The sequence below is a fragment of the Stenella coeruleoalba genome (genome assembly GCF_951394435.1).
Source record: "Stenella coeruleoalba genome assembly, chromosome: 19".
Classification (NCBI taxonomy): domain Eukaryota; kingdom Metazoa; phylum Chordata; class Mammalia; order Artiodactyla; family Delphinidae; genus Stenella; species Stenella coeruleoalba.
The window spans coordinates 39775645-39845924 of NC_137165.1; the positions used below are offsets into that span (position 1 = coordinate 39775645).

The following is a 70280-nucleotide window of genomic DNA, read 5'->3' on the forward strand; positions in this document are numbered from 1 at the left end:
GTTCGGGTGGGCTCAAACCCCACCCTGGAGGGGTGCGAGGGGTTTGCCCGCCTCCTGCAGCCCAGACGCCCAGATGTGCAGCCAGATCGGCTCCGCCCCGCCGGAAGTACCCTGGGCAAGGTCGTCTGTCCGCGCCTAGCCTCCGGGCCTATCTCTCCAGGGCTCCTTCTGCTTGGGAGCTCACCTAGGCGCGTACCCCCGGGCCCGCAGTCGTCCCCGGAACCCGCCCCCGCGCAGCCCCGGGTCGCCCGGGGAGCGCGCCTCGCCGCGCGCGCCCCTGCCCGCGCCCGCGGCGCGTCCCCGCCCCGGTACAGCCCCTCCTCCCCGCTGTGTTTATTAGGGGAAGGAGGGCGGAGGCGGAGGCCAGTTCCCTAGCTCCAGCCGCCGTCGCCGTCTCCTGTGCAGTTGCAGCCGCGGCCGTCTCCCGCCAGCTCGCTCCAGGGAAGAACGTGCGCGAGCTCCGGCGTCCCCGCCCTAGCCTTTCCCGGAGCCATGAATCCCAACTGCGCCCGGTGCGGCAAGATCGTGTACCCTACGGAGAAGGTGAACTGTCTGGATAAGGTGAGACGCGGGACCCGGAGGCGCGTCTTTGCAGTCCCCGAACAGTGCTCCAGATCGGGGGAGGAGAGCGGGGCTGGGTCTATGCCGCCTCATCCCCGCGATCCTGGGAGGAGGGAGGGAGGGAGGGCGGTGTCGTGGGGTGTGGGGACAGACCCCAGTCTGGAAACCAGGAGATCGGGGCAAGGCAAGGAGTCCACGCGTGGCGGGCAGCCACTACTGGAGAAGAGTGGGCTCTGTGCCCAGGGGTTGGGAGGACGCGAGTGGAGTAGGGAAGCCAGGCCCCGGAGTGGGGGTGGGGAGTGAGGGAAGGTTAGGGGTGCAGTCCCGCCCCCTAGGGCCGGGAGAGTGAGAGGAGACGGCCGCTCCCTCTCCTCGCCTCGCCTAGCGCCAAGTAGGCGGAAGCGCTGGGCGCTGGGGGAGGGGGCGGCGGGGGGGCGGGGCAGAGGTTGGGGGCCCCAGCGAAACCGTCCGCTCCGGCGGCGAATGGCCGGGCTTCCTGGCCTGGAGACTGGAGGGCGGGGGCTATCAGCCGGCGAGTGTTGCATCTGGTGAACTGGCCTTCGGATAAGGCCCCAAGCCCCACTGCGAGACCCCTTTTTTGCACGACCTGCAGTTCTCTTGGTGGGTGAGCGGTTAATGGACTAGCAGACGTCCTCCGTACCTTCCCAGCCCCCACCTCAAATTGGAAGCCAACTCCCAGTGCTGGTCCGCCCAGCCGGACCGGGGAGGGGTCGCGTGCTGGAGTAGGGTGGGTGGGGGTCGCTTCACAGAAATCTCCTGAAATTGTGCTCAGAGGCTGAGTCCAGCTTGTAGAACAAAGAGCTAACTTTTCAAAGCAGGTTTCCCCAGTGGAGGGTGGGGTTGGCTGAGTTCAGGGGAAGCCAAGAAAAGGGGGAGGTGTTAGGGGGATGGGAAGGTGGCCTTCTGGAAATTCACTGTCCCCTGGGGGCCCTTACGCGTCTTCCTCCTCCCCCCGCCCCAATCATGCTGGACTCGTTCATCTGGTTGCCATTATACTTTTGGAGGGGGGCGGAGAGTAGAACTGGGTATTTCCGGCAGTTTGGGGTAGGATCCTGGCCTCTTTTAGTCTCCCGAAGACCCTAAGGCCAAATCCACCTCCTCTCTGCATCCCCTCCCCAGTCTGGAGGAGCAGCCTGTGTGATTTTGTCCCCCTCCTCATCGTGCCTGTCATCCACCTCCTAAAGCCTGTTCCAAGTCCAAAGATTCCCTCCTTCCTGTCTGGACCGGCAGGGGCTGGGGGGCATGGGATGGAAGAGGGGTGCAGAGCCCACCTGGAGCCAGGTTTTGTTTGGGAAAGCGCAGTTCGTTGGATACTTTTGTCTTTCCCCTCCACCTTGGGGTTGGTGCTTCCTCAGTGACCTTTGGTCTCTGAGTCAGGGTGAAGGGGTGGGGTTCTAAGGTTCTGAGATGCATTTGAAATTGCTCTTGGAGGAAAGGGGCATATGGGGCTGCTGCTGTTTCACAGTCCTGGGCCTGGCTGGGCAGGTGGAGAGGAAGGCCATGTTATGGGTACAAGGGATGTGGGTACTGACCTTCCTCCCAATGACCATGCCGGAAGGCAGGATTTGAGCTTGCAGGCAGGACCTGAGAGCTCTCTGTCCTTGCACACTGGGGTTTTTGCCCTTCCCCGGTGATAGGGATTTTGGTCTCTGCATCTTGAGTTCCCTGTGCGCTCCTTCTTCTGCACGGTTATGAACTGGGAAGAGGCTATGACCACTTTCCACCCACATAAGGCAGAAGCAATATATGATGGAGGGATTGCTAGCCTGGGAGTTGGGAGACTTGGTCCTGGTTCCAGGTCTGCTCCTGCCAGCTCTACGAATGGCTCTAGGCCTCAGTGTTCACCATCTATCAAATGGGTATGGTAATGTCTTTTCCTTGAAGGTGGGGAAGTGCACTAAAGTGCCCGGAAGGGGATGTGGTATAGGCTGTGCCCTGCCTACCTTGCTGGGGTACTCTCTCCAGCCCCACACCTTTGGAGTCAGAGCGGAGTGGTGCAGGGATCCTTCAAGGTGCCCTCCCCAGCTGTTCTCTTGCCCTCGCAGAAAGAGGACATTCAGGTGGAGGTTGCCCTGGGAAGTGAGAGTTCGTGATTCCTCTCTCTTTTTAGAACTCTCCTTACAGGAGGTGGCCCTGGGGACACCTCACCCCTGCACTGAGCAGGAGGCCTGGAATATCCAGGTATCAGACCTATTCCTCCCAACCCCCTTCAGGTAGTAAGGGCAGGCACTTGGAATGGGGACCTGGTGCCTGGAGGACTGAGACCTGAGGGGGAACCTTCGGTCCCATAGATACAGTTGCTAACCAACTTCGCAAGGCTTCCCCTTTACAACAGGAGAGAGTCAAATTAGACTTGCCTGTTTCACTGCAATTTCCCTACGACACGACATGACCCAGAGCACAAGCTACGTCCTTGGTGTTAGCCTTTTCTCCTCCCTGAAAGACTTAGCTGGGTTAAAAGCTATGTCACCTCTGATGGCCACCCTGCCCTCAACCTGCCATACCTAGTGTGCTCTGTGTGCTGAATAAATATGTATTGCTGGTGTTTGAGGTCGAGATTTGCTTCCCCAGAGGACTTATGGGATCAGAGTTGGGGGAGAAACAGGGTGACATCACTCATTCATTCAACAAATATTTATTGAGCATTTACTTTGTGCCAGGCACTCTCAGGGGCTGCTGCAGGGCCTTTGGGGAGGGAGAGGGGCTGTGTCTCACAACGTCCTCTACATTTTGAGGGAGGTGGAGTTTTGTCCTAGACCCTGTGAGGAAGCAGTCGTATCTGGGGACCTGCATTGTCAAGAGTCTTGCCATGTCCGTCTGCCCTGGCTTGCTTTCGCCGGGCTCCTGAACACAGGTGGAGGCATTTGGGAAGGGTTGAGGATTGGTGAGCTGCTAGTTCCCCGGACTCCCCCATTGGGAGAGTTCTCTGCCTCTGGCTGTCTGAACCACCCTCCTCTCAGCCCCCACAGGTGGCAGCAAGGTAGAGGGAAGCTGGGCTGGACACAAAAAAGGAGGAAAGGCCTTGCAGCCCTGGTGCCTCATTTCCTAGCTGAGAGCACCGCACGATCATCCCGTGACCATCCATTCATAATAGCTACGACTCATTGGAATGTGCCAGGCTCAGTCTTCGCAGGAGCCTTACCAAGCAGATGTGATCGCTCCTGTAAATTAAGAACCCCATAATCAGAGGCTCAGACAGGTCATGCAGCTCACTCCCCTTTCTGCCAGAGCTGGAATTCAAATCTAAAGTTCTTCGTGCTCAGCTCTTCTGCCTGTTGTGTTTGCAAAAAGTACTTTTATTTACACTATCTCATTAATAGTGGTCCCTCCCCTTCCTGACCCTGGCCTGAGGAATGCTCTGGGCCTGGGCTCTTGAACCAGGAATCTGGGGTGGTGCAGCCACGGTCTATGCCTTTAAGCCAGCCTCCCAGGTGGCCAACTGAGCTAGGCTGGTGACCTGGCCAGGGTGGGGCTAGGGTTGCCCCTGGAGGAGTGAGAAACTGTAACCCTGGGTGACAGGAAGGGAGGGAGAGGTCTCATACTCCAACCCTGAGTCATAGGCAGCCCGGGTGCAGAGGGCAAGGTACCAGGCTGCAGGCACAGCGACCCGAACTTCACGCATCCCCCTCACCCAGAGCTGTGAGCAGCCGCTTCCGCACCTCCATGGCGATTCCAGAGAGACAGGGCTGGCCTCACCCAAGTGCAGGGGATCTTGCTTCTGTCCCATCAGCCTTTGTTTGCCTTTCTGTGGAGTTGGTGGCAGCTTTGGAGCTGCAGGCAAGGGAGAGTTGAGGGCGGTGCTGGAGCCTAGGAGATGGGCTGAGAGGCTTCTCACAGGCACCAGAGGTCTGGTTTTTGGTGAATAGGGAAACAGTGGACTTCTGGGGCAGCAGGGAGGATTCAAGTTGCATGCCTAGAGGTAACTTTGCTCCCTGAGTCCCGGGATGCTTCTCTGAAATCTTCTTACCTGTGGCCTCCAAGAAAGAGGGGACTCTTGAACTTCCCTGGTGGTCCAGTGATTAAGCCTCTGTGCTTCCAAGGCAGGGGGCGGGGGTTCGATCCCTGGTCAGGGAACTAAGATTCCCACATGCCGCATGGTGCGGCCAAAAAATACAAAAAAGATTTTTTAAAAAAAATTGAAAAGAAAGAGGGGACTCTTGCTCTGAGACAGGGCTCGTGGGGCAGGGGAAAGAGGCAGACAGAGGCTCATTGTGGGGTTGTATTGACTTATTTCCCTAGACCCAACTGAGACAGGGATGGGTTTTTTTCATTTGGGGTCCCCTCAGAGTTCCCAGCCCAGGCTTGGCCCAAAGGGGCTGTTGAATGACTTGTCATTTTCTGCCCCTGCTCCCCTCGCTTTCCTACCCCAAAAGGACACAGCGGCAGGAGCTGCTGGACTTTCTTGAACCTTGGAGCCCTCCTCCAGAGAGGGGAGGGAAGTGATGAGAAGCAGCTAGTGTGCCAGGCTTGGAGCCTGTGTCATCTCCCAGCACCTCTTTGGGACCAGGAGTTTTAGTTCCTCTTTACAGATGCAGAGACCGAGTTCCGTAGTTACCCTGAAGGTACTCAGTCCACTCGTTTTCATTTTCCTGTTCCTGGACCCCCTGTAAGAGAACAGATGACCACTGCCTCAGCCTCTAACATGTGTAGCTGAGAGCAAGGCGGGTGGGGGTGAGGTGGGGAGGAGCTACCGATGGAAATGGGCACCGTTCCCTTGTACGGGGGCTCCCCTTCCTCCCAGTGGCAGCTGGCGTGTGTGTGTGTGTGTGTGTGTGTGTGTGTCTTGTGGAACCCCCGGATTGGCTGTTGGCCCTGTACCCCAGCCTGGCCAGTATACTCTGCCCCCTTCCCAAGGGGCTTGGCTCCGGAGGGGGGGACCTGGCTGTCGGCTAGGGTGCAAGTGTCTGTGTCTCTCTCCTTCTCTCCCCCACGTCAATCAGGGGGCAGCTTCGGAGGTCCCCAGGCCTAGGACAGTGCGGATTCCTGCCTACGTGTGTGTGAAAGTGGGTCATGGTCTGGATTCCAGAGAATGTTTTTCCTGGCAGGCCCCTGCGGGGGTAGGGGCCCAGGCAGGGACATGTGCAGCTAGGCAGGCAGAGGCCAGCAGCCTGGGTGGTGACAGGGCTGGGGCGCTCTGCCAGCGCCTCCCAGGCATTGCGGAGGGAGAGGGGCTTTCATTTCGCGGGCTGGTGGGGGCAGGGACTACCCCATTCTAGCTTTCTGGTGGGTCGTCTGTGCTGGGGTTTTGCACCGGGAGGAGTGTGGGCTGGACTCAGGGATAGGCCCCGGTTGGGGTGGAGGTCCTTGCTTCCAGATTTCCTGCTGACCTTCTTCCCAAAGAGCAGTTCTCCAGTCACTTCGTTTACTGTTCCACCACTGGAGAGTCCTTTGGGTCTCCTTGATGGGGAAAGTACCCTGTTAGAAGGTGATTATCCCCCAAATTACCCCGTCGTCTCTGGTTGAAGCGGGCCAGGGTGAGGGAGGTAGTATGCCAACGTCTCAGCTTCCTTTTTTCTGTCCCCTTCTCCGAAGTGTCCTAGAAGCACCCCTTGGTTGGGAAACACATTTTGAAAAGCACCTCCTTGGGGGAATTTCCTGACAGGTGGCCAAGAACTGGGCGTGTGCTGGGCACCTTGAAAGTCTCCCTGTGCCCTTCCCTGGCTTCTGGCCTCTTTCTTTGAGGGGTCAGGAGTGTCTCCCTTGGCTGCTGGGAAGTGGGGCAGGGACGGGCCAGCTGGGTCACCCCAGCAGCCCGGATTCTGGGGTCCTGGAAGCTGGACTCCTGGTGGGTGCTGATCCGGGGGCCTCGTCCTGGGCTGCCAGGGGCAGATTTCTCTCATTTGCTTGGGTTCGCGTGAGCATCAGTTTTCTCAGGGTGGGCTCACCTCTGTTGCATCAGTTCCCCTGCCCTTACGGTCTTTGACTCTCTTCCCCTCCCTCAGCCACCCTGGATGGATCCCTGTTCTGTTCTGGGTCCCTGGGCTTCACTGGAGTCTTCCCTGTCACGCATTCTCACTCACACGCATTGTAGCTGTGGTTGGGCACGGCAGAGCCCCACCTGTACTCCAAGACACACCCACCTCCCGCCAAGCTGCCACGCCCCGCCCAGCACCTGACACCCGAGTAAGTAGGGATGCCACGTGCTATGCTGAGGGCTCTGTAGGTGATTTCTCATTGAAACCTCAACAATCCCAAGAGAGATGGGTATTGTGATTTCCATTCTACAGACGCAGAAATGGCTCAGAGTAGGTCCTGACCAAGGTCACACAGCTAGTCAGGGTGGGGCTTTGATGTCCACTATTGCGGGGGGGGGGGGGGGTCGTCCACCTCCAAGCAGAGGAGGGCGGTGCCTCAGAGGAAGACCAGCTGAGGGATGGGGGAAGGGTGTGGGTGTGGTGGCTAGAGCCTGGGGCACCCACACCCAGTCTGGGCAGGGGTCACTCAGGAAGCGGGGAGGCATTGGGGCTGGCGCATTGCCCAGGTCCAGGTGTGTCTGGAGGTGCAGGTGTGTCTGGAGGCCCTGGTGTGGGAGCTAGGAGGGACTGGGTGCATGGGGGCTGGGCCCTCCTCCTCTGTCAAGGCTGAGGAGCTGCCCCTCACGTTCAGCACCGGCTTCTTAGCAACCCTGGCGCAGCTTTGCATAAGCAATGAGGCTTCTGCTTGGTCAGAGGGAGTGGTCTGGGGGAAGCGGTGCAGACCTTCTGGGGGCTGCTCGCCACTATTATAACTGGCTTCTTCCCCACTCAACCTTGCGTGTGCCCTTGTCCCCCTCCGGATAGCTCCAATGGGACAGGGGAGGGTGGTGTCATCAGCGGCCAGAGCCTGTGACCTGAGATGGCCCCAGCTCACCTGGGGTGTGGGTGTGTTCCAGTCCGCGAATGGAGTGCTCCTTCCTGGGGCCTGAGCCCCTTTCCTGAATCCTGGTGTCTGACGGGTGTCCTCCCTCTGCCTCTGTCCCCAGTTCTGGCATAAAGCATGCTTCCACTGCGAGACCTGCAAGATGACACTCAACATGAAGAACTACAAGGGCTATGAGAAGAAGCCCTACTGCAACGCGTGAGTCCTGCCTTGGGCGGGGGCTGGGCGGGCATTGGGCTCCCTCCTAGTGCTTCCTTGACATGGCCCAGCATTTCCACACTCTGCTCCATATGTTTTAACCATGTTGAGTCCTCCTCACCACAGCTGGATGAAGTTAGGGCTGTTAATATGCCCATTTTACAGCGAAGGAAACTGAAGCTTCAGGAAGGGAAGGGGCTTTCCCCAGATGAAGGACTAGTGACAGGCCAGTTCAAACCTGTAGTAGAGCAAGCTTGTTCCTTCCACCGCACTCTGCTGTGAGAGAGGGATCCAGCATGGTCTTTCAAGAAAAGGTCCTGTTCTGCTCAGTTGTGTTCTCCACTTCGCCTTCCACATTTCTTTCCCCATGACAGCACCTGACTGTTTCCTCTCCCCTGCCCGCTACCAGCCGGTCTGGGCACTAGGCCTGGGGGTTCCTGGCCACGGCCCTTCCCAGTAGTCATTTCTTGAGAAGTGGGGGCAGCATGAAGGGAGCGGCCTGGCCCCAGGCAGATCTATTCCCTGCCTGGTGGGAGGTGGAGACCTTCATGTCTTTTCCAGTGGAGTTTGCTCTGGTCTACTGTGCGGAGGTGGGGAGAGGTGGGTTCCCCCATTCCAGGGGGATACCCCCATCCCATCCCGTGCAGTTTCAGGTTGATTGCGTTCAGCTCAGGGCTCACGTAGGACCTCACAGCCACGCTACTAGGCGGGGCTTCAGAAGGTCAAGTCACTGCAAGTAGGCGGCAAGATCAGTGTTCAGAAAGATTCAAGATCTGACTTGAGTCCTTTTTCTTTTTCTTTTAAATTCTCAGTCAGGAGGTTTTCTGCAGCTGAAGTTCACCTGGGAGGGGAACGTTGGGACCTGTCTAAAAGGAGTTGGGGCTTTAAACCCCTGTGAAAGGCTGTCTTCCCCCTTACTGCCCTCCCCTCCCCTGCACATACCACAGCCTCATCTCCTTGGGGCTGGCGCTTACTGCCTGCCCTGCCGCCTGCTAGATGCCAACCTGTGCCAGGTGCTGGGGAAACAGATTTTCTGATAAAATCTCAAGCCCAAGAAGCACCATGAATCATCACCTCCCTTCTGGGAGGGATTGGGACACTGGGAAGACTGCCTGGGGTAGAGGGAGGGTCACAGCTCTGTCCTGGCTTCTCCTTCAGCTGCCCCTTCTCCTCTATTAGCTTCCACTGGTCTCCTTCCCCCTACCGACCCCTCCCAGCCCCCCCAAGGGAAATGGGACATTCTTCAAATTCTTAAAGGCTCACACAAGCCCTGATTCTCTGCAACTTCCTCCCTCTGTTGGGGAGTAGGGTGGGGTTCAGCAAAGCCAGAGGCTGGGGCAGTTAACCCCTTGATTGCCGGCCCACTTCAGGCTAGATTCTGGGCACCTAGGCTCCTTTGGGGGCAGCTTCTGCGCCTCGGGCCCTCCAGGCAGAAGTCTGGCTGAGCCCGGAGCCCAATGGATGGCAGGGACTAAGGCTTCTTCACGTCTCTTCCTAAGACCCCGGTAGCCTAGAATGCAGCAAGCACTGGGAGTTGGAAGAAAGAAATCGGAGGCTTGTCCTTGTTTTCTCTGCCTGTTCTCAGTCTAGTGCCAAAGTCCCAGCTTACTTTTCTCACCCTCTTCTAGGGAGGTGGCAGCAAGTAGGGGTGGGTAGCTCCTGCAGGGGTTGGGGGGGCAGCTCCTGCAGGGGTTGGGGGGTGCTCCAGGAAAGGCAGAAGGTGAAACACCCCTCCCGGGATGCTGCTTCCAACCTGCCGAGGGTGAGATGCCCCCGTCTCTCTCCTGGCCTCCAGCCAGAGAAGCAGGTTGGCCCCTCTCCGTTCCCTGAGCCTTTACAGTCCTTATTCTTCCGCGCCTAGCTGACCTTTGGCCCAGCTGGGATGTTACCTGGGAAGGACCCTGGTTGAGGGGCCAAACACTTGGGGGATTTGTGGCCCAGCTGTGTTTCACTCGCGCTGTGGTAGCACCTGGCCCGAGGCAGCCACCCTCCCTCAGCTGGAGTCTGCTGAGCTGCAGGTCCTTGCCAGCGAGCCAGACGTGGGGATTCCGGGATAACCGAGAGGCAGGCCCGGCTTGCTCGGGGCGCCCTCCGGACCTGTCCGGGCCTCAGTTTTCCCGTGGTTAAAAATTCCTACCCAGGGATGCTGGAGCCTAGACCAAAAAGTTTTGTGCACCTGCGATGTGCCAGGCACGGGAGTTGAGTGTTCACTCTCATCCCTTCCTGTTTTCTTCCTGCCTTTGGCTCCATCCCCCAGTGACATTCCAGTTCCTGAATCCTGGAGTTTCCAGGATAAGGCCAGCCTGGCCTTCCTTTGTGAAGCTCAGGCCTGGCTTTTCAGCACGTCCCGCTCAGGACCCAGAGGGACAGGTGATCGCTCCCGGCCCCCGGCCCCCGGCCCCTGGCCAGGGAGTTGAGCCCACCCAGGGAGGGAGTGTGCAGGTTTGGTGTGCAGGGGGGCCTCTACGTTCTGCCGATCTCTGGTTAGTCCCTGAACCAGAGTCTTGCAGGAAGGGTGGGCAAGAGAAAGAAGAAAGCTGTCTGTCTCTCTCCAGTGGCTTCCCAAGATTGAGATTTAAGTTCTGGAAAGTGACTGAAAGCAGCAAAAAAGGCCTCTTCTATTTCTCTCTTTGCACCAGACTTATCTGGGGTGAGGCCGGGGAGAGAACATAGGCCAGAGCCCACAGCCGGCCTTCTGGGTGGTAGTGGACCCCCAAGGATGTACATTTACACACGTGCCTGTGCATATCCAGACACACGCGCTGCCGCCAGCTGTGGGGCCAGGGAGAAACGCCAGGGTGTCGGACTTGTATAGGCTGTGTTTGTGTTCACACTTCCCAGGCCATAGGCACTCAGCCTTGCTATGACAAGGTAGAGGGGAGCATGCCTGCTTTTGCATAATAGCCAGTGGGGGAAGAGCCCACTGTTAATCGAATTCTCCCTTGAAGCTTCTGGGTAGGTGGGGTGAGCCTATTCCAGTTGTTATAGGAATATTTATGCCCTCGATGATCTGTTTTGTAAACTATTCTTTCTGAAAGTGGGGCAGATGAGTCCACGAACAAACCTGGTCCTTTGTCTCCACGCAAACAGTTGAGGAGCCTGGAGGACAGGGGGGTGGGGGTGGGGGTCAGGGGGACACGTGCCTGTTCCTTTCTCCTTGGGGGCCATGAGTCTGTAGCGGCTGCAGACCTGAGGCAGAGTTGCAGGCCAGGGGAACCAGCTTTTGGGGTGTCAAGTAGTGGGTGGACATGGGCTGGGGAAGAAAGCGGGGGATGCTCAATTGTACCTTTCCCCTCCTCACTGACTGCAGTGGTAGGGGTCTGTCCTTCAGTTGCCTTGAGCTGTGGGTTTAGGGGCTGAGGAGGGTGGAGGTGTCCCTGGTTCTGGGGAACAAGGGACTGGGGTCCTACTCCTTCCCCAGGCCTCAGAGAGTAGAGTGGGGCCTGTGCTGGTGGGGCTTGAAGTATCTCTGGGTTCTAGCAAACTGTCTTGAATCCCAGCTGCTCTTAGGGGATGGGGCAGCAGTGGGCAAATCCAGGAATAGGGACTGGGGCTTTCCCACCTCCACAGAGTTCTCTGCCTCTGACTGGGAAAAATGGGATCAGATGTCTTGGGGAGCTGGGGGTGGCACCAGGAGAGGGCGTGGGATGGGTGTGTGTGCTGTGTTTGGGAGCAGGGAGCCCAAAGGGGTATCCACAGCGAGCAGTGTGGCCTCTAGGAGCCCCTACCTCTCTCTCACCCCCAAATCCTTATACTCAGATGTCAGGGCCTCAAGGAACCTCAGGGATCACGTTGCTTCCTAACAGCCCATTTTATAGATGAGGAAACTGAGGCGCAGTGTTTCCATGCCTTTCCTGACTTGGCAGAATCATTTCTGTTTGTGTATTGCCCTTTTTCATTTTGTCTACGACCACTGAGGGCTGGTAAGTTCTTCTTCATGTCTAGCCTTGATCCTTTTGGCTGCTCATTTTTTTCCCTCTGGTCAAACAATACCTCCTTGTTGCTTCCTATCCCCACCGTTTCAGCCCCTTTGGCCTGGGGAACTGGTGAGAAACTGGGTGAGAAGGGAGCCCTCCCTGCCCGCCTGCCCGTGGGCAGTGTTCCCAGCAGGGGAATCAGCAGCTCCTTCCAGAGGCAGGATGTAGGGGCTGTGGGTTTTTTTCCTCCCCCTTTTGGTGAAACCAAAGGCTCCTTGTTGCTTTTGTTGATGTATTTTTGTTCCTCCTTGAACAAAAAGCTGTGGTTTTTGAAGGGATCCAAGGCTGGAAGAGATGAGGTTGCCTGTAGAAAGGGGGAGCTGGGCTTCCAGGATATCTGGTCTGTTCTTGTTCTGCCTCTGGAACACAGCTGATGGCGGGACTGGGAGTGGGGCTTCCTACAAGTGATCTCTGTCCCCAGTAAGCCCATAGCAGGAGCCCTGCAGCTTCTCAGCATCCTCCCTGTCCTCATTGCCCCTCCAAGCAGGAAGGTGACTCAGAGGTCCTCTGGGGCAAGCCCCCCTTCTCCTGCATTCCCGCAGGTCATGTCTGGACTCTTGAGACACCTGCGTTAGAAATGTCTTAAGGAGTAGGTGGCTTCTGACTGGGGGTGGCTGAGAGACCCCAGAGGGTTCTCTCATAATAGCCAAGCTTGGAAACTGGTTGGGTTTAGAAGAGGAAGTTCTCTACCGACCCAACCAAGCATATCTTTCCGCAGAGCTGGGAGTGGGCAGGTGTTCACCTGGTGGGGGAGGGATGTCAGCCTGCGCTTAGCTGGCTGGGCAGGTGTGGTATAGGGGAGAGTGCATTGGGCCAGATCTCTGTCCTTGACATTGAGCCTCAGTTTCTTTTTTTTTTTTTTTTTTTTTTTTCGGTACATGGGCCTCTCACTGTTGAGGTCTCTCCCATTGCGGAGTACAGGCTCTGGACGCGCAGGCTCAGCGGCCACGGCTCACAGGCCTAGCGCTCAGTGGCATGTGGGACCTTCCCAGACCGGGGCACGAACCCATATCCCCTGCATCGGCAGGCGGACTCTCAACCACTGCGCCACGAGGGAAGCCCCTCAGTTTCTTTATCTGTAAAATGGGCACAGTGATAACGCCTGCCTTTTTTAGCCCAAAGCCTTGTGGCAGGTTTCAGGAGAGAATGTGCACAGGATACGGTGTATCCAGAAGTCACTTTATGTGACTCTCAGTTTTCCTAGAGGCCTGGGCTGCTGCCAGCAGCTGCCTGATTGTCCTGTCCCCCAGACTTCCTGTCCTAGTGGGCTCTCTCCATGCCTCTCTCTTTCCCAGAGCAGCTGATACTGCCATCGAGGGTGGGGAGGGGCATCGGCAGAGGGCCCACCGCTTGGAATGATTAACAAGGGGCCGGGTGCAGGCTGGCCCACAGAAGGGACAAAGAAGAGCTGTGCTCTGGACGCGGCTCCAGCCCAGGATTGGGACACCCAGTTCTCCCCACCCTGGTCCCTCGTTCCCTCACCATGGCCCAGTCTGTTGGTGGGGCTGGGGTTCCAGTGGGGTCACTAGCTGGGGGCGGGGGGACCCCTCTTCTGCCTTTGCGCCTGCACTGGGATACGCAGATATCCATTCATCTCAACGGGGATCTGAGGGTAATGGGTTGCGGGGGCACTTCAACCTGAGGATAGAGAGGGAGGGAAAAGGTAGAATTCCCAGTAGTTGTTTCTGGAAGGAGGTCAAATCGATTGTAGCCCTCTTGGAAGGCAGTCATGTGGATGGGGGAGGGGCACAGCACTGGCATTCTGGCATATCCTCCCTTCTAAAAACAAACCCGTGGCACCTGTCTTCCTCAACTAAATTGTCTACAAGGATCCTGCAGACACAGCCTCCTAGTTTTGCCTTCGTGGGTTCCTCTGCAGTTGAGGACCCTGGCTGTCTGTGTCTCTTCCCCCACCCCCATAGACTCTCTCTGCCTGCTCTCACAGCTCTCCTGCCTTGAGCCGAGGATGAGGTTGCCATGGGAACCCGAAGCGCAGTGAGCAGGGGACGGGAAAGGCAGAGTTGTCTCGCCAGGGCTGGGGGCTGTGGGTAGGGGACAAGGTTGACCCAGCAGGAGGAATATAGCCCGTGCTCATGGCTGCCTGCCTTTTTTGGCCTGGGGTTGGGGGTTAGGAGGCAAGGGTAAGAGACTGGAGGCTTCAGAGCCCCTCTTTAATCTGTCTTAATCTGATGCAGGCTTAAAATCCCCCTCCTCCTCCCACCAGATTAAGCTGAGTCGACGACATCTAGGCTGGTCCCCCCCTTCCCTTCTGATGGAATTAGTGTTCTGGCTGTGGGGGGCTGAGATCTGGGGTCATGATGGCTCCAAAGAGAGGATGAAAGACCCGCCAGCCCCATCCAGAGGCACCCACTGCATGTTGGGGGGGGGGTCTCCTGAGACCCTTCTGGTGGCGTGTAGGAGGTATGTGAACGTGGACCTGCTGGCGTCAGTGTCTCGGAGAAGTGCATTGCTGCAGAGGGCTCGTCTAGATATTCATCGTGTGTGAGGAATAACGCAGAGCGCACAGGAGCCTCGGAATTGCAGAGTGGGGTTGCGTCTGGCTGACCTTGGGCCACGGGACCTGGCATTCCGTTTTAACCCTGTACATTCAGGCAAATGGGAAACCATGGGTTTGCAGACTGGCTCCTGTGCATATGTGTTTTCCGAGCCTGCCAGACACCCTTCCCCACCAAGGGCTAACCAGAGCCACCATCTCAGAACTGACCCTTCAGGCTCTGGGTCAGAGCTGCCCTGAAGGTCTTCTCCATCCCCCTGCTTCAGGACCTAACCTCCCTCCTGTGCTCATGAGCCCCTACTTACAGACGCTCTCCTCACCACACTGCCCACCCCTTGACACCTTCATAATGGCTCTGATTCGGTGGGAGGGTCATCTTCAAAGCCCTCCCTCCTAGGACCTCAGGGCCTGCCAGTTCTGCTAGAGATCTTACTTAGATCCCTCCTGCTGTTCTCTTTCTAGTCTCCAGGAACAGACTCCCAGTTGATCCTCCCTTTTCCTGGAACTGCTCAGGGATTTTGAATGGCGCACCTCAGCTATAGGTGGCCCTGGCTTGCGGAGCTGGGCCAAGCCTGGGACTGGACCCACAGCCTTAGCCCCACGTTCATCTATGGGACATTTCTGTTGACGGCCGCAGGCACCTGTATTTGCTTTTTTTTTTTTTTTTTTTTTTGCGGTATGCGGGCCTCTCACCGCCATGGCCTCTCCCGCCGCGGAGCACAGGCTCCAGACGCGCAGGCCCAGCGGCCACAGCTCACGGGCCCAACCACTCCACGGCACGTGGGATCTTCCCGGACCGGGGCACAAATCTGCGTCCCCTGCATCGGCAGGCGGACTCCCAACCACTGCGCCACCAGGGAAGCCCTGTATTTGCTGTTTAGTCTCTTGCCTTGCTCTTCCCTCTGCTCGGGGAGCCCTGGGCCTGGACTGATCTGGGAGGCAGGACTCAGGTGGGGCAGTGCAGGCTACGAGTTGGGACACAGCTAGAATCACCTTTTGTGCTTCTAGGTCCAAGATGATGAAGTTAGCTCAGAGGGAAAAACGATTTGCCAATCACCCTGTGAGACAGTGGCAGGGCCAGCACCCAGCACTGTGCTCCTTCTAGCCACCCCCCACCCTCCCCCCCCACCATTTAGTTGAGTTCTCCAGCCCCCGAGTCCTGCCCTTGACACGGGGAAGTCTGTGTGTGATTACCAATAGCTCTCGCTCAGGATGGGCCGGGCAGCTGGAGAACATGCCAGGCTTGGTGAGACACAGAGGTGGAGGGCTGCTGGTGTCCAGTTCCGGGGCACATCAGCCGACCTGGCTGGCTGGAAGATGGCGATCCAGCTCTTACCTGGGGACAGGCTGTGCGTCTGGCGTCGGCTAGTGGTCATGGTTGTGGTGGGGTGTGGCCAGCCAGAGCTCAGAATGACTGGCTTCTGCTCAGAGAAGCCCCCTGCCAGTCCCTGAAGTCACTGGGGCCTATGTAGCCCCCCAGCCCTTTCACACACCAGCATCTACACACAGACCACAGTGACTCAGGGCTGCCTCTCCTCTAGCTGGTTTGCTGGGGGCCTTTGTGATGACCCAGGGGAACGGAGGAGACCCGAGTTCTAGTCCTGGCTCAGCTTCAACACCTGGTAGGACATTCGTTTATTCAACAAATATTTATTGAACACCAGGTATTATTTGGGGAGCTTGGAATAAACCAATGAAGGAAAGACCAAGAATCCCCTCACCTCATAGAGACCCAGTGGAGAGCGAAGACAGTAAACCGATGTGATAAATAATTATGAAGTCAGCTAAGTGCCTGACACCAGCACACGACTTCCTCCTCTGGGAGAAAGGAGAGGGGTGGACCGGATGGTCCTGGAGGTCCCCGCAGGCTTGGCTCTGAGGGCTGAACTGGTTCCTGCTACCTCCAAGCCAGCCCTCTTTCTGGGGGACAGGACCGTGGTCTGTCCTGTGTCTGGAGATTAGAGGGTTTGGTTCAGGGTGTTGGGTCCTGGGAGACCGTTTGGGTACAAATCTGGATGCCTCCAGTTACTGGCCGTGTGCCTTAGCCACATTGTTTAACCTTACCAAGCCGCTGCTCTCCAGTCTGTCAAAGAGGGATAATAGGGCGGTTTTAAGAAGTTGATGAACTAAGGCATGTACACCCTTAGCACAGGGAAACATCAGCTGTTGTTACAGTGTTCTTATCTGTCACCCGTGGTGACCTCTTCTCGGCCTCAAGCTGATCTCTCATCTACCCTCCAATTATGTTGGACCTTGTTAGCTGTTTGAAACACCACTCTGGATGTGTGTGTTTTTTCTGTCTCACTGCCTTTTCCTGGAAGCCCCCCTGGATATGTGTATCCCTTTCCCCTTTACTTCTGTCTCTGTATCCCTCCTGCCCTTCCTCTGCTACATTGGTCTCCACTTCTGGTCTCAGCTGAAAACTTTGTCCTAACCCCATGAGCATCTTCCTCCCAGCCTGGCTAGGCCCTCCTGGGTGCCTGGCCCCCTTGACCTTCCTGTGCCATAGACATGGATTACTTGGGTGATCTGAAACCCTTAGAGAGTGTCCCCATGTCCTCCCTTTGGAGTTCTTGGTGGCCAGCCAGCCACTCAGGCCTGATGTGTCTTCCCAGTTCAGCCCAGGCTGAGTCTGAGAAACGCTTGCCTCCCCTTGGCCATGGGCAATGGGCATTGTGGTTCTGATGCTGGGACAGGGGCAGGGGCTGCCCAAGGATAAGAGAATGGAAGCCCAGAGGTTCCCGCCCCTTCCCCCAGAATGACCCCCTTTTTTCTTTTCTGTCCTGCAGACACTACCCCAAGCAGTCCTTCACCATGGTGGCCGACACCCCGGAAAACCTCCGCCTCAAGCAACAGAGTGAGCTCCAGAGTCAGGTGAGGGGGCGGGGCCTGCCCCTTGGGGGCGGGGCCACCCCTGGATTTGGCAAGGGCTCCTTCCTTCTGTGGTTACTCCGCAAGGCCAAGGCGCTGAAATCCTAGCAGTTACCAATCTCCCTGCCCCCACCCCGCCCCCAGTTACTTCACATTTCCTGACTTGATCAGAGAAGTGGGCGAGAGCGTACCCCGCTTCCTACCTAAAGTGGGTGGGAGGGGTGTGGGCGTTGGATTTTTTCTGCTTCAGGAATTTTGTGGGGGACCCCGAGAGCCCACCTCCTCCAGGACGCTGGTCCCCTCCCCCTCCTCTCCACTCACACCCACCCTCAGAGGGCAGGCTGCGAAGGGGGCCTGTCCTGCCTGTGTCTCCTTGGGCCTGATTTTCCTGAGCGCCTGCTGGGTGGGGAGCCGCCCTGCGTGTCACCGCAGCAGGGGAGGAGACGGGCTTCCTGCGCCAGGGAGAACCCGGTCTTCAGGGGACACTGAGGAATAAGCAAAAGGTCCAGAACCTTTAGGCCAGAACGACTAACCCTGCCTGGGGGTCTGGGAGGGCTTCTGGGACAAACCTGGCCTGGACTGTGGGGTGGAGCGGGGCAGAGCGGGGCTTCATCAGAGACCCCTTGGGGAACGTAACCAAGTGGGCAGGGTGCCCAGGGCCAGGAAAGTGTCTTGCAGGATCCACCAGGGCCCCCGAGGGGGATCTCTCCTGATCCCTCCGGAGTGGGGCTCCTGCTGCCAGATCTCGATGTGACGTCTGTGGTCACATGAAGGAGAATCAGCCCTGGGCCATCTACACGCATTCTCTCGTTGAATCTTCCGAGCAATCCTGCGAGGAAGGTGCTGCTTTCCCATTGTACAGATGAGGAAACTGAGGCTCAGAGACAGTAAGGGACTAGCTAAGATCATATATGTAGCCATAGAGGTAATAAATGTATTAATGTATGGAGTGCTCAGTGCTCTGGGCGTATTAATGTTCCATCCTCACAAGAGCCCTGTGCAGTTGGCAGGATCGGTCTCACTTTATGGAAGAGGTTCAGGCCTCCCGTGTGTCCCACAGTGATGGGGAGCAAGTAGGGGAAGCTGATGTCAGCAGCAGCTCACATCTGCCAGCCCAGACCCTGCCCCCGCTATGGTGTGAAAGCCACAGTCACTGGGGGAGCCGGTGTGGATACCAGAGTCTTGCCAACTGAGGAGGGCTGAGTAGCCCAGCTGGCAGGAAGTAGGCTTGAGACAGCGCTGGGGCCTGGGCCTGATCTGCACAGGGAAGACCCTAGCCAGGCCCTGACCACCGCCCTGGACTCCCCATCCTGTCTGGAGCCTACTGGGGCCAGAGGTGGAAGGGGCTACATGGGGCCGGCAGACCAGAGCACCACGGGGTGACCTGTAGTCACCCCACAGCTTGAGAGGAGTGTGGGAGTGTGTGTACACACTCAGGCAGAAGCAAAGGACACACACACACACACACACACACACACACACACACACGCACACACACACACACCCCTACTCTCAGAAGGAGAAATTCAAACCCTGTTAATTCCCTCAGCCTTTGTTGGTCCCACAAAAGCTGGGCTGCATCTCTTTTTGCCCCTGGAACTTGATCCCTGCGGGGCGGGGTCTGTGGGAGGAAGCAACCCCTGCTTCCTTCAACCCCAGGGTCTGAAGGCTCTTCTGACCTGTACCTGTCCCCCTGCTGTCCCCCAGGGGCCTGGCCCCACTGCTCGCCTCCTGGGTCCTGGGCTCCTGGCTCTGGGGCCGACTGGGGATATCATGAGAAAGGCAGTCACTCTTCATAGGTTCTCACTGCGTCCTTCATAGGACCTCATTTAATCCTCACAACCACCTGATGACGAGGAACTCTTGTCCCTGTGGTGCAGATGGGGACACAGGTGAGAGAGGCCATGCCCCTTGCCAGAGCCCCGTGATGGAGGCAGAAGTCAAGCCCCCCTGCAGCCTGCTGTGGCGCCTGTGCGCTAACGCCCAGGATGCTCCAGTCACCCGTGGGGACAGGGGGCCTTTTAGAATGCAGAGTCCTAGGCCCCGCCCAAGGCGTTTCTGTTTGGCAGTTCTGGGCAGGTCCAGGAATCTGCATTTTGGTGGCCCTGGTGATTCTGATGAGGGCTTTTGGTCCCATAGACATGCTCTGAGAGGCTGAGCCAGGCTGTGGGGTAGGGAGGGAGCTAAGGAGCTGCTGGGAGGGGTGTGAGTTAGGGCTTTGCATTGAGGCCGCTGCTGCAATCTGCACTTGGGCTCCTGGGGGCTGGGGCTGGGATAGACGGAGGGTGGAGACCCCGGTCCTGCCCTCTTTGCAAGCCTGGTTCTGTCTCCTGCCTCCCCCCAGCTGTGTGGTCTGAGTCTGGCCCCCTTGCCTCTCAGAGTTGTTTTTTTTTTTTCCTGCCCAGTAAAATAGGGACAGCAAACCCAGTTACCTAGAGGTTGGGGGCTGGGCCCGATGCTCTGAGGCTTGAAGGGCTGAGCAGGCCTGGCTGGGGGTGGTGATGGGTTCTGGTTCCCTTGGCCACTGTGGAGGCAGGGGCGGCTGGCGTGGCCTGTGGCTGACGGGAAGCGAAGTGGGAGCCTCTTCTACCTCGTCTGCCCCACCTCACCCGGGTGTCAGCTGGTCTCTTTCCAGGCCCCTTGCTGGGCCTGCATTGGTGTGTCTCTTCTCAGTCTCTGGGAAGTTGTCCATGCTATTTCAACTTTGTTTTCCTGTCTCTAGATTGGTTCCCAAAGTGGTGCTTTGGGTGTCTGGGACACCTGGAGCCTCCCCTGTGGGGGCAGCGGCCACAGAGCTGACCAGAAATGACCTTCTGGGTGGTCCTGCCCAGGCCTGGCTGAGGCAGGGCACTGGTGGCTGGGCCTGGTAGCTCTCCCACTGCCAGCCCTGCGCTGAGAGGCAGCAGCCTTGGGGTGGGGCTGAGCTGGGGCGGTGTGGGCCCCTGAGCCCAGGCAGAAGTGCAAGAAAAAGGTCTCTTTCATTTTTCCCTCCTCATCCATGGTGCTGCGCGTGGGCTATGCCACAGGGCACATGCCTCAGGGCACAGGAGAGTGTAGCAGAGCCTCATGCCCTGCCCTGCTCTTGGCAGGGTTCCCACTCTCTTATCTTGAATCTTGTGACCAGCAAAGCAGGCAGCATACCTGTGTCACTCTTACTGGAACTGGCTGAGGGTCAAATGCTGGATCTGCCATCACGAGCTGTGTGCCCTTGGGCAAGTTATTTAACCTCTCTGAGCCCTAGTGCCTTCATCTGTAAGGTGTGGATTACCTCTCTCCAAAGGTTATTGTGAGGATGTTAGTATATATTAGGCATTTAAAAGAGTTCCTGGCATACAGTCGGCACTCAATAAATGTTCGCTGTTACTATTCTCCTGGAAAGGAGAGGAGATGGAACTTGGGTATGATAAAGCTGAGGAATTCTAGACCTTCTGATGATTGCTTCCAGAACTGACATTCCAGAACTGGGAACATTTGGGGTTTTTTTCCATTTATGTTATGAACTCATCACAATCCCTCTTTTTTTAATGTTGTGTATTTTCTTTCTTTATTTATTATCTTTTCTGGCTGCGTTGGGTCTTTGTTGCTGCGCGCGGGCTTTCTCTAGTTGTGGCAGGCAGGGGCTACTCTTCGTTGCAGTGCGCGGGCTTCTCACTGCGGTGGCTTCTCTTGTTGAGGAGCATGGGCCCTAGTGCGCGCGGGCTTCAGTAGTTGTGGCTTGCGGGCTCAGTAGTTGTGGCTTGCGGGCTCAGTAGTTGTGGCGCACGGGCTTAGTTGCTCCGCGGCATGTGGGATCTTCCCAGACCAGGGACTGAACCTGTGTCCCCTGAGCTGGCAGGTGGATTCTCAACCACTGCACCACCAGGGAAGTTCCTGTGTGTGTCTAATTTTAAAACGATTTCTTTTTTGTTAGAAGGGGTTGGGTTACACAGTATGTGGGTCCAGCTCACAGTAGGCACATAATTGGAAATTGTTGGTATGTTTTTTGCAATAAAAGTTTCTAAAGTTGTGATCTTTTCTCTTATGTTGGGTCAGCAGGGCAGTTTTTTTTTTTTTTAACAGCTTTATTGGCGTATAATTGCTTTATTATGGTGTGTTAGTTTCTGCTTTATTTTTCAAATTATGCTGCCTGTTTGGAGATTTGACGTCTGCATTCAATTCATTCATCATTTACCCGACAAACACATGTTTATACCTACTGTTTGCTACAAGAGTGATGAATAAGATAGATCCTGAGAGAATAATTAATAAATTTACATATTAAAAAGTAGAGTTTCTTGGGGCTGTGGTTGTTCAGGCCTGAGGGGCCTCAGGCATCATTCCCAGCCCTGCCTTGGGAGTTTCCAGGATGGGAGGCCCAGGCAGCATCCAGGCTTCAGTTATCTAGCTGCAGTGCTGAGTTGTATCCTGAATCTACCAACAAAGCAGGTTGAGTGACCTTGGGCAGGTAACTTCCCTCCTAGAGCCTCCTGTCCTGTCCTGGTGAGCCATCCCGGATGAGGGCAAACACTGCTGCTTCGGTGCTGAGCGAGGCTCTAGGCAGGGGCCTCCCCGCGCTCTTGGTTGCCCCCCTTTTACCTCTGCCACACACTCCACCTCCAAACAGCCTCCTGGAGAATCTTCCCCCCCTTGATTCTCCATAGTCAGGGCCTGCAGGTGCTTAATAGATATGGTCACACACTCCAGAGCTGGGAGGGCTTTTAGAGATCAGCTGGGACCCAGACAGGGGGACTGACTAGCCCAGGAACATACAGCAAAGTAGTGGTGAGCCCAGTCCTCCATCCTTTCTTGCCCCCACTCCGCCCAGCCCTGCCCTCTCTGGGCCGCCTGTGCCAGGAGTGAAATGAATTACCCTCCCCAGCAGGGAGGGAGAGGCAGTTCCTGAGCCTGGGAACCAGCTGATGTCATTGTAGTGTTGCCATGACAATTATTCCCCTGGATTAGGGGCCTGACAGCTCCCGAGGCCAGGAAGTAGAGCAGGAGTGGGGGAACTGGCATTTGTTCAGCACTTTAAGGTTGACAAAGCACTTTCACACCTGCCCTTATCGGTACGCATTGAGCCCTGCTGTGTGCTCCACAGTGTGTTTGCTGCTTTAGAGCCACTGTCTGTAATCCGCACCGTTCATTGGAATGGGTCCATCGTGATCCGCATTTTACAGATGTGGAAACTGAGGCCCGAGAGGTTCAGTCAGTTGCCCAAGATCACTCAGCAGGTGGGAGACAGCCTATGTTCATACCAGCTCCCCCTGGCTCTTTGCCTATGCTTGGTGATAGGAAGCCCCCTCCCCCTATTTTAACTGGTTCCTATGACAGTCCTGTTATAGGGGAGGAAACCGAGGCCAGAGGCCGTGGATCTGGGCTTCTGCATCTGGAGCTACCCATTTTTTTTTTTTTTTGGAATTTTTGAATTTTATTTTATTTATTTTTCTATACAGCAAGTTCTTATTAGTTGTCCATTTAATACATATTAGTGTACGGAGCTGCACATTTCTGACTCTAAGTTTCTTACCTTTCCTGATGCCCCCTTCCCAGAGGGTTCTCTCCACCCCGCTACCCCCAACACTAAGAGTTGCTGTGCTGGCCCAGGCCTTTCTGGAGGAGCTGATGCTGGGCAATTCTGGGCCCTTGGGGTGGGCTGGTACCTGTACCCACTGTGTTAACTTCCAGTCTGATGGGAACTAGCACATCCAGGCCTTTGTTTTTAGTCTGGATCAGAACAAAAGAGGTTCTGAAACCTTTTGGGCACAAGAACCCCATGGATGGGTAAGCTGGGGCTCGGGAGACAAACAGGGACCCCAGCCCCTGGGGGATGTGCAGAGGACCTGACAGGTATGTATTGTCAGTCGGGTCACACGGGTGCAGCTTGGCCCTGTGGCCAGATGACTCCACGCCTGGGAGCTGCCTGGAGATTCCCAAGGTCCTGGGCCTCATGTCCTGGGCTGACCTGCCTCTAGGGCAGTACAGCTCCCATGGAGGGAATCCAGGCAGCTGGTGGGGTTTGGAACAGCTGGCGCCGAGGTGGATGGTGAAGACTCAGAAAGCCAAGGAGCAGTTCTCTGCCCCAGGGACATTTCCAGCCTCCGTTCTGTTCCTCAAAACCCCAGGGAAGGACAGGATAGTTTTCATATTTCAATTCTTTTAGTGCTTGGGAAGTCCTTTCTGACGTCTGACTCAAGTCCCTCTGGTACTCAGGTTTCCATGGAATTCTCAGAAAAGAGGGGGGCAGTGGAGGTGTGGTAGGGGACTTCCCCGGCGCTTGGAAACCCGTTCTGAAGTGCTCTCTGTCCCCCGCCAGTTTCATCCCCTCCTGTGGCGTTGACCTCAGAAGCCAGCCTGGCAGCCGCCGGGGCCTGTCAAAGGCTCATTGATTGAGTTTTCCGAGCTGCTGTCTTACCTCCCCCCTTTCTGGGCACCAACTTTGTCCCTTGGTACAGCCCTCACTCAGCTGGTCACTTAGAAACTCCCTCGGGGGCTTCCCTGGTGGCGCAGTGGTTGAGAGTCCGCCTGCCGACGCAGGGGACACGGGTTCGTGCCCCGGTCCGGGAAGATCCCACATGCCGCGGAGCGGCTGGGCCCGTGAGCCATGGCCGCTGAGCCTGCGCGTCCGGAGCCTGTGCTCCGCAACGGGAGAGGCCACAACAGTGAGAGGCCCGCGTACCGCAAAAAAAAAAAAAAAAAGAAACTCCCTCGGGCTTTCGGCGGGTAGAGCCACATCCTGGCTAGGGTGAGGGCTGGGCCCGTCATTGGAGCTCTGGAAAGAACCTTCTTCCTCTAGCTTTCAGGCAAGATGGGCCAGTGGTGAAGGAGCAGGAGTCAGGCAGATGAGGGTTCATCCTGGTGGCTCTGGACATGAGCTCCTAAGCTGCATGACCTTGGGCGTGGGACTTTGCCTCTCTGCGGCTCAGTTTCCTTGTCTGTAAAATGGAGCTAATGATAGTATACAGCAAGACTTAGATGAGATAGTTCATGAAGAGCGCTTGGCACTCAGGATAGACTGAATACATATTAATGGTTTATTATCACGAGTCTAATACTTTTTGGCCAAGGCTTGTGCTTTGAGTTGGGGCGTGGAGGTGGATGTCACTGCAGGGGGGTTTCTGGTCAGGGTCTCTCTCCTGGCTGGTTGCTGCCTTAGAGATGGCTGCAGGCTGGGGCCCTCTCTGCTCCCCGTGCCTCGACTCCAATCCCTCTCCACCCTTTGGTCCTCCAGGTGCGTTACAAGGAGGAGTTTGAGAAGAACAAGGGCAAAGGCTTCAGTGTGGTGGCAGACACACCCGAACTCCAGAGGATCAAGAAGACCCAGGACCAGATCAGTAACGTAAGCTTCCCTGCTCCCTGGGGTACCATACTGATGCCCTGCGCTCTCTTCTCGTCCCCTCCCCGCCCGTCTGGCAGACATGCATGAGGCCAGTTCTCCGCTGCTTCTGCTCTCTTAGGCGGGCCTGGCTGGCGGCTGCTTGAGCAGAGGGAAGGGAAGGGTTTGGAGTTCCCAGATGCCTTTCCTCTGTGCACCCCCAGATTCCCCCTTTGATACCCTCTGCCCACATAGTATTTCCGCCTTAAAAGGACTGGACTTTTGGGGGGTGTACAGGGAGGGCCTTTATGCTAAATCACCCCCGTACCCCTTACTCTCTCTGAAAATCCCCCCCCCCCGGCTGTGGTGAGTGCCAGGGTCCAGACTGGCTGTTTCGTCTGAGCACAAAGGTCAAAACTGGGTGGCAGAGGTGGGGGAGGAGCCGGCCTCCCCCTCGTCTGCCTCTGGGTGCTGATATGCAGTCATTTCCGCCCCTCCTCTGCCTCCTCCCCCACCTCGGCTTGCTCTTCCTTCCTGTGTAAAAACCCCAGCCGGTTTTGCCTGCTGGCCCCGGCCTGGCACTCCTGGGCCCAGGGCGGTGACCAGCGTCTGGCCACGGCAGGGCTGGGTGTGGAGCGTGGGCAGTGGATCGATGCGCCCCATGGCGCCTGTGGCCAGGGAACAGGCCTCGGTTCCCTGCTTGGTGGAGCCATGGGCCAGCAGCCTGAGTGGCTCTGGGCTGCGGGAAGGCTGCCTAAGGGGCTTTGGGCAATGTGAGGTCATGGGAGCACCACTGTGAGCCCCAAGCACAGGACGTGGGCCGCAGACCCGTGTCGAACAGGGCCCTACAAAGGACCGGGCGAGCGGTTGTCTTCATGTCTGGAACAGGAAGAGGTTGACAAGTTGCCCATGTCACTGGGCTGAGGGACTGGAGATAGAGGCTGCAGGGGGCCTGGGTGTTAGCTGGTCCACCCGGCATCCAGCCCGCAGCCCTCCACCCGGCCTCCTTGGTCGGGCACTCCTTCTAGAAGTTGGCTGGACCGTGCTTAGGGTGGACTCCGGCAGTGGTTCAGGTGGATGTCAGAAGCCAGGGCCCAAGCCGTCAGAACCTGCCATGCCCCAGACCATGGCTTTTAGGCTTTGACAGCAACCTGCAGTATGAAATACATGTCACATCGTGACCCACCCAACAGGCCTGCTGATTTATTTAAGGGAAACAGAATCAAAGCTTCCAGGAAAGAGGGCTTTACCACTTAAAGGGCATTCGGATATCTTCTGTTCTATTTTAGTTTGTGAAAGACGCTGGTTGCCGACTTAACTAAATGGGTTTCGCAACTAGGTTGTTGACCAGCAGCTTGAAATTCATGGCTTGAGGAAATGGAGTGCTTCCCTTGGGCTAGGATGCCTCTGAGGGCTGTAATCCCTACCTGCTCCCCTGCTCCTCTGCCTCCCACCCCTGCCAGAAAAAAAAGCCTGTCTCAGTTGCTTCTTCATAAGCCAGGGCCAGACCTCACACCCTAGAGCTTCCCTGCCAATCGGTGGCCGGACCTCCAAACGGTAAAGCCGGAGGAAAGAAGGTGTGGGTCTCAGCTCTCCACATGGAAAACGGGAGGGAGGGGAAGCCACGGGAAGGGACGGAAGACCCAGTGGGCTCCCAAAGCTGGAATCTTGAGTCTTCAGCCTCTGTGGCTTTTCACTGTGAAGACGGTCTTATCTTGGATACCTGTTCCCCCCCACCCCACCCCCGCCTACAACCCAACCCCCAGCACATTCACTCATTGCTTCCAGCCTGGGGCTTTTAGAAGAAGGGAGACAAGCCCAGTCATCCCTGCCTCCCTTTCGGAGAGCCTTCCAGAATACTTCACACGCAGCCTATTGCACCTGCGCGCACCCCTCCCCCCTGCCCTCCCCCCAAACTGGTTATTGGAGGTGTTAATGTCTGAGGAGCCCTGGTAACAGAGCTCACCCTGGCCAAGACACTCACACCTGAGGAGATAACATCTTATCATTAACCACAGGGCTGCAATTAGCTGATTGTCCTCTGCTCTGAGGTGGGGGAGGTGACTCGAGCCTGACCTGGTTCTGCTTTTGCAGCCTGGAACCTGTGACTTGTGACCACAATGCTGGAAGACTCTTGGTTTTAGCAAGTACAGTTAGTCTGTCAACTGTGGGCCTCCAAACAGCTGGACGAGAATCACTTGCAAAGGTTGATTGAAAATGTAGGCTCACAGGCCTCCTCCCCAGGCCACCTGGGAGCAGAACCCAGGAACCAACATTTTCTCTCTCTTTTTTTAGGAACTAGCATTTTATTTTTAAAATTATTTTTGTTGTTCCTTTTTATTTTTATTGAGCTATAATTGGCATACTGCACTGTATACCTTTAAGCTTTCCAACATAATGATTTGCCTTACTTACATCATGAAATGATTGTCGCAGTAAGTTCAGGGGACAGCCATCATCTCATACAGATACAAAATTAAAGAGATAGAAACTAAAATTTCTTTTTCAGGAACCAGCATTTTTAACACATCCCCTGGGTTACCTGAAGTTTGAGAATCGTCACCAAGAGCCTGAAAAAGTTTCACCAGAGGTGCCAGGCCTGGCCACATCCCAGAACCCCCCAGGGAACTTTAAACCATGTTGTTAACTTGTCCCTCCTCCAGAAGAGTTTTGGGAAAGATGGTGTTTTGAGCCACACCTTTTGTTTTGTATCCAAAATAGTGTTCCTGTATGTAGCCTGTCACTCACTTCCCAGGTTAACGTCAGATGACTCCTCATTTGCGAGGAAAATGTCAAGCACTTAGCATGTGATAAATATTGTCAGTTGCTATTAATTTAAAGGCAGACTCCTCTGCTTTCTATACTGTGGCTAAAGAAGGGACATGGACTAAAGTTTGGCTGAAAAGTTAGGCCATTGTCTAGTACTGAGAATGTCTGGAAAACTGAGGGGGCAAGGTGCTAGTTAGACATCTGTGGTGAGTATTTGTGTCTTTTTTTTTAAATTGAAGTCTAGTTGATTTACAATGTTGTGTTAATTACTGCTGAACAGCAAAGTGATTCAGTTATACATATATATATATATCTACGTTCTTTTTTTTATATTCTTTTCCACTGTGACTTATCATAGGGTATTGAATATAGTTCTTTATGCTATACAGTAGGACCTTGTTTAGTAATTGTGTCTTCATTAAAGGCACCTGAAGGGGTGAGAGGCCAGGACCGCAGGCTGTGAGCTGAAATTTATCCTGGCCTTTGGTCACCAGCTGTGATGGCTGTAATGGACGGGAGTCTTTAATTGCTGAGGTCCCTATATGGGAGCCACAGTCCTCAAGCAGAAAAGCTTTTATTTATCTACACATCTACTTATATACTGACTTTCTGTGTACAATTTTGGGTCTTTTAACTTTTCCTTTTTCTGTGAAGTGTAACACACACACCTGTGTGTGTACTCACCATGCAAGTCAAGAAGCAGAGCGTGACAGCACCCCTGTCAAAATAGAGTTTTCAAAGTGTTAAAAAAAAAAAACAACAAAAAACGTAACTCTCATGCAGTGAATACCTATCATATAATTACCTTAATTATGAGGAACCAGCTGGAGCATCTGACAGGCAGAGGTGATGCCTAGTCTGTGAAAGAAAGCACTGGATATAATTAGATACAGAACTAGTTAGTGTTCTGCCATTAGCTGCAGAACTAGTTAATGTCCTCCAGGACTATAAAACCATAAGCTTTGGGCTTCCCTGGTGGCGCAGTGGTTTAAAATCTGCCTGCCAATGCAAGGGACACGGGTTCGAGCCCTGGTCCGGGAAGATCCCACATACTGCGGGGCAACTAAGCCCGCAAGCCACAACTACTGAGCCCACGTGCCACGACTACTGAAGCCTGGGCGCCTAGAGCCCGTGCTCCGCAGCAAGAGAAGCCACAATGAGAAGCCTGCGCACCGCAACGAAGAGTTAGCCCCCCGCTTCTCAACTAGAGAAAGCCTGTGAGCAGCAACGAAGACCCAACACAGCCAAAACAGACTAATTAATTAATTAATTAATATAAAAACCCAAAACCATAAGCTTTGGAGATAGCCTTGCTACAGGCAGAAATCCTTTGCGTTTCTTTCAGTCAGAAATAATTAGTAGCTTATATTCCTTAAATAAGCTTCATTCCTTATAGTCCAGGCCTAATCAGTAGTAAATAGTAAAGTCAAAGAAAATTCTAGCCCCAGAGTCAAATACCCCAGAGGTGGGCTTGTTGGACAACCCTGTAGTTTAATTTTTGAAAGCGTGTGCTGTTCTTTCCTTTACAATTTTAAAATGTAGCTATGCTTTCTTTTTTTCACTATGTAATTTTTTTTCTTGTTTTTAAATTGAAGTATACTTGGTTTACAATGTTGTGTTAGTTTCAGGTGTACAGAGAAGTGATTCAGTTTTATATATACATATTTTCCTCCAGATTCTTTTCCCTTATAGTTTATTACAAGATATTGAGTATACTTCCCTGTGCTATACAGTACGTCCTTGTTGATTATCTCTTTTATATTTAGTAGTGTGTCTATGTATCTCAGACTCTTAATTTATCCCTCCCCCGCAACTATGCATTTCTGAATACTATAGTTTTGTTTTTCCCAATTTTGAACATATCTGTTCTTTTGCGTCTTGCCTCCTTTGGGCAACGTTGAGTTTAAAGAATCATGTACGTGTTTGCATGCAGCTGCAGTTTGTTCTTTTTTGTTGTTGTATAGCATTCCATTTAAGATGCTTATATTGATGCTGGTGTTGATGGTCATTTGGAGTGCTTCTACGGCTGTGGACAGCTTCATACATATTTCCTAGTGTCGATAATGTGGAGTGGAATTGCCAGATCTCAGAGCGTATGTTCCTTCAGCCTTACCAGATGACACCGAACTACTTTTCGAGCGGTGGTATTGATTTACCCTCTCGCCGGCAGTGATGAGAGTTTCCGTGCCTACATCCTTAGACTTGTTCCTTTTAGCCATTTTGATTGTGTGTAGTGGTATCTCATGGTTTTAACTTGCATTTCTCTGATTCCTAATGAAATCGAGCACAGATTTACGTTTGTTTTAAAAACAAAATCGTGTTAGTCTCTCACAGGGAGCACAGCGTAACCTGGTGGTTGAGAACTAGGAGCTGACGTTAGGACTCACCCACCCCTTACCTACCTCCTGAGCATTGGTTTCCCCATCTGTAAAATGGGGATGACAGCGATACCTTGTTCTTGGGCTGGCTGAGAAAAGGAAATGAGTTATACATATAAGGGCACCACAGAGGACTGCAACAAACGGAAACACTGTTAGAAAAAAACAGCCCCTGGCTGGTGAGTTGACTATTCCATTCAAAGCCTGATGTTCCCTTCTTGGTCATGATGTAGAATCATGTGGAAGCAAGTGTGGAGTCAGACCTTTGTTTTCCACCACAATCAGGAGAGCAGGGGTTCAGAAAACGGAACATCAGCTAGCAGAAAAAATGCATTTTTCTTAGGTTTGGAATGGACCCTCAACTAGTCATCCTGGAGTCCTGGCTGGCAGGGCCCTTGGATGAGTGAGGAGGGTCCTGAGGCCTGGGTCCCTCTACCCATGTGCACTTGGATCTCATGGGCACAGTTACAGCCTGGCATCCTTCCATGGGCTCCCAGGACAGTTTTTAGACCAGGGCTCTGCTGACATTTCTGAGCTTATGGTGACACCTTTTCAGGGCATTTAGACGATTAGAACTTTGCTGAGCTTGGAACAGGGAGGGATCAGACAGGGCCTTGGCCTCTGAAAAATGTTCATTTTCCTTTTGAATGTGCTAACACCCTTTAAGGTGCCTCTTTGCTTCTCAAACCATTAGGTTGATCAGCAAAGTAATAACAGTTTCCCCGCTTGTTGGGCAGGGGAGGGAGAGGAAGTTGAGAGGATTGAAATTTTATCAGGTGGGGCTGGGCAGAAGGGAACTGCAACCTCACTTTTTGCAGTCCATTTCCCCTCTGTGCTGCAACTCCTGACTTAAGTGCCAGGCACCCCTTCTCTCAGTTAGGGTGACCTTGTGATTATCATCCCTTTTGAGAGTGAAAGGCAGTGCTATTCATATCTATTCCAGAAGACATGAACTGGTACTAGGGGCAGACTTGGGCATGTGGTCACCCTGACCCAGGAAAGGGCCCATCCAGCTGTGGCTTTGTCCTTGTGTCCCCAGCCTCAGCCCTGACTGAGTAATGAAAGTCATTTAACTTCTGAGCCTCATTTACTTCTGTAAAATAGGAATTAAAGTGTACCTATCCGACTTATTTTTTAAGGGTGATTATTGTCAGGGCCAAGGGAGATTATGTGCAGAGAACTCAATGTGAAAAGCTGAGCAAAGGTCAAGGTTATTACTATTAGATTAACCGGTGGTTCCTGCATCGATGGTGGGGAGGCTGCCACGACGCTGTCCGCCTGAATCAGCTGGGCCTAATTTTATAGGTATTTACCCATGTGGGGTGGCTTTTTAAGGAGCAAGATGGATCCCATCAGCCACTTGTGGAAACGCACACACGTCCATACTTGCTTTCAGCTCTAGAGTTCGGCTAGGTTCCTAGAGGTAGTTGGGAGCCTCCAGACCACGTGGGAGCAGGTGGTGCCGTAACCTCTTTTTAAGATGAGGAAACTCAGGCTCAGAGGGGACGGGACTCTTCCAAGCTCACTGAGCAAGTGAAGGGCTCATGACTCCGGGGATGAGACGTGGGAGGGACACTGCAGCTCTCGATGAAGGACTAAGTCTGTGGGACACAAAAGGGGAGATGGGTGCCAGGCCTGGGACCCAGACATGCCTCCTTCCTCAGAGAGTCACCCCTTCACTAATACAGACAGAGCCGTACCCAGAGAAGTGGGCCGTCAGCCGGGACACACCTGCCCCTCAGCTCACCCCCTGGCTCCCTCAGGACCCGGTGCAGGCCTCTGTCGGCCTCCACATGTACACTTTCCCTCCCCTAGTCATCGGCTCCCAGAGTCAGGCCTCTTTTCATTAACAGACAGTAAACAAGGGAAGCTGACCTTTCCCACCCCCCAGGACAAAAGTCAGAAGGCCAGTTGCCTTGGGAGCCTAGAGGCCTCTCCTTGTCCCCACCCCCGACTGCTCACCAGAGGCCGGGGTCACCAAGGGAGTGGGGCTAAGGGACACTCACCTTTTGCCCTTGTCTTAGGAATTTGAGAGCAGGGCACTGGCCCTGTGTCTTTGAACTTCACCCCTGGGTGCTCTTCCTTTTGGGAGTTCAGGGATTCGATGAGTTTTCAGTCTGACCAGGATCAGCTGCCTCCCCTTCAGGAATGGGCTCAGTTTATTTCACCATTTGGTTGTGGGTCCCTACTTGGGCGTGAAGGGAAGGGGCAGGGGGAGGAGGGGGCTGGTCCTCCCTGCCTCCAGACAGGGCCCATCCTGGGCTTTGCCGCTGCCCCACCTGTTCTCCCAGCCTGGGCTGCAGTGGGTCACCGTCAGTTAACAGCTGGAAGAGCAGCTGAACGATGTGGGTGGAACGATGTGGGTGGTCCCAGCCCACCACCCCTGCAGACCTTTAGCCCAGCTACTCCTGTGTAAGGCCTGCCTGGCCGAGTGTTAACTCTTGCCCTCCTTGCAAAGCGGATACGAGAAGGCAGCAAAGAAAGTGGGAGGGGGTGGCCCACGGGAGGTCCTGGCTGGGACAGCTGGATCAGGCCTTGGTAGGGGCTTCCGGGGCACAGGATCGCTCGTTGCTTCTGCTCCGGGAAACAGGGCAGGCTTTGCCCCCATCCGTTCCCTGTCCCCTCACCCCACCCCCTTTTTCACTGGGAGAAGCATGGGGCAGGATCCTGGTGAACAGGAAGTGAGAACCGGCTTCTGGTCCGAGGCCTGGAGACAATTCAGCCCCGGGTCTGCTCAGGACAGGACCAGTTTTCTGTGTCCTGCTTTCCAGGTTTCCTCTGGGGGGTGGGGGGGAGCTATTCTGTCACTCTCTGTCCCACTTCCTCCCCGAGCCCCGGCCCAGCCCAGCGATCCCGGAACACACAAACCACGGGCTTTCCACCTCCTCGGTTGCTTCCTCCCCACCAGGGTCCTCTCTGAAAAGTGAATAGACCCCACTAGGGGTCCTCAAGGTGGGGTGTGGGCTACATGCCAGTGAGAGCACGGGGAGAAAACCCTAGAACTCCTGGAGGTTGTTCTTTTTCATCTCATCCTTTGTTTTATTCATATTTTTGGTGTGAGTTTTACAGGAGACATTCCATATTTGTAAAGTGATGCTTGTGTGTAATTGCTAAAATAGATGCAGTTTGGGAGGATTGTGTAAAACAGATTTTACCAGCAGGAATATGCATTCGACATATTTGGGCAAGCAGGGGTCAGCAAATTTTTCCTGTAAAGGGCCAGAGAGTGAATATTTTGGGCTTTATGGGCCGAAGGGCCTCTGTCGAAGCTACTCAGCTCTGCAATGAAAGCAACCATAGGTAATGGGAAATGAATGGTGAGACTGTGTTCCAGTAAAACTTTATTTCTGGACACTGAAATTTGAATGTCATAGAAATTTCACATGTTACCAATCTTATTCCTCTTAATCCTCCCCCCACTCCCCCATCCCCATCCTCCAAACATTACAAAATGTAGAAACCGTTCTTAGCTCGCAGGCTGTGAGCAAACAGGCTGCAGGCCCGTGGACCAGAGTTTGCCAGCCTCTGCTCTAGATCACTGGTTCTCAAACTTGAGCCTGCTTCAGACTCACCTGGGGGAATCTTTTAAAAGTGCATAGTCCCGGGCTTCCCTGGTGGCGCAGTGGTTGAGAGTCCGCCTGCCAATGCAGGGAACACGGGTTCGTGCCCCAGTCCGGGAAGATCCCACATGCTGCGGAGCGGCTGGGCCCATGAGCCGTGGCCGCTGAGCCTGCGCGTCCGGAGCCTGTGCTCCGCAACGGGAGAGGCCACAGCAGTGAGAGGCCCGCGAAAAAAAAAAAAAAAGTGCATAGTCCCCCCCACAAAAAAAAGAAAGAAGGAGAGAGAGAGAAAGAAAGAAAAAAAAGTGCATATTCCAAAACCCTAGCCCTGATTTTGTAGATTCTATGAAAGGTCCTGGAACCTGCATTCTAACAAGCAGCTCAGGTGGGTTGGGAGCAGACAGTCTGAAGACCAGATCTTAAGAACGCAGCTCTGGGTCCCGGTATGTTCAGTTCAGCCAGCCCTTGCTGAGGACCCTGGGGTGTGTGGCTTCTCTAGGCCTCTTTTTGCCCATTTTTGGAACCTGAGGAGAGAAGGAACTCATCTTCTAGATACCAACCCACCCTCAAGGGAGGGCCTGGCATTTCTTTGCCCTGCAGGCTAGGGTCCTCAGCAGAACTCTGCGAGGTCATGCCCACAAGAGGCAGAGTCGCCTGCTGGTTAAGAGCACAGCCTCTGGAGTCTCCGTGAGCATGGGTAACTCATGCTGCTTGTCGGTGACTTAGTTTCCTTCTTGTCTGTTAAATGGCGACTATACTGTACCCCCTTGTAGGTGCTGTCAAGGTAAAACGAGCATGTGATGCAGAACACCTAGCACAGTGCCTGGCACCTAGTAGGTGCTCAATAAACAGGAGTTGCTGCTTTTGCTGCTGTGGACCAGTGTGAAAGCAGGGTAGCCCTAGCCCCTGCCACAGGCACAGAAAAATGACCACTTACATTTGTCTCGTGCTTTAGTTTACGTGGCCCTTTTACATCCATTATCTCATTGCATCCTTCAGCAACCCCTGTAAAGTGGAAGTGGAGGTGTAGCAAGGTTAAGTGCTTGTTCAGGGGCACATAGCTGGTACATCCCCAACAAGAACCCAGCTCTCTTTGCCTGGAGACCTCCAGGAGTCTCTCCCGTCCCAGGATCTTGAGTGGCAGCGGAAGGGGAACTTTGGCTGGTTTGCTGTGGGTCCTTCACCCAGCACTTTCTGCCCCCGCAGATAAAATACCACGAAGAGTTTGAGAAGAGCCGCATGGGCCCCAGCGGGGGTGAGGGCCTGGAGCCAGAGCGCCGAGATCCCCAGGACACTGGCTATCGGCGGCCCCAGGAGCAGCAGCCTCACCACATCCCAACCAGCGCCCCAGGTGAGCATGAGGCCTGTGCGGGCAGAGGACCTGAGGCCAGGCCGGCTACAGGGTTGGGAGGAGGTGAGAGGGAAGCCTCGTGTACACACACACACCCAGGTCTCATCCCTACTGAGGGCACAAGCACCAGGGTCAGGGCCCGTTCTGGGCTCCCAGCGCCGTGGGGGGAGATGCAGCCCCTGCTGCAGAATTCGTGGCACCGGCAAATGTGCACACAGAGACAGAAGCCTTTGAGCAGCGTGGCGGTTGAGTGAGGCGATGGGCGGTGGAAATACATGGCATGGGCTTCGTGGAAGAAGGGAGCAGGCTGGCTTTGGCAAGACAGTTTCTGAGCCCGTCTCCTGCCGGCTTCCAGTTTACCAGCAGCCCCAGCAGCAGCAGGCAGCCCAGTCCTACGGTGGCTACAAGGAGCCTGCAGCCCCGGTCTCCATACAGCGCAGTGCCCCAGGCGGGGGCGGGGTGAGTAGCCCTGGCTGCGGGGAGAGGAGGTGTGGGAGGTGAGTGGGCCTCGGGGAGACGTCCTGGACGTAATTCTTGCACTTTCCTTAGAAAACCCACCCAGGAGGGCTGGCCTCCCCTGACCTTTGACCCCAGCTCCCTTGCCACCTGCAGATAATAGGGATCTCAGCCTCTCGAGAAGAAAGCAAGTGTGGTGTAGGGGGCAGATTGGGACCCTGTGTTCCAGCCATAGCTGTACATTGGGCGAGTCTCGTCCACCCAGCTCCCGGCCCACGTTTCCTTACTCCAGCTACCTGGGAGCACACAGAGCACCTTTCTGCTTGGGGTCCTCCAGACTGCGCCCTGCTCCCCAGTCTCCATGACGACGACCTGCCAGGTCCTTCAGATCTCAGCTTGCCCCTGCCTCTGAGGCACCCTCCCAAACCACCCTGTGGCGAGTGGGTCTCCCCTGACGTGTCTGTCCTTCCGCCCCACTGGTTTCCTTCAGAGCACTTTTTCCACCTTGAAACAGTTCTCTGGGTTTGTCATCTTCTGACTGTGACCCCCACTGGACTTGACGCTCCATGTGGGCAGGGCAGTGTCTCTTTGGTTCACCTACTCTGAGCCAGGCTTAAAGCGGGAAGTCATCAATTTAGTGAATAAATTAACGAGCAAAGTGGGAGGTGGGGTGGGATCAGGCTTACCAGCCCTCAGACTAGAGGTTTGGTCTGTAAGTCCTGCTACTTATCCCAGTGACGGTGCAGCCAAGCTCAGCTCCTCTGTGCCGGGTGCCTTGGAATTCAAAGTAGCTCACGTAGAAGCAGGAGGGACAATACTCCGAGAAATAAAGTAGCTTGAGATAAGTGGCCTGCTCGGGCCTCAGGCTCTGGCCACACAAACGAGGGAGTGATTGTCAGTGCTATCTGGGGTGTCAGGTGGGCCGGAGAGGTCGTGTGAAGGATAAGGTTCCAGATAGACCAGCCAGTCCTTCCAATGCTCACTAAGCCTGTTCTGGACTGAAGGGATTTGGCTCTGAATAAAAGTCCACCTTCCTGCCCTCTTGAAGCTTACATTCCAGTCGGGAGACAAACACGAAAGCCAAGAGATAAGTGGGTAAGTAACGAAAGGTCAGAGAGAAGCTGTGAAGAAAAAGACAGCCGAATGAGAAGGGGAGAGAACAGCAAAGTTCTCAGTAAAGTAAAGGAATGAGTGGTGGAGGAGAACAGCAATTGCAAAGGTCCTGAGGCAGGAATGTTCTAGGAAAGTTCAGGGATCAGCAGGAAGGCCAAGGTGACCAGAGAGGGGAAGAGGGCAGGGAATGAGGTCTGATCATGCAGGGACTTGTAGGCCATAGGAAGGCCTTTGTGACTGGTGAGCTGTGCAGAGTAAGGGGTTTGACTTGTGTTTTTAAAACGTGGCTCTAGCAGCTGCGTTGAGAAGCAGCAACAGAAGATTGAGGGCGGAAGCAGGGAGATGAGTTAGGCGGCTATTGCAGGATGCAGGCTTAGATGTGGTGACTTGGCCCAAGAGATTAAAGGCAGAGTTGGTGGTAAGAGACCGAGGTCACTTCCGTCATTTCTTGAGGGTTGTGACCTCTTATTCCATAGCCTTCGGGGCTGATGAAGCTGGTTTCTGCTGCGGGGGTGGGGGCGGGTTTTGAAATTTCATGCTGAAGAGGTTAGGGGGCCCCTGAAGGATTTAAAGCCAGGGAGGAACATCCTCAGGTTTGCATTTTGGAAAGTTGCCCCGAGATCACAATGGATGAACAGTTGGAGGACGCAGACCAGAGGCTGCAAACAGAAGGTCTGAGCAGGGGTCCTGGTGGTGGGGCGGGGCAGCGGGGGCAGATCCCGGAGGTTTCTAATGGGCTCGTCCAGCCCCGGACCCACACTGATCCCAGAGCCTGGCCTGGGGCACCGTAAAGCCTGAGCTGACCCCCGGAGACAAGTCGATGTCAAGGGCAGTGAGGGTCAGAGGACGTTAGAATCTTGCCTACTTTCAAGATCACAGCTAGAGTTCATGTGTTTTTACTGGACATTTCCTAGAGCTTAAGCACAAGACTTTGGCTGAGGTTGGAAGGTGGGACCTGACAGATATGTCTTGTGTCACCTGGAGGTTTTTCTCACAGGAATTGGTCTTTGTCCTGAATTTGGGAACCAGCTTCATCAACAGCTTCAAAAAAAGAAGAAAGACTGGTGCTTATAATAACACAGATAGGGACTTCCCCGGCAGTCCAGTGGTTAAGATTCCGAGCTTCCACTGCAGGGGGCACGGGTTCGATCTCTAGTCGGGGAACTAAGATGCCTCATGCCACGCGGGGCGGCCAAAAGAAAAAAAAATGCAGATAATAGAACACATGTCATATTTTTAACCTCTACCCGGCATGGTGTCCACCGGACATTACTGCGTTCCTGTTCCGAGAGACAGGGCAGAACTACTGTAACCTCCGTCCCTGTTTATGCCTGGCCCTTGTTAGACGCCAGATGCATTATTAAAAAGGTGGTTGCTCTCAGAAGATGAGACACAGAGGTGAGAAAATTCATGGCAGAGCCCAGCCCTTCCGTGTCTCCCAGCTCCTGGTCCACTCTGCTCTGGGGTCCCAGAGAGTTAGGCACCCCTGACTAACCGCGCCCCGACCCCTGCAGAAGCGGTACCGCGCCGTGTATGACTACAGTGCCGCCGACGAGGACGAGGTCTCCTTCCAGGACGGGGACACCATCGTCAACGTGCAGCAGATCGACGACGGCTGGATGTACGGGACCGTGGAGCGCACCGGCGACACGGGGATGCTGCCGGCCAACTACGTGGAGGCCATCTGAGCCCGCCGGGCGCCGCCCGCCCCATCCGTCTTCAGTGCATTCCACAGCATCGCATCCGTCCTGGGCGTGACCTGTCCACCCTTTGGTGTCTCTGTTTTTTAAAATCTGCAACAGCTTGTTTATTCTCCCCCTCTTCCAGCTTCTTTTGCCAACCGAAGCCTTGTTCTGCCACTTTCGCGGCTCCTTCCTCTGGCAGGTTTTCCCCTTGACCAACTCCTTGATTTTCTCTCTGGATGGAACAGGTGTGGACCTCTCTGAGGGAAGCCGAGGCCCGTGGGGCTGGTCTGGGGGGGCGACCCGTCAGCTCCCAGGCCTCTGCCTTCTCTCTTTTCTTCCCCCTCAGCCCCTCCTGCCCACCTCCTCACACACCCAAACATTCCAGGCTGGGGTGAGCCCCAGACCCCCAGGACTCCCAGGGCGGCTGGGAGTTGCTTCACACACTCCCGGGAGTGGGACCCACCGCCCTTGCCCCTGGGATGGGGACAGGGGTGCTGCCGTCGTGCAGGGACCAGTGAGATGGGCTTTGCCTCTGCTTCTCAAAGATGGGGCTGCCAGCCCTCCAAGGGGCTCCCTCACCCTTCTCTCCCCAGCTCAAGGGCAACAGAGGAGGGTGCAGTTCCTGCTTTGGGATTCATTCTTCCCTCCGGACACGGTTCCTTTTCACACTGTGATTTTGCTCAGCTGCCCACCCGAGCCTGGTGTGGGTGAGCAGCTCCCCAGGAAGCTCGGCTTGGGTCCGGTTCTCGCCTTTACTTTAGGGACAGCTGCAGGAAGGAGGGGAACGGGGTGTTCTCTCTGCAGCCCTTTTCCCTCACTCCCAGCCCGGTCTCCAGGGTCCCTGGCTTGCCTCCTTGTGAAGGGTGCACCAGGGAAGCCTCGGGCCTCTCGCCCCTGCAGCCCAGCCTCTCGCGAGATCTAGTTAGGCCGCTCCTCGCCGCGCCTCCTGGCAAGGTGTCTCCAGGCGTTCCATGGCCTCCCCCTTCCCCACTTCCCACCCGACCCCAGGTGGACTGTGCGAAACCACAGGACCCTCTGTACCTCCAGGACTTTGTTACGGGGGAAGGAGCGAGTGTCTGCAGGTGTCCGTGACAGGCGAGGGTGAGTGTGAGCGTGAGAGAAGCGGGCGGGGTGCGGGCTGTGTGTGCAGAGCTGTCCTCCCCGATATTTTCCTCAAAACCCACAGTGAGAGGGGAGGACGCTGGGGGAGAGAAATTCCTTATGTTTTCTTTGGAGTGAAAAATCCCTCCTTCTATGCCCGAATGGAGGAAGCCCACCCACCCCCTTTCCAATGTGCCAGGCGGAAGTAAGGGGGGGGGGGTGTGCTTGGTGGGGGAGGGGTGGGGGAAGGCTTTGTGGCTCCAGGCATATTCTCTCCCCCATCTCTGTGTCCTGGGCCGCAGAATAGGGGGCCAGGGGACCCTGTGTCACCCGCACTGTCTCCCCCGCCACCCTGCCCAGGCTAGCTCCCCATTTACTTAAAGCCTCCTTGAAGCAGAGGGGAGGGTCCCAGGGCTACAAAACTGGAAGCACAGACCCAGGATGAGGAAGGGAAAGATGGTGCTATCTCCAAGTCCCTTCTCTTGCTCGTTGGTGGCTGTGACGACCCTCACCTGGCTTTATTCATCTCTGGGCTTTCTTGTCACCCTTCTGGGTCACCCCTCCCACCTTCACCCCGAGTCTGCTGACTCAGGCCCCACAGGTGGACATCCTTGCATCCTTGTGCCCTGCAGGCATATTTAGCATCAAGTCCTCACTGCTTGTGAGTTGACTTGGGAATATTTACCCCAAATCAGAGGCTTGAGCCCCTGCCTGACCAATCCCTTTCCCCCTTGGCCAGAACCAAGGTGAAGGCAGGTGGAGTGTCTTATGTTGGGCCATTTGGGGGATGAGGGAGGCAGAGAGGGAACAATTTTGGGAGCCTTGAGGCAGGCGCTGGTCCATTTTGTTTCCTCTTGATCTCAAAGCACAATGTGGATTCTGGGACCAAAGGTCAGAGACACATCCTGTTGGAGAGCCTGCGGTTGGCAGGGTGGTGAGAGGGTGGGAGGAGGACCTGGGGGAGCAAGAAGTAGCCTCTTTTCACTCGGCTTAAATTTCCTTCCAAAACAAGGCAAGCCAGCCGCTGGAATCTTGCTGCCAGCCCTCTGCTCCTCCCATCCTAAAAATAGGGGACCTTTTCTTACACACCCCCAGAGAGAGGAGGGACTGTCACACTGGTGCTGAGGGACCCAGGGGCTGCTGGGAGTCCTTATTCCTTTCCAGAACCATCCATCCCTAGAAGAGCACAGAACCTGAGGGCTGGGCCAAGTCCTGGTCTTTTTTTACGTTTCACAGGTTTTTTAGCTGATCTAATCCCAGGAAAGCAAAGCTAGAATGTGAATATAACTTTAGTGGACCAATAATGAAATGCAAGAAGCCCAATGGTGAGAAAAGTGAATTCTCTCAATATTGCTTCCTGTTTTCTTTCTCATGTCCCTCCAGGGAAAATTGTTGCTTAATTTCCGCCTTTTCCCCCTCACATATGCACTTCTGGGCCTTTTTTTTTTTTTTAATAGCTGGAAAAAAAAAATACCACCCCACAGACCTGTATTTAAAAAGAAACAGAAATGACCATGTGAAATTTGCCTCTGTCCAAACATTTCATGTGTGTGTGTGTGTGTGTGTGTGTGTGTGTGTGTGTGTGTGTGTGAAGCCGTCGTTCATCTTTTTATATGGGGTGGATGTCTTTCCTTGGTCTGTTTTGGTCCCCTCCCTCGTGGGCTTGTGCTTGGGATCAAATCTTTCTGGGCTGTTATGATTTTGAACATTTGACTAGGACCACAAGTGACTCTTTCTCCTGGTGACTCAAATAAAAGTATAATTTTTACCTGCAGACTTGGTTATCTCTCTGGCTCTGAGGTGCTGCTGTGTCTGTGTGTCCCGTCTGCTTGGGGGGCATTGGCCCATCACCCTCCTGGGAGCTCTGCTGCCCTTCAGGGGGAGAACGACCAGCCTGGAAGCTGTCACCCTGGGAGGAAGGGAGCAGTGGTGTGTCTGCTCTGATGGGGGCCTGGACACCTACTTCCTCCTTGTGGAGAACTCCTCACCGGCTAGCTCCTGGCTACATCCCTCTGCCCAGCTTGGTGACACTCCCAGAAGTTTCTTTGAGCTCCCATATTCTCGTCTTAACTGTCTTACTTCCTTTGTTCTGCACCTGTCTCCCCACTAGCCAGTGCGCTGTCAGGGCAGGTAATGGGGCTAACTCATCTTTTCAACCCCGCTGCCTGCCCAGGGCTGGGCACATAGCTGCTCAGCAAATGTTTGCTGAATTATTGAATGAGCTCAGCTTGGGGGTGGGGGCAATTTTGCCTCTGCCTGACACAAAGGAGGAACTCAGCACGTGTTTGAGGAATGAAATGACAGATGGCCTGGGACAGTCTGCAGTGGGATGACATGGGTGAAGCCATCCACAAGATGCTCTGGCAACCCGAAGCGGCACTCACAATGTCTGATGAATGGATCTTAAACACACATTTTTTCCCTTTGACATTATTACCAGCTCTGTGAGAGAAGTAGCTACTGTGATGTCCATCTTACAGATGGGGTTCACTGAAGCCCAGAAATGCAGAAATGTTTGGTGGGAGTCACACAGCTGGTGGCAGGGCTGGAGGTGTTAGGACCCCAGTGTGATGCTCCCAGCCTCCCGCTATGACCTTGCCACATGCCCTTTGCCCCTCTCCCGGCAGTATCTCCCTTGCTCCATTCTTTGCTCCAGGTGACCTGGGTCTGACCTCTGACCAGGCACGGCAGCCAGCTTCCCCTCTTCTGCAGGGTTGGGAAAGGGACAGTGGTAGAGAAGGAATCCAGATCCTTCAGCCCCAGCGCGGGCCCACCAGTCAGGCTTTGTGGAGAGGAGCATTGCCCACTCGGGCTCAGAATTAAGGCTTTCCCTGGCTTCCGGATAGCAGCAGGCTGGAGAGGAAAGGCCTTTCCCCAGAGTAAGCCTTTGTAATTAGGGGATGAGGCGGCTGCCAGGCTGCAGCGGTGTAGTGAGTGGTGAGGCAGTACTGGGTAGGATAATTAAAGTCAGTACTGACACCTGCTCCCCTTCCGAAGGCGCAGGCTGCCTAATATTGCCCCAATAGCGGGGAATGAGTTGGCAACTCTTGCCTCCGTTGGCCTGCACCCTGTTGTCTGTGGAGCCTCTTCTTCCCAGGAGCTTCAATCACCTCCAGAGTGATTTCAGGGCTGGTCTGCTTGGGAGGGAACCAGCGCCAAGTCTCCACTCCCTAACAGCTCTGTTCCCTGCCCGCTGGAACCCATGCGGGGAGATTCTGAACCCCCTTCTAGAAATGGCCTAAGTTCCTGAAGCTTAGCATGATGAAGGGGTTGCTAATGCCCTCGTCCTGGGTCCTTCAAAAGAACTAGCTGGGGTGGAGCCAAGGACACTAGACCTCAGAGGTGACACAGGGAGGTTTTTTTTGTTTTTTTTTTTTTAGTAGGAAATAAGACAAAAGGCATAAAAATTACATAAGACATAACTGACTACCCGCCACCCAGCTTAAACTATAAAACACCAATTCTCCTTTCCCCTCAGAAGAAGCCACTTGAAGAATAGGAAGAAGAATACATATATATGTATAACTGAGTCACATTGCTGTACAGCAGAAATTAACACAACATAGTGAATCAACTATACTTCAATTAAAAAAAAGTCACTTGAGTTGCATTTCTAGACACCTACTGCAGAGGGATGGGCCTAACCGAGAGTTCTTTAGTGCCCTCTCTGGGTATAACACTGCAATGAGTTCTGAAGAGGATATAAGAGGGACAAGGATGTGGGAAATGACCACGAAGAGATAAGGAGTCAATGGAGGAGAGACCTCTGGGGCTCACACTGTAATCGGAGGGATCCGAGCAACACGCATCGCAAACTGAGAAGTGCAGGTGGGGCTGAGGGGGCATTTCAGACTAATAGGGTGGGCCAGTCTGGAGCGAGAGAAGAACGTTGGACTCCGGAGTGGACAAGCCTAGTTTTGAATCTTGGTCTCTACCCTTTCCAGTGAAACATTACGCAAGTTCCTGACCATCTCTGAGCCTCATCTATAAAAGACTTGTAGGGAGGTTGAAATTACACCACGTGTGCAGTATCTGACACAGTATAGAAATCCCATAAGTGTTAGCTCCATCCCCAGACATGTCATCTGAGACTCACATGAGAACTTCATCCATGTCCCTCCATAACGTGACTTTACAATGTGCCAGTGGCCCACCCAGCTCCCAACCATTATTTTCTGAGCTTATTTGCCAAGGATGATGGGAGGGAAAAAGGAGAAGAAAGGCACTCAGGCGTATTCATTCCTTGGGCACCTGGATACAGATCAGATCTCTTCCTACTTCCATAACATTCAGACTCCATTTAGATACAAAGGGGTAGGATTGGGTTCCTGGGGAGAAATTGAGCCTCTTCACTTCTGCCTGGTCGAAATCGAGCAGTTCCTTGGTTACCCGCTCCCGGGCTTTGTGATTGGTTGGCTGTGGGGTGAGGGGGGAGAGTAAGCTGCTGATGGAGATGCAGCATCCCTTGGTCTCAGGCCCTGGGAGGGGGAGGGGAAAGGAGGGCTGAGCAGTGGAGGGAAGAGGGAGCCATTTCTCTCCACTGACTGCAACCTCCGTGCTCACAGCTCACATTTCCCCGGGACCCAGAGGCCTCCTCGGCCAAGGACTCCACAATGCTGGATATTTTCATCCTGATGTTCTTTGCCATCATAGGTCTGGTCATTCTGTCCTACATTATCTATCTGCTCTAGGGGCCCGCAGCGGCGGCGTGGAGCCTACAGCTCAGGGGGGAAGGATGAAGCTGACTGGCCGAGCATCCTGCTTGCTGACGCACCGGTGGATTTTTGCTTCTGGCCATTATTCCGGGTATTGATTCAAAAACAAAATTACAAGAGATCTTGTTTTCCTATTTTTTTCTCAGGTGCACTGATGTAGCATTTCCCAGACCACTCTGAAAAGAATAAGAAATGCCAACTTCTTTCTTTGAGACCTAATTTAAAGTAACAATTTTAAAAATGAAAAGTAAAGCCCACAATGCGAAGGATTTTTAAGTAGAATGTGTTGGGAGTGGTGTGCGTGGTGGGAGAGACTATATTTCCTAGTTTTTTCTTCAAGTTAGGTGCTCAAACTCCAATTTGTCCATTTTCTTCTGGTAATTAAAGGTAAAAAACATCTTTATATGTCAGCAGGGTGGCTTACAATCATGCTTGCATAATTGCATTAATTAATTAACTAGTGACTCATTCTAATTTGAGGATGATACAGCAAATCAAATTTACTTGGGAGTGGGGTTTTGCGGGAGATGTCAATTCTTTCCCAACTGTGGGGCTTGGCGGAGTGGCGAGAACTCCTAATTCTTGTCTTAGTCCGTGACTAGTATCGGAAGCTGATACCTTTGCTGCTATTCCCATCTGAGCCTTGCTGTTTCTGGGTTTCCCACAGCTCCTGGACTCAAGTCCAACAAGAAGCCTCTCATCAACAGCAGTCCTGCTGCCCAGCAGACCTCTTCCAGAGCCTTCCGGATATGGTTAACCCCTGTCAAGCAAGGGGCTTTTTGAGCTCAGAGGCAGAGGCACTCAGCTGGGACATCAGGAATTCATGGGCATGGCTGGCAGCTGCTGCGTGCGTTTGAGCTGTAGACAGAGGTGTTGAGAACACAGAGAGCTGAAATGTAGACTCATTAAAGTTACTATGGAGAACTGCTCAAAAATTTATTTGATAGCCTTTCCTTAGGTCTAAGTGCAACTGCATATTATGCTAAAGTATGTTCTTTCCTTTCTCACACGAGGGGGTTCCCTTGTAGGTCCAAGAGCATGTTGTCTATCTTCATCTATGAAGTAGTCACTTTATCACTGTCTTTAGAGATTGCACAATCTGGGGTCGTGTGATTTCCCATGTCTCACTCTCTAGAAGGAAGTTGTCATTTGAGTTTTTAAGATTTATCATATGTTCCCCACTCCATACCCCTTGTGCTCCAGCTTCTCATTTAAAGAAAGAAACAGTTATATAGTCCTCATTCTTTCTGAATAGCTGAATTATAAATTATTGAAATAAGATGACTACACTTATCTTACTTGTTATTTGGGGAAAATCTGTCTCTTACCCTCAAATAAATGTTTTTTATATGGTCATATGTTCCTTTTCTTAAAAGCAAAACAAAACAAAAAACTTTCAACATATTTCTCTCTCCAAGTAGGTTGAAGAAACCATGTATTTGAGGGTCCAGAGTAGACTTGGGCCCCAAATCTGTGGTATCTATTCCTTTGAAAAGTCTGTCTTGATTGTTCTACATTGATTTTTATTTCTACCTTAAAAATAAACAAGGAGAAAGATTAACTTAATAGTTTTTATTTATAACATTGTGTTCAATTTCCATGTTTTAAAAAGAAAGAAAATTGAGGCAGTATATGTCAAACTTAAGATGGAAAACTTTCATTTTAAAATACTGGCCAAGAAAAAATACTGTTCTAGGAGCTTGTCTAGGCAACAAATTATGTGGCCTTCAATAAGTGATTTAACATTCAGGGCTTCAGTTTATTCTGACAAATGTAATGGTTGGACTAGAAAATTGTTAATGTCTCTTTCCATTTCAAAATTCTATAATTCTAGGATGAAAACTACATCTTTGAAAACAGAATTCCCAGGAACAAACTCTTTAACAGTTTACCAGTAGTCCACTTTTCTGCTCTCCCCAAATGACACTGTATAATGAAAACTCAACTTCAAAGTCTTTTTGGGTACCAACCACCACATTGTGAGGAGAAAATGAAAATATTTATTTACCCCAAACATATATCAGTGATCATTTGTCTAAGCTGCTTAGGGAATATTAACAAGTACAATACTACATGGTGGTACATAACAAAAAGGGGTAATCTGACAGATACACTAATGCAAGAAGCATGGCTCTGAACATTAATACATTCAGGGATGATCTTCTGTTTTCTGTGGAGTCCGTGACGTAACATTTCCCACTGAAACATTCCTCTTAACTCTTTGGTATAACTTGTGTTTCAAACTAAAATTTTGTACTTCAGGTCAAGAGAGCAGCTCTATGTCCTTACCTAGGTAATTAGGGCAAGTGTCAGTATTTTGGAGGGATCCAAGTTACGCAGTTAATTATGGTGGTGCAGATCTTTGTGGTATAGTCTCTAACCGAGCTCCCTCTGAAGTCTTTTATGAGGTCAAGGCTCTTCAGTCTGTATCCATACAAAGTTGAAACAACTAATCAATTCAGCGAAAACAATCCGCCAATTTCAGTTATCCACCAGTGATATGTACCACTGGTATTGGGCACAATGTAAAGACAGATACCCTTATTTTCAATTACTTGTGAAATATTATGGTTTTAAAAAATAAAGTTACATTTTGGAAGAAACTTTATGACTTTGTACCTCTATCCATGCTATAATATGCCAGTTTATTTTTTATTTTTTTTAATATTTATTTATTTGGCTGCATTGGGTCTTAGTTGCGGCATGCAGGATCTCTTTTTTTTTTTAGTTGTGGCGTGCGGAATCTTTTAGTTGCTTTTATGGGATCTTTTGGTTGCGGAATGTAGGATCTTTAGTTGTGGTACGTGGGATCTAGCTCCCTGACCAGGGAACCCAGACCCCCTGCGTTGGGAGCATGGGGGTCTTAGCCACTGGACCACCAGGGAAGTCCCAATATGCCAGTTTATAACAGAGTTTTACTGGGTTCATTTCGATAAAATTTTCTAAATTTCACATTTAAACTATTTGTGTATTGCCATCCTAAAATATAATAAAACACTGAAAAAATTACTTTTGTATCAATATTATAGTTTTGTGTAAATTTTATAAATCTATGTCATAGGGCAATCATGTCCTATAAAAATGAGGATTGTACTTGGCCCACATCAATGTAGTAAAAACATCTCTAAATAATTGCAGATTACTTAGAAAAAAATTAATGTGGCACAATGCTAAGAATCATTATATTAATACCTGCTTTCTTGGTTAAAAAAAATAAGGGGTTTGGGTGGAAAAAGGATTTTTTTTTTTTTTTTTTTGCGTTATGCAGGCCTCTCACAGTTGTGGCCTCTCCCATTGCGGAGCACAGGCTCCGGACGTGCAGGCTCAGCGGCCCAGCAGCTCCACATGTGGGATCCTCCCGGACTGGGGCACGAACCCGTGTCCCCTGCATCGGCAGGCGGACTCTCAACCACTGCGCCACCAGGGAAGCCCCAAGGATGTATTTTATGTTAGGAGAAAAAGAATATATTTTGGGAAACAGTTAAATAATGGGAAGATAAATGTTACTAAGTTGGAGCCACCTAAAACTCATTGTTTGGGTACTTTATACGGAATCAAATCCAAACTTTGAGTTTGAAACTTGGCATGACGTGATTTATTAAATTTCCGAAAATTTCTTTTCTTTTAAAAGGCTTAAAATTAGCATTGTTCAAACTTCAAAATCCCTTAACAGTATCATTTTAATTTTAAATTATTAAAAAATAATGCGAATGTCCCTTAATAAAGGACTTAAACATAGTTGAAGTGGAAAATTGTCTTTGTAAATTACATGCTTTGGCTTTATCACAGACCAAATGCTTACTAAGCCCAGAACGGCTTCTTCTAAGTTAGTTTTGCTTCCATCTATTTTAAGTAAAAATAAAAGCAAAGTCATATATAAAGGGGGAAACAGAAAAAATCACTGACACAACTTCCATTATAAACTAAAAAAAAAAAATCTGCTAAGGCAGACATTTTTTAGAAATATTTAAGAACTCTGTTCATAGAACTACACTGTAAGATCTTGTAGTCATGGGAAATTGCAGGTAATCCACAATACTTAATCACATATTTTGTTTTTTGAAACTGGTGTTAAACTATGATAATTGTAGTATATTAGCAGCAATCGGAATATTAATTGCTTGGGAGTTTGGTCTCTGAATTAAATAACAGAATAGTATAGAATACTGTTCTGCTTATAGATTTATTGTTCAATTTAACAGTTGTTGCTAGTAAATGAAATTATTTATTTATACACTAAAATATTAAGCATAAAAATATACATAAATATATAGCTAATTGAAACATTATTTTGTATTAAGACATTTAGTTTTTTGATCATGGTAGGGCTATAATTAACAGCTTAAATAAAAATAAGTTCTTCCACAAGAAATAATTTAAAGGAATTACATAGCAAATATTTTATAATAACTATAAATGGAGTATAACCTTTAAAAATTGTGAATCTGTAATTTATATAATATTATACATCAACTATACTTCAATTTTAAACATTTAATTTTTAAAAATACAAAAAAATTTAAAAGAATTACATGCTCAATGATTTGCATCATGACAAGCTCTGAACAAGTTAGCAATGTTTCCAATTTTAATTTTATTTTATTAATATGAATAAATAACAAATAAAATTAGCAAATATTTTAAATATTTAGGTATCAAAGACAGTTCACCAGAAATACAATTCTTTAAAAATAACAATGAATACTTTTCAGTTTTGTGCACCTTTAAGAAAGCAGTGATCTTAGAATTGTACAATTATTAATTTTTAAAAATTTAAAAGCCTTTCAAGGGCTAAATTAAGTTTTTGTTTTTAAGTCTAGTTACTTGAGGAATTTTCTGGAGTTGTATTTGCTTTCTTGATGAAAAAATATATATGTTCTTAGTCCTTTGGCATTTTTTTTTTTTTTAACCTAGAGAAGACTGTCCAATACAGCTGTCTTTCAGGTCATCTTTCCTACCTTAGTGATGTCTCAATAAGCCAAGGAGCATATTTCCATCGCCTGATTTCTTACAGGTTTCAGAGCTACCTGCTAGTGGAATTGGTAAAGAAGTCACATTGCTAGTAAGGTGTCCAATAACCAAAGAGGTTTTTGTGGTAGCATTGTGTTCTTACCCTTCACAATATTTATTGACATGAAAATCTGTAATCATATAATTGAGTACTATTCACTTAAAGGGGTTAACTCTTGAGGAATCATCACACAAAGAGGCTCACTTTTGCTTTTTACTGATATAAGGTGGTTCTTCCGTTGCACTTTTTTGATGGATTCCTCATGCTTGCTCTAATCTGCAAAGGTGAATAATTATCCTGGCAATAAAATCTTTGTTATTAACAGAAGAACTGGAAGCACCAACTAAGCCATGAAGGGATGGATAAAGGTGAAATAAGGTGCCTATTGTTAATGCTATGGGGAGCGGGCCTGATAAACAACTGCTTGAGCTTCCTGAATGCTTGAATGGCTTCCCAAGTACAGTAATGTACTGCCTGCATCATGAAGATGATATAGTTGAGGGGTCAGCAGGGCATGAGAAGGAATTATCCAAAAAAGTATTAACGATACACATTCTGTAGTTTCATAAGGTATAGAGTATTTATCACAATATATAAACTTCAGTTTCTAAGGCGTGTCATTAGATTGTTATTAGTGCTATTGTGGTGTGGTGTGTGTATTTCGAAACAATAGTAAAAATAAATATTATGATGTGCTGTTGAGCTTGCTTCTAGTGGAAGTAAAAATCATCCTACAAATCAAGGTCAAAAGAGACTGAGGATATCATTATCAAAAGGGGAGAAAAGCTAGAAGCCCAGGTTAATCTCCTAGTTTAGAAAGACGTACAGGTGAGATAAATTATCTGACCTGTTGGTAGTTTACATCGTTATTTTATGACTGTTTTAGAATGAATTAGAAGTGGACAGTCTCCCAGTGTTTTTAGCCTATTTATTTTGCAAACGTTCCCTTTTTTGTGGCAATATGACTGCCTCTACCATCACTTAAACATCAATACTAATGATAATATATACTTGTGCAAGTTAATTTCCCACCTTAAAAATTGATTCACACTTTGTTCCTGATGACAAATGTATTCAGCAAAAAACTGCCAAACTGAGGAAACTTCCAATTTGGTCTCCAAGGTTATTTTATCTATTAATAATTGAATGAAGAATTTGTCAGTTTATTTTTTAGTGGTAGCAAGATGATATCATTTATCTACTGTACCCAAAGAATGAATCAGATTTTCTTATGTTCCAAATTTCTGGGGAGGGTGAGATAATAATCTCACAATTATTAAGAATAATGAAATAAGGCGAGTTTTAAAAAAATTTACAGCAGCAGTCATGTCAATTGAAGTGTGTGATGTGATTCACAATCCAGATAATCAATCCAGATAATCAATGTTTTAAATCAATGTTTTAAATTTAAACCATGCTTCTTTTGTAAACCTGCTGAAAATAACTGGTGTGGAGACTTGGGTAGTTCAAGGTTCAAGGAGATTTCACAATGCCAAATTTCTTTCTCTAAGGGAATGAAACTTAACATTTATTTAGCAAAATATTTAAAATATTCACTATTTATATGAAAATTTTTACTTCTTTCCTTTATTTTTCTATTTTCCCCCATATAATATTCTCAATTTGGAGTCACCAGTGTTTTGACAAAGAAATGGATTAGGCTTTCCAAAGCACATATGGAAAAAAGGTGAAAGAGGGAAAAGAAAAAGCTAATTAAAGTGTTATTTTTGTATTCTGGTATCTGCCAACTTTTAATCTTTATAATTTAGTTGTGGGTGAATCCTTAAATTGAAAAGAAGAAAATGAAACTAGGATAAAAGCAAGAATTTTGTACATAAATATGTAAATACTAAACTCTGGAGAAAAAATTCCTGCCACTGATGGAATTACAGTTGGACAATCCATCAAAGAAAGACAGTTAATTTCTGACCCTCCAAAAATAGAGGTAAGTCCTTTTGCTACTAAAATATAGTAAAACCTTGTTATTACAATTCATATCTTCTCCATAATTTTCACTCTTTCTCAATCCTATTAAGGTGTGTCATTAGATTGTTATTAGTGGAAGTAAAAATCATCTTTTTGCCAAACTTGAGAATTTCCCACAATTTGTACCCTACTCCTGTGGGTAATTTCTATATCTTCTAGTTCTTCTTCCCTTCCTCAATTACAGAGGTGAGTTAAGTCAAGGGCTTTGGAAAACAAAAAGTCAGCCTCTGAGAAGTCCAGTGGGAAGGGGTGTGTCTTCAGCAGAAGTAAAGTGATTAAACCCAAGGAGAAGAAAATAGGAGATCCAGGAGGGCTCCAGCATTATTTCAGCTTGTTAGGCACTATTTTTTCTATTTTAATAGTAAGAGTGGCAGTGGCAGAAGCTAGTCAAACTGAAATAGTCCTGGAGCTTCTTGGAATCCATTTACTTGAATGAAGATAAACCCCATTCTCTCATGGGCTGCTCGAACCATCCGTGCTTTCAGTTTCCTTCAAGTCCTATTTTTTAAGATAGGGAGAAAAGCTTTAGGAGCAGAATAGCTACTTTCTTTCATTTTATATTTCTCCTTACTTGCAACATTTTACTCTAATCCCCAGGAAAGAATAAAAGATGATTTGATTGTATTAAGACAATATATGCCTTCCTCTATTTATATACTTTTTAGATTGTCTTAGAGAAGGAAATATATGTGTGTGTGCATGTATGTGTGTGTGTATATATATATATACACACACACGTATGGATATATACGTACACACACACATACTTCCTTTGGTTTTTGATCTGCAAAACATGAAGCAAATAAAATGTTCTTTGTAATCATATGCCAAGAAGGTGGTAAAAAAAATGTGATTTATATCTGCACATTCCAAAACATCATACTGCAAATCTTCACAAAACATTCTAAGCTATGTTTACACAACCTAAGCAAAGTGAACAGATACACACCATTTAGTGAATTTGGGTCTGTTCTAACTATGCATCAGAATTTTCTCTTGCTTTGAAGACCCACACATACAGGTTGGCTGGCCCCAGACTCTTGAACACTAATGTTCCATTTTAGCTTGGTGTTAGGTTTACCAAAATCTAGAGCAGCTTGTTTTCTAGAGAAATCTTAATACATTCTTGGGTTTGCCTGAAAGTTTTATATTAATAATGGTATAAGCAGTTGCTTCTAAATTTTTATGCAGCTTTTGAATTCTTAGGTTACTTAGGTGATAAAAAGTCCCATGGATGCTATTCTCTGAGTGTGGAAAATTAGCACTCTTCTAATAGTTAGTTCACTGAGTTATTCTCTGAATGCAAGGCTTTCTGAGTATTTAGGTAGAGAGAGTATTCATGGTCAAACACAGGACCTCCTTATGGAAGTTAGCCTGAGCATGCACAAGATGGAACAAATTCAGAAAGCTTCTGTTGTCTTCATCATGGTCTTCCATATGCCATACACAGGAATAGACAGTAGGGAAAAGAAAATGACAGTTAAGTTTCTAAATATATGATTTATTTGAAACATAAGATGTTCCAATTTCCCTAATAATATGTAACAGAAGACTAGTTAGTGATTTTCCCTAAGTCAGACGTTAACCATTGAAATCATGGAATTATATTTAGAGCTCTGAATTAGAAATCAGAAGAAAAAGATGCTGGTCCATGCTTTATTGCTTCTAACTTCATGACCTTGGGCAAGTCAGGTAATTTCTCTAAGCCTTAGTTTTCCCATCTGTAAAATAGGGTTAATTATCCTGTTGGGCACCTAATAAAACTATAAAAATTTATATGTGTAAACTGTACAAATAAAGAATATTATGATGATTATGATAGTTGGTTAAGTAAGCAAGTTAAAATTTTTTGCTGTGCAGAATTGAAATTAGTTCCTTTCAGAGCAGACTCTTCAACTTTACATTTTCCATTAAAACTAATACCAGATTTAAAAAGTGACGAAACCAGGAACTAAATATATCTCATGGAAAAACAATGTCTGATTTTTCTATTTTTAGCTTGGATATAAAAGTCTACACAGAATTATCTATATCTTAAGGGGAGACTAGAATGCACTTTACTCACAACTGAGCACCATCTACATGCATACTCACCAGACAGAACTGATTGTAGCATTTCCATTATCACATACGCAAATGCATTTGCCACACTCTGGAGGAAGTTATTTCTTTCCACTGGAGTGCTAAAGACTTTACAGACTTTTTGCATCATTTTAACTGCCCAATCCATGCAGTATAGTTCTTTCTCACATACCTGATTTAGACATACAAAGCATTATGGTAAATCTTTATTTGAAGAAAGCGGTAGAATTTGAAAATGGTATTAACAATGACCGTTTATAACTTTACAGAATTTAATACGTATAACATCATGTTGAATCTATAAATGGGAAATGCTCTTATATCTAATACTTCTTTGCTTTCAAATGGTATAAATTTAGTGGGGGAAAGTGTGAAGTAAAAAAAGCCTGGTTCAAGATTATCATAGAAAAAAAGATTATCATAGAATATTTGTTTATTAATGTAAGAAATAATATTGAAAACAATTGTTAAACATATGAAAAATAAGGCTCCTGCTCATTCATTCAATAAGTGTTTATTGAGCACATGCTAAGAGCTGGGGATACAATGGTAAGCCATAAAGACATGGCCTCTATTTTCAAGGAGTCCAATGAGGGTGACAGACAAACAATTTCAACAGGCAAGAGAGCCCTATGGTGACACCAACTTTCCATCTTGAGAGTAGTAGGGAATATTTCTCTATTATTTAAAAGATAGATAAAGTGAAAATTACATGTTTATAGGTAAAACTGACTGAAAGGAAAAAGGTTTATTTACTAATATCTTAAATGGTCAATTTAACTCACATAGCCAAATAACATAGAGCATGCAAATAAACTATATAGTACTGTAACTAAATAATGTTAACCTGACAAGAAAGATATATTGCCTACTTATTATGTGTAAAGCACTGTACAAGGCACTATGAAAGAAATAAGGGGCATAGTCCTGGATTTCAAAGAGCTTGCAATCTATTTTGGGAGATGACTTACCCCATACATACAGTGGCCTTAGAACACCACTGGTAAATGAAGATAAAGAGAAGACAAATCTGAGGCCATTTAGAGAAAATTAATGACCAGAGCTGAGATGTTAAACAGAGAAGGCTTTCCGGAGAAGGTTTCTCCACCCCTAGCGGTTTCCTCTCCATTCCTTTTACTACAGTGTGGCCAAACTCACCTTCCAAAAACGTAAAACTGACAATGTCTCCCTGCTTCCTAAAACTTGTCAGCAGTGTGGCTCCTGTGGTTCAGGCTCCACAGAATGGTCTACCAGGCCCTGCCTTACCTAGCCTCTCCCTTCCTATCTAAACTTACCATCTCCTCCTCTTCTGCACATTTTTCCCTTCAGAAATAATACTGAACTGCTTATAGTTCCCTGATATAGTCATGCAGTTCCAATTCTCTCTTTCCTTTTTTTTGTTTTGTTTTGAGGGCCTCTGCTTATTAAAATAAACATTTACATTTAGAATACAATTAATTTAGTAGCTTTCTTCACATTTTAAAAGAGCCACAGAGATTTCATTCATGTTTTAAGCAGTTGAGTTGGTGAAGATCCTGTCTCCATTTTGTAGAAAATGGATTACATTCAATTATTCCTCACAACAGCCAACTGAAGATTATTCCATTGCTTTTGAAGCACTGGTTGGGCTGGCATCTGTGATGGAAGCCAAATAAATGAGATATCTATGCAACACATGCAGGTACATGCTTGAATAATTGAACCCCTCTGTCTGGTGAACACTTCCTATTCATTTGAAAAACTTATATCTACTGGAATTGGGGAAGCCCTCTCTGTACTCTATGCCCACCCAATATTGACTCCTCTCTGATACCTTTGTATCTTTTTTTACATATTTTTGCACTTATCACACTGAATTTATTTATATATACTTTGATATTGCTTAGAAGACTGTAAGCAGCTTTTGGTCAGGGATTTGTTCTATTAATTTCCACAGTCCTAAAATCTCTCACAGGTATGGCCCATAGTAAACACTCAGTTTGTGTTAAATACATTTTTAAATGTTTTTATTTTGAAAAACATTTTAACTATATAAAAGTAAAGAGAGTAGTATTATGAACCCCTAGTATCCATTCCCTAGCTTCAACAATTACTAATCTTGTTTCCCTTCTACCACCACTCACTTACACCTTCTCTCCCTGCTGCCCAGGGATTATCCTGGAGCAAATCATAAGGGATGCTTTATTTCTAAATGGAATTTAAGGGAAAAAAAAGAATATAACTTGGCAGAGCTGTATAATGACAATCCAGATATGAAGTGGGGAGAGGTTAACACAAGGAATGATTCCAGATATGATAGTTTATCATATAAATTAAAAAATTTTTTAAATATATAAAGTATATATAAAAATATATACTTAAATACTTATTCTTTCAAAATGTTTCGTACATATTTCAGTTCCTTCAGGGCAGCTCCCTAGTAGGTCAACTATAATGTTAAACAATTTGCTAGAAAAAACTTATTTTATACTTACCAAAGCCAAAAAGACTATCAGCCTTGCCAGTTCAATGGCCCGTCCATTCATAGCTTTACTAGCCATGAAAGTGAAACAGACGCTGTTCCCACTTAGGATTAGGAGATGTGCATTATTCTCTAGAAGCCACTCACGGGGAACCACTTTTATTAAAGAAAGAACAGTTATTTAATAAGAAATTACACAATAGCTATAGTAAACATCATTAAATACATGCAATATTATATTACTTTATCGGAAATACAATCAGTGCCGAGGGAGAATCTCAGAAAAAATGCTTTAGTTTTCCGATTACAGCATTCAACCGGGGACAGAGATTATTTATTGCCAAGTCACAGCGACTCTCACAAATATACTAGTAATACAGTCAACGCATTTCTCCTACACATAGGTCAACAGACAAGGTGGTGTAATCCTGCTAAAGAAAGAAATCTTGTAAACTTTAGAATCTAAAGGATTATGCAGGAATGGGAAACATTGTTTCATCTCGCCAGTACCAACAGGAAAGGGCCTTCTTCTTACCCAACATTCGGACGTGTTTCTGAGAACTTCAAAATGGGAATAATTAAGCTAATTAAATTATGAAGCTTTCAAATAATAGCAATAAATACATATTTATAAAACTGGCAAGGACAATGGAAGGAAAGTAAGTTGATTATATGCATTCTCTTCAAACATAAAGACAAACTTTAAATATTTTAAAGCATTTAGTGATTTCTAATAGGCAGTTCTTTTGTTACCTATAGAGTTGTCCTTACAATTTTATAACTGTATTCTAATAACAAATTTCTATTACTGTATGTGGTAAATAATTCCTTTTACCTGATAGTTCATCTACAAGACTGATAACATCATCTGCTGTCCATTCTTTGGTGCCTGTATCATACAGTAATTTAATGGCATCAGCCAAACCTTTCAGACTGGGTTCATCTGCAGGTCCTTCTATCATTTTCTGCCAAACCACCTGTCCTGAATGATAATTGAAACAAAAGCTAGGCTATGACAGAATAGTTGGCTTTGTGATAAAGACTACACAGATTGTTTAAAAAGGAAATTGGATTGCATAACGGAATCCATTACTTATATATTCTACTTTCAACTTTCATAATGAAAGATCAATTCCGATAACAGTATAAATTTTAATGTCTCTGACTGATGTGATGAAGCACAGCAACAATAGCTAAATGAGGAAAAGAAAAGGTAGTTTCACCAAGCAAAACACTGTTTCTGGTTCCAAGATAATGCTACCCCATAACAGAAATTAAAATAAACAATTGATGTAATCTTACTAAAATGAAATAAAACCTAGTGATAGACTTCCAAAAAGAGAGCATGCTGTTTCTGAGAATTTTCCAGACATTTATATCAAAACAGAGTAATCCAGTCAATTTTTTATTATTTACCTCTGACCAATTTCTCTTTGTGAATTACACACACAAACAAAATTTGATCCCAGATTGGCTTCCTGCTGCTACTCAACACACTTTAAACTAGTTAACTCCTGATATAAGACAGTGTGAACTAAATACATGCTTATTTTAACATTCATCCAAGCAAAACTTAATTAGAAAGGCCAAAAAATTGCAAAAAATAATATGATGCACCCCAAATTAAGTAAAACATCAATTCTGACTACCACATTGCTTCCCTTGCATTATTAGTCCCCTACAGCAGCAAATATAATCTTGAGTTAAGATAATGTTTAAAGGGTTTCACTGGTGGCACAGTGGTTGGGAATCCACCTGCCAATGCAGGAGACACGGGTTTGAGCCCTGGCCCAGGAAGATCCCACATGCCTCAAAGCAACTAAACCCATGCACCACAACTACTGAGCCTGAGCTCTAGAGCCTGCGAGCCACAACTACTGAGTCTACGTGCCACAACTACTGAAGCCTGTGCGCCTAGAGCCCGTGCTCCGCAACAAGAGAAGCCACCGCAATGAGAAGCCTGCACACCGCAAGGAAGAGTAGCCCCTGCTCACTGCAACTAAAGAAAGCCCGTGTGCAGCAACGAAGACCCAACACAGACAAAATAAATAAATAAATATATTTTAAAAAATAATAATAATGTTTGTTTGTTTGTTTGCGGTACGCGGGCCTCTCACTGTTGTGGCCTCTCCCATTGTGGAGCACAGGCTCCGGACGCGCAGGCTCAGCGGCCATGGCTCACGGGCCTAGCTGCTCTGTGGCATGTGAGATCTTCCTGGACCGGGGCACGAACCCGTGTCCCCTGCATCGGCAGGCGGACTCTCAACCACTGCGCCACCAGGGAAGCCCAAAATGCAGTTATTTTGGGTAAATCAGAGATGATGAGAATATATTTGGAAATGGCCTGCAGCAGAACAATTTCTGTCTTGATGCTTAAGTTATATACAAGTCAATGTAGTATATACATTTATGAAACATGGTTTACTTATTAGGAATGATGAAACTAAGCAGGTACAAAAAGATATGTTTCCTAAAGTGAAAGTAATTAACCAATTTTGTAACATACATCCCAAAGAAATGGATGCTCACCATCTTGAGGAGCTACTGGTCCGAAGATGATATACAGTAATCTTGCCTGATTCACCATTGGCCATGGTTTTAATATGCACGTCAACCAAAATGCAGAATCACTTCGACGGGTCCAAGGATCAAGAAAAACGTTCCTACAGAACAGTCTGATCCATAACTCCAGTTTTGTGGCAATTCCTATGAAGACAAAAGCACTGTAAACAATTCTTCCTAGAAAGATTGATATGCATATTGGATAGGTCAAGACACACAACATTAAATGCTTTGTACTGAGAGTGTTACTTCATTTTACTCTGTAAAAATTTGAGATTATCAAGGAACTACTTTTTTTAAAACAACTTTATTGGGATACAATTTACACCCCATAAAATTTACCAATTTAAAGTGTACAATTCAACGTTTTTTTTTAGTATATTCACAGATATATGCGCCCATTACCAAGTAAATTTTAGAACATCTTGATTACCTCAAAAAGAAACCCTGCTCTTTTAGCTATCACTCTCCTATCCTTCTGCCCTTTACCACACCCAGCACTAAGCACTACTTGCCGTCTCTATAGATTTTCCTATTCTTCATATGAATGAAATCACGTAGTAGGTGGTTTTTTGTGACTGACTTCTTTCCTTAGCATGTTTTTTTTTTTAATACTTATTTTCTATTTATTTATTTGGCTGTGTTGGGTCTTAGTTGTGGCATGCGGGATCTTTTCATTGCAGTGCATGAGCTTCTCTAGTTGCGGCGCGTGTGTTCCAGAGTGCATGGGTTCAGTAGTTGTGGGCTTAGTTGCCCCGTGGCATGTGGGATCTTAGTTCCCCGACCAGGGATGGAACCCACGTTGCCTGCATTGGAAGGCGGATTCTTAACCACTGGACCACCAGGGAAGTCCCCTTAGTATGTTTTCAAGGTATATCCATGTTATGGCAAGTATCAATACTTCATTCCTTTTTATGGCCAAATCATATTCCATTGTATAGATATACCACATTTTTTATCGATTCACCCATCGATGGATATTTGGGTTGTCTCACCTTTTGGCTATTATGAACAATGTTGCTATTAACATTCATGTACAAGTTTCTGTATGGACATATGTTTTTGTTTCTCTTGAGGATATACCTAGGAATGGGATTGTTGGGTCATATGGTAACTCTATATTTAATTATTGAATAACTACCAGATTGTTTCAAAGGTGACTGCACCATTTTGCATTCCCACCAGCAATGTATGAGGGCTCCAAATTCCCCACATTCTCACCAACGCTTGTTATCTGACTTTTTGGTTCTAGCCATCCTAGTGGGTATGAAGTGGTATCTCACGTTTTTTTTTAAACAGCTTTATTGAAATATATATAATTTACATACTGTATACCTTACCCTTTAATGTATATAATTCAACAGTTTTTGATATATTACATTATTTTCCTAAATTGTGGTAAATACATATGATATAAAATTCGCTATTTTAACCATTTTTAAACTATACAATGCAGTGGCATCAATTACAGTCACAGCGTTGTTCAACCATCACCACTGTCTTACACTAAAATTTTTCATCTCAAACAGAAACTCTGTAACCATTAAGCAATAACTCTGCATTCCCCATCTTCCCACATCCTGGTAACCTCTAATCTACTTTCTGTTTTTATGAATTTGCCTGTTCTAGGTACCTCACATAAGTGGAATCATACAATATTTGTCTTTTGTGTCTGACTTATTTCACTTAGCATATATTTTCTTTTTTTAATTAATTAATGTATTTTATTTTACTTTTGGCTGCGTTGGGTCTTCATTGCCGCGCATGGGCTTTCTCTAGTTGCAGCGAGTGGGGGCTACTCTTCGTTGCGGTGCGCAGGCTTCTCATTGCGGTGACTTCTCTTGCTGTGGAGCACGGGCTCTAAGCGCACGGACTTCAGTAGCTGTGGTACTTGGGCTCAGCAGTTGTGGCTCGCAGGCTCTAGAGTGCAGGCTCAGTAGTTGTGGGACACAGGCTTAGCTGTTCCATGGCATGTGGGATCTCCCCGGACCAGGGCTCAAACCTGTGTCCCCTGCACTGGCAGGCATACTCTTAACCACTGTGCCACCAGGTAAGCCCCTTAGCATATATTTTCAGTGTTCATCCATGTTGTGGCCTGTATCAAAACTTCACCCCTTTTTATGAGTGAATAATATTCCATTGTATGTATATGCCACATTTTGTCTATTCATTCGTCTATTATGAACACTTGGGTTGTTTCCAGTTTTTGGCTACTGAAAATAATGCTTCAGTGAACCCTGGTGTACAAGTATTTGTCCTTGTTCCTGCTCTCAATTTCCTTAGTTATGTACCTAGGAGTGCAATTGCTGAGTCATATGATAACTCCACCTTTAGCTTTTTGAGGAATGTCCAAACTGTTTTCCCTGGTGGTGGTACCATTTTACATTTTATATTTTTATACCATTTATGTTCTACTTACTTGTAGATAAGACAAGTGTAAATGGAAAGTCTGCCAATGCACTAAGGCCATATGTAAGTGTCTCCTGATGTGTTAAGTCAAGTAACACAGAAGTTTAGAGGAGAGAGATTATTGCAGGTCTGGGAACATCAGGAAAGGCTTTACAGAGGAGGTCAGGTAAATTGGGTCTTAAAGGGTAAAAAGGAGAGATGGTATTTCAGGAAAAAGAGAGAGTGAATAAAAGGTATGAGGTAGAAATGTGTAAGACATGTCTGAGATACAGTGAGTAGAGCAATATGCCTATGTCAAACTGATACAGAGGTAGTAGGCAATAATTTTGAAAAAGTAAGTTAGGATTAGAATATGAAGGCCAATATAAACAGTTTGGGCTTTATTTTGAAGATATAAGGAAGCTAATAAAACTTTTTGATCAAGAGAGAGACATGATAAATTAATTTTGTTATTGTTTCATTGGGCTTCTATGTCTGCCTTTAAAATAAAAATCTGCCATGAAAAAAAAAAAAAAAAAAAAAAAAAAAAAAAAAAAAAAAAAAAATCTGCCATGATTTGTTTCATAATGAAATATTTCAAGCTGACAGAAAAGCAGAGATACTATAACAAACACTGTGTACTGATCAGTTAGCTTTGTCAAATCTTTAGTTTTTTGCTATATTTGCTTCAGATTTTTAAAAATAAATAAAACATTCTGATATAGTTAAAACTTCTTGTGTATCAGTCCCAATCACCTTCCTCCCCAGAGGTAATCACCATCTTGAATTGGGTTTTATCCCTCCTGTATTAGTCAGCTTTCTCTAGAGAAACAAAACTAACAGGATGTGTGTATATACATAGAGAAGGATTTATTTTGAGGAATTTGCTCATGAGGATTCTGGAAGCTTGGCAAGTCCATAATCTGCAGGGTAGGGTGGGAGGCTGCAGACAAGAGAAGAGTTCTAGTTCAAGTCCAAAGGCAGTCTGTTGGTAGAATTCTTTCTTGTTTGGGGAGGGGAGTCTTTTTCTGTTAAGGCCTTCAAGTGATTGGATGAGGCCCACTCACATTATGGAGGGTAATCTACTTTACTCAAAATCTACTGAGTTAAATGTTAATCTCATCTGAAAAATAACTTCAAAGAAATATCTAGAATAATGTTTGACCAAATATCTGGGTACTGTGGCCTACCCAAGTTGACACCCAAAATTAACTATCATACCTCCCAACTATGTTTTTATACTTTTTTACATATGTATATAACCATAAAGAATATATAGAATTGTTTTGCATGTTTTTAATATGTATATAAATGGTATCATATTAAAAGCATTGTTTGGTAACCTTTTTTTCTCAAATTATATTTTGAGATTTATCCATAGTAAGACACATGGCTCTAGTTAATTCATTTTAACCACTAATGTTTTTTTTTAAATAAATTTATTTTTTTATTTTTATTTTTGGCTGCATTGGGTCTTCGTTGCTGTGCATGGGCTTCTCTCTAGTTGCAGCGAGCGGGGGCTACCCTTTGTTGTGGTGCGCAGGCTTCTCATTGTGGTGGCTTCTCTTGTTGCGGAGCACAGGCTCTAGGCACGTGGGCTTCAGCAGTTGTGGCACGTGGGCTCAGTAGTTGTGGCTTGCAGGCTCTAGAGCGCAGGCTCAATAGTTGTGGCACACGAGCTTAGTTACTCCGTGGCGTGTGGGATCTTCCGGGACCAGGGCTCGAACCCATGTCCCCTGCATTGGCAGGCAGATTCTCAACCACTGCACCACCAGGGAAGCCCACTACTAATGGTTTTAATTGTATAAATATGCCATAATTCATTTATCCATTCTCCTGACAACAGGCATTACTTTGTTTGCAGCTTTCCCTGGTTACATGCTGCAATGCTCATTCTTATATGTCTCCTTGTGCATACTGTGGGAGTTTCTCAGAGTGAAATTGCTAAATTGTAGGGTTCTTTTAATTTTTTTTTTTTTGGCTGCACCGTGCGGCATGCAGGATCTTAGTTCCCCGACCAGGGATCACACACAGTGGAAGCATGGAGTCCTAACCACTGGACTGCCAGGAAAGTCCCTCTTATAATTTTTGTTTGTTTGTTTGTTTGGTACGCGGGCCTCTCACTGTTGTGGCCTCTCCCGTTGCGGTGCACAGGCTCCGAACGCGCAGGCTCAGCGGCCATGGCTCACGGGCCCAGCCACTCCGCGGCATGTGGGATCTTCCCGGACCGGGGCACGAACCCGCGTCCCCTGCATCGGCAGGCGGACTCTCAACCACTGCGCCACCAGGGAAGCCCTCTCTTATAATTTTTAAAATATGAACTATTTCAGGTATATATAGAAGTTTAAAAAATACTATAATGAACACCTTTGTATCCTCCACCAGCTTAAGGAATAAAATATTATTAATGTGGTTGAAGCCCTCTGAGAGCTTCTCTTTCTCTAATCACAGGCCACTTCTGCCTCACTATCTGATTCAGTGTTTATCATTCCCTTACATCTCTGTCTTTTTACTACAAACGAATGCCACAATTTATTTTGAAATACACTTTAGAACTATACTTTTTTTTTTCTATTTTAATCTCTGTATAAGGTTATCTCTGAATTTTAGTTCTTTACCTGGTTTGCTGCAGACAACTGTCTGCATGTTGCGGGAGAGATTAGTCAGCTCACATAAGAAGTTATAAACACGATGGCACTCAAGTTCATCCCATCCTGCTGTTAAGGTCTGAGGATGATAAAGGAAACATTTCAGATGTTCAAACTATCAAATCAAAACATAAGTCACTATTGCCTTATGACCATAACTGCTGTAGTATAAAATCGAGGCAATGTGCAACTTTTATCCACTATGGAACTGTTCAAATTCATAGGAAATTTTATATAAACAAAACCTAGAAATGCTCCAAAATCCAGTTTCTTTTTGGTTGCATAGGGAGTATCTTTTCAGGGAACTAAATGGTACTGAATCCTGAACTCTGACAGTATAGATAGAACTTTAGACATCTGACTCACAACCATACTGTGGCTTAGTTTTAGACTACAGTAGAACTCTTTTGGTCCCCTCTAGCTATCAGTTATGATATTGCTTACAAATGATAATGACCTCATTTTAATGTGACAATCATGAGCATTTATTTACGACATTTGGGTGTGAACAAAAAACAATTTTTATTAGGACCAAATATAGTAATTATCTTTGAGGAGACCAGAATGTACAGTTAAACATATATGAAAAATTCAAATGGTATTCAACTATATGTAGATTTTGAAAAAGTTGATTAATCATATCAATTTTTCTTAAAATAGTTGAGCTATATTTCAGTAGTTTGAAAATGAATCTTATTCTCTTTGGAAGGACATAATAGAAACTGCTCACAGTGGTTACTTCTGTTGAAGGGAACTCTGTGAACAAGGAACAGGCCTGGGAGGAGACTTAATATTCACTTTATACCATTTTGTACCTTTTGAATTTTATATGAATACATGGGCTCATATTACCTGTTCCAAAGGGAAAAAGAAAAAGCAGAAATCTATCTTGGAAGAGGGCTAGAAGGAGGGCCTATGCCCCTGGAATCTGTACATGCAGATGGTGGCTGGCTGGCAGGATGGGTTATAAGCAAGACTGTTGTAAGATTGTTGTAAACCTCATAAGGTTGCTGTAATATTTAAGTAAGTTAATACATGTAAACTGCTTAGAACAGTGCAATATATTAATAATATATTGAACAGCATTAATAATAATGTTATTATTATAATGTTTATAATAAAATAGTAAAAAATGTTCTTAAAATCATGCAGTTGATTTCTTCCCCCCTCCCAGGTTTACTGAGATATAATTGATGTATAACATTGTATAAGTTAAAGACATATAACATAGTAATTATATATATATAGCAAAATAATTACCACAAAAAGGTTAGTTATCCCTATCATTTCCTATAGTTACTATTTTTTTTATACAGTTCATTTCTAAGATCACATCTTAAATAACTAGCCCAAGACTTAAAACTCATTGCACACACACACCCTCTACCCCACAATATTTCTAGTCATTACAATTGGCTGGAAACTTCAAGGACATTGGTATAGAGCAAATAAGTGTTAAACATTTCTTACCAGTGAGAAATCCAAGAAGAAAATCTGAGGTGGCAAACATATTATTGGATTAACACATTCTCAAACATTTACAATGTTACTTTGTTTTCTTTTTAGATCATTATTACTCTTATTATCCTATAGAAAGACAGATTACATGCTCTACTTGATAACAGTTCAAAAAGAATTCCTTTTCTTCTTTCACTAAAAAAAAAAATGTACCTGTAAAAACATGCCGTAACATGGTAATCCTAAACATTGCAATGGAGTTACACAGCCGTTAAATTTAAAACAGGAAACCTGTAAAGAGAACAACTGTTAATTCCTCCTTTTCACTGCAACTGTGCAATGATTTGACATTCAAATTTAATGGAAATACGCAAGGATTGTTTTCAGTCTAAACTGAAAATAAAACACTAAATAACTGATTAGTCACATGTTATATAGGTGGGGATTATGAAATATAAAACAAAGTCTTTGCCTCAAGGAGCTCACACTTTATTTAGAACAATAAGATATACATACATGAAATTAATTTTATATTTCAGGATAAAGTATGTATAAATGCTAAAATGACCAAATAAACATATCAGATACAATGAAAGCAGGGAAAGGATAATTTTGAGAATGATTAAAAAAGCTTATGAAGGATGTGAAACAAGCAATGTCTTTAAGTAGGATTCAAATATAATCAATAGATAGTATTGGTGAGGGAAACAATAGGGCAAAATGGTATAGAGGTAAAAATTTTAAATATTCATTTGGACAGAAAGATATGAGCAGCTTAATTAGGCTCAAAGCAGTAGAAAGTAAGGCTGCACTGTCAGGGGGAACCCCCTAAATACCACCTGTGGACTTTGGACCTTATCTTGATGAAATTGAGTAGCCACGGAAATATTTTTAAAAGCAAGAACATTAATTTGATGTAAGTGATTCAGCATTTAGAATGTCTTGGGAAGTGAAGAAGTGAATGGCAGAAAGATCATCTTGGAAGCTGCTGCGATAACATACAGCTGAACTCAATGCAAACACTGACATGAAAAAAGCCAGTGGATCAGAAACAGTTTGCATACTATTGAGTGTAAAACTGCATCAGCAGTATTAGATATATATTGGGTTTATATAGTAAAACTCAATGTCTAACAGAGATTATGCCCAAACATATTGATACACATTTCCAAGTCAAAAATTATCATAAAAGGTTTGTCATTTTATGTATTAAAAATAGTTTTAACACAAATATTTAAATAGTAAAATGTTAACATTTGGAAATAATTTTCATTTTAATAAAATATCTAAATCACCACTTTAAAACAACCTCAAAATTCCCACATGAGGTAAAAATACTTTTATTACTCCGATAAACCTAATAAACTTGAATGATGTACTTAGTTATATGTAAAAATTATTTTATAATAAGTAAAATACTCCTATACTACATTTTGGTGTTTTATAATCTCTGAGCACTTGGTAAAGTATTAGATTATCATCAACCAACTTTTTAGTACCAATTCATGAAATTCCACTAATTAAAGATAGATTTAAAATGAGTATAAGACATTAATAATAAAATATATTTACTGGAAATCAAGACTGTGAGCTAATTCAGAAGTATGATCTTACTTCTGCGAGTATCTTGTGAATGTACTTCAGTCTTTCCTTTGTGGGTAGCAGCAATGTACATCTTTTAAACAGTAGACCTGAGAAAGTAAAGAGACATATGAAAAAATGACAACAATGTAATTAACTTAAGAATATCTATAACTCACAGCATAATGTTTCCTGAAAGTCAAGTATACGATAGTGGATTGTGAGCTGATAGAGTTTTTAAGAGGAAGTTTGGGAGGAAGGGTGCAAAACACATATATGGTGTTTACCAAGTGACTCTGGTGTCCACCTAAGAGGCTATGGCATAAAATCTTACAAAAAATTGTGAAATTGATGGTATAGTACAGATATGAGAAAGTATTCAGATTTTAAAAGATACAATAACCAAACACAAAACAAAACAGGGAAACTCTGCTGTCTTTATTCCATAGAAAACATATTCCAATACCTCTTAAAATTAAGCTCATGTCCACCATGAAAAATGTTTTAAGAGTTGCTAATGGAAAGAATGAGAAAAGAGATTTTTGTACTCCTTTCTCCAAATACAAAAACTTGAAGTCGTAAGTATTTAAAATTTCAGAGATTAGAAGTCGGTTTTTCTCTCACAGAAAGTATCCAGTTCGGATGAAATATTTATCTCTTCCTTCAGAGATATCCTTTTATGGGGCTTGCATGTTAAGAATGTATAGAATTTTGTGTTTAGATATTTAAAAAAGAAAAAAAACCCTTCAATTTCCCAGTGAGATATGTAACTTGAACTACAGTGACAGGAAGTGTATGGTTATGATTTATTTCCTCTAAGTGTTCTGTTTTCCTAAAATGGCAATACATTGTTAACATTCCTATAAGGCCAAATGTCCTCAAACTAAAAATAAGATACATGGTAGGAAAATATATATCTGAATATCATGACTTTCTTCAGTTTTCATCTTCTCTGCATTTACTTTTTTACATAATATAATAACTACTTTATATATAATTCTGTAGACTCTATGGGAATTGAATCTATTTTTAGAAGTTGCTATGTTTGGGCAACACATGACCAGAATTGAGTTTTAAACATAAGCCCTCCTTATTATGGTACATAAAAAGACATTTTCAGTGTTTAGTTTTCAGGCTGAGTTCTCTTCCTTTCATGTTTTGGCATCCAGTCCCATGGCATATCATAGCTGGGGAATTCTAAGCTATAATTGTATGTTGGTTGCTTTTTCTAATGTAGAACGCCTATTTTTAAGGGTTTCAATTTACCATAAAAACCAATTCTGGCTGGGCTTCCCTGGTGGCACAGTGGTTGAGAGTCCGCCTGCCGATGCAGGGGATGCAGGTTCGTGCCCCGGTCCGAAAAGATCTCACATGCCGCAGAGCAGTTAGGCCCGTGAGCCATGGCCAATGAGCCTGCGTGTCCGGAGCCTGTACTCCGAAACGGGAGCGGCCACAAAAGTGAGAGGCCCGTGTACGGCAAAAAAAAAAAACCCCAAAAAACAATACTGGCTGACTTATTTATTCTTTTAACACAGGTGCTCTGCTATACCCTTTAGAGACTAACTTCTTTAATTTCTTCCCACTAAAATAGAGTCAGATGTAATGTTCTTTCCACACTGGCCATCTGCTCTGTTTTGTATGAAGAAGCAAATTAAAATTTATAATCCTTAGAATGGAGAATTCTGAAAATGTTATTTTAATGTCGGAAAACAAGAACAGATCAGATAGGAATGGCAACATGAGGAAATGGTAAGTACATCAAACATTTGTCTAAAGAATTAGTCATAAGCTAGGTGTCTGCACAAAATTTAAATGGAAGGTTGAAATCATTACATGAGTAAAACCATTTTTAAAAGCTAGCTTTTGAGATCAATACATATTTGTATTTTTAACTGAATTATCCACATAATTGTCTTAATGCTATTTTGTTTGTTTATGCAATTGAATCTGGTCAGGGAGAAAAAATTCTTTCAAATTAAAACTAAAGAATAAGTTTTTCCCAAGTAGCCTTCCTCAGCATCCGATGATATTGGAAAAAAAGATATTCACAATAACAAGAAGCAAAAAGTAATTGCCGTATTCTGTTACAGGCTTCACAAAGCCTAAAAATAAATACTGAAACCAATAACATTGTAACCAGATTACAGACCTTTCATTTAGCCTTACTAAGTATACCTGTCAAATACACTTTGGTGTATTTACATATCTATATAGTCTTATTTTATTATCTTAAAGCTAGGCATCCTTGGGCTACTAAAAGGTAACTTACTCTTACGCCTTTATTTACATCTCAACATCACTCTGATATTTAATTTTATTGCCATGTTTTGGTTAATTATAAGTAGCTTCATAATTAAACTGGTGTCATTAGTCAAGTCAAAATTAGAATTTTTTTTCAGCACTCTTAGGGAGAATGAAATCAATGAATGGGGTAAAAGACATAAATGATTACAAATCAAGGGAAGAAATTGTCCAGAATTTCTTTTGATAAGGTTAATTTAATAATAGCATTATGATTTATTAGTAAATATGCACAGTGCTTTTAAAAAAAAAGAAAACCACTGTTTCTGATAAGAGAATAAGTGATTTTTCACAATAATATGCTTAAATTTCTATTTTAAGAACTAGATTATGGTTGAAAGGGAAAAGCAGTACAGAGATAAAACTCATTAGATTCACAGGAAGTAAAGCATAGAAAATACATCAATTTCCTAAACTGGCAAGCCACCTAGACAATAAGCACAGGTGACATTGTATCCACATGAAATCACAAGGACTGACACTTTAAAGTGCATTCTCTCATCTTTAAATATAAGTGTAAGGGACTGTTATTAAGGGAAAGTCCTTACACTGAAGAGTAAAAGCATCATAGAAATAGGAAGTATTCCATTTCGCACAGGCCTTACAGAATTGTATAATAAAATCCCCTTAATTAAGTATAGTTCTTTACTTGTTACAATTCTCATTACATTACATAAATTACCTAGAGATCTGTAGTGTTCCAATATAGTGGAGTTTTGTCTCCTGTCAGGCAGCTCAAGGTTATGAAAGTCCTGTAGTAAAAGTCTTTTGCTTCCTGATGAGGTTGAGATATAACTAATAATGTGCTGGCTGACTGTTTTGGACACCATGCTTAGCACGCTGATATCCTTCACTATCAAAAGAAACATATATATATATATATATATATATGTATATATATATATACACACACACACACACACATATATGAACGGCTTAAATACAAGAACATCACTATTAGCACAATCTATTAATTTATAATAGATTAATAACAATAATATTAATACTAAATAATAAATAAATAATAAAAGTGGGGGAAAAGGAAAATCTTAAAATTGTTTTAAATCTAGTTCTCAATGAATTAGAAACATTGGGGATGTAACAGTCAAATTACCATGTCATTATAATTAGAAGCATGTTTTAAAGCATTTGAGTATCATATTTTCTTTAAGTAGCACTTACCTAACACTGATGAAATTTTAAAAATAAACAATGTGAACACCATCACCATTAACATTCTAGCAGGGCCTAAGATGACAAACTAGTTCTTGGGGAAAATAAAACATTCAATTGTCCATGTAGCCTACTCATAGTCCCCAAACCTCACCTGACAAACATCTTAAGATTATTTGGAATATTTCCAATGGCAAGGCTTTAAAATTTCCAAGCGTTGATAAGGGCTGAGAATCTGGGTCAAGGATGTTGGAAAAACGGTTGGATCGATGATTACGACGTCTGTATTTCTGGTTGGGAATCAAAGTGAAACTGGTATTTACTCTAGATGCCATTTTTTTTCTTATCTCATGAATTTATCCTGATTAGAAAAACAAAGTAAAAGAGACAATGAAGAAAGGAAATCAAAACGGTGAAGAGCTGTTGTTTTTTAAAATGGAGAGGTTCATACATTGAAGGGCAACAGCTGTCTCTTTGTATTTACAAAACTTTTAATGTGATGTCCAATTTATGGAGTTCCAACCAGTAGAGTCTATTTATTCATCTCAGCATGATATGAAATACTTAAAAATCTTTTCCCTCTTAGCCAAATATTTTAGATAGAGCTTTAGCAGAAAATGAGATGTGTATTTGGATGAGATATATTCTAAGAAAAGAAATGTGACATTTTTATGTGACATTTTTAAAGGGGCTTCCCTGGTGGCACAGTGGTTAAGAATCCGCCTTCCAGTGCAGGGGACATGGGTTTGAGCCCTGGTCTGGGAGGACCCCCTATGCCGCAGAGCAACTAAGCCCGTGTGCCACAACTACTGAGCCTGCGTGCTACAACTACTGAAGCCCACGCGCCTAGAGCCCTTGCTCTGCAACAAGAGAAGCCACCGCAATGAGAAGCCCGAGCACCGCAACAAAGAGTAGCCCCAGCTCGCCGCAACTAGAGAAAGCCCGCGCGCAGCAACGAGGATCCAATGCAGCCAAAAATAAATAAATTAATTAAATTAAATTAAAAAATAGAAATGTGATATTTTTAAAAAGTAAAAGATTTAACACAAAAAATAAATTTAATATTCAATATTTGTCAATTAGTATGTTGCTTTTACAATCTTTACATTCTTAAAAAAATCTAAGTATTACTGTAATATTAAAAATTTGTAGTAATGTTTCTCTATTTCTTTAAAACTGAGTACTGACATGTTTTGTTAAAACAATAAA

The 70280-nt window shown here is 47.2% G+C and overlaps 2 protein-coding genes across 9 annotated transcripts in view; one reads left to right on the top strand and one right to left on the bottom strand.

Annotated features, from left to right (window-relative positions):
• The first annotated feature begins 356 nt into the window (after window positions 1-356).
• On the top strand, window positions 357-45526 carry LASP1 (LIM and SH3 protein 1). 3 transcript variants are annotated; one of them, XR_013825132.1, is made up of 9 exons: window positions 357-561; window positions 7544-7638; window positions 16920-17004; window positions 24209-24316; window positions 34206-34350; window positions 34706-34809; window positions 37434-38705; window positions 43397-43511; window positions 44088-45526. XR_013825132.1 is itself a non-coding variant. In XM_079905868.1 (7 exons), the coding sequence occupies exons 1-7, from the start codon at window positions 493-495 to the stop codon at window positions 37605-37607; spliced, it is 780 nt and encodes a 259-aa protein (XP_079761994.1). In that variant the 5' UTR covers window positions 357-492; the 3' UTR covers window positions 37608-40479. The 3 variants fall into 3 exon arrangements, 2 of the variants coding, with proteins under 2 accessions (XP_079761994.1, XP_079761995.1); XM_079905868.1 differs by lacking the exons at window positions 43397-43511; window positions 44088-45526 and having other exon boundaries at window positions 37434-40479; XM_079905869.1 differs by lacking the exons at window positions 357-561; window positions 43397-43511; window positions 44088-45526 and adding an exon at window positions 1040-1186 and having other exon boundaries at window positions 37434-40479.
• Window positions 45527-48662: 3136 nt separating this feature from the next.
• FBXO47 (F-box protein 47) overlaps window positions 48663-70280 on the bottom strand; it is a 24020-nt gene continuing 2402 nt past the window's right edge. Inside the window, exons 2-11 of one of the 6 annotated variants that reach the window (XM_079905039.1) lie at window positions 69226-69361; window positions 68581-68751; window positions 65631-65707; window positions 64230-64307; window positions 62529-62637; window positions 57490-57666; window positions 55796-55942; window positions 54974-55116; window positions 52512-52671; window positions 48663-49563 (exon numbers count right to left, since the gene is read on the bottom strand). In XM_079905039.1, the coding sequence (XP_079761165.1) occupies window positions 49409-49563; window positions 52512-52671; window positions 54974-55116; window positions 55796-55942; window positions 57490-57666; window positions 62529-62637; window positions 64230-64307; window positions 65631-65707; window positions 68581-68728 (1194 nt within the window). In that variant the 5' untranslated portion in view covers window positions 68729-68751; window positions 69226-69361 and the 3' untranslated portion in view covers window positions 48663-49408. Of the gene's footprint in view, window positions 49564-51193; window positions 51848-52499; window positions 52672-54973; window positions 55117-55795; window positions 55943-57489; window positions 57667-62528; window positions 62638-64229; window positions 64308-65588; window positions 65710-68580; window positions 68752-69225; window positions 69441-70280 lie in introns of those variants that run through there. The other 5 variants (XM_079905036.1, XM_079905037.1, XM_079905038.1 and 2 more) reach the window with 5 other exon arrangements.

What these genes read in the sequence shown, in the direction of transcription:
- LASP1 (XM_079905868.1), top strand. Translation starts at nt 493, where the DNA reads ATGAATCCCAACTGCGCCCGGTGCGGCAAGATCGTGTACCCTACGGAG. An exon ending in AGGTGAACTGTCTGGATAAG is followed by an intron (nt 562 to 7,543) that starts GTGAGACGCGGG and finishes CTCTGTCCCCAG; the next exon opens with TTCTGGCATAAAGCATGCTT. An exon ending in CATCCCAACCAGCGCCCCAG is followed by an intron (nt 34,351 to 34,705) that starts GTGAGCATGAGG and finishes GCCGGCTTCCAG; the next exon opens with TTTACCAGCAGCCCCAGCAG.